This window comes from Mustela nigripes, chromosome 2, assembly GCF_022355385.1.
Source record: "Mustela nigripes isolate SB6536 chromosome 2, MUSNIG.SB6536, whole genome shotgun sequence".
Taxonomy (NCBI): Eukaryota; Metazoa; Chordata; class Mammalia; order Carnivora; family Mustelidae; genus Mustela; species Mustela nigripes.
Window position 1 is genome coordinate 173766556 of NC_081558.1, and position 72089 is coordinate 173838644.

Consider the following 72089-nt stretch of genomic DNA (forward strand, 5'->3'; position numbering starts at 1 on the left):
GTCTCCTTATGGTTAAATCCTTAGGTCTGGTGTTTTCCTTATGGTTAAATTCAGGCTGTTTTTTGGCAAAAAATACCACGAAAGTAATGTTATGTTCTTCTTGTGTCTGATGGCACATGATTTTCACTTGTCCTATTATGGATGATGTTTACTTGGATCAGTTGATGAATTCCATTTTAATTTATTGGCATTTTAACATATCTCTTTACATTTTTTAAATAGTTGCTATAGGGATTTTAATACACATTTTTAATTTACACTGTCAACTAGAAATTGATATTCTATCACTTCATGTACAATGTAGTTTTACAACTGTTTAGACCCTTTATGATCTACCCTATCAGTTATATTGAAGTTGCCATATGTCATTTGTATCACACACACACACACATACACACACACATTACAAACCTCATAAGAATATGCTCACTTTTTGTTTTAGACATTCACATATACTTCAAGGACATTAAAGCAAAAAAAAAAATCTTTTATATTGACCCAAATATTTGCCATTTCATTGGTTTTTATTGTTTCCTGAAAATTAGATTAGTATCATTTCCTTTCAGCCAGAAGAACTTATTCTTATGATAGTGCAGAGCAGCTGGTAAATTTTTTTCTAAGTGTTCTATCTTATTATTCTGAATAATTTCTTTCCTTTCAACACTTTAAAGATATCGTACATAGGGGCTCCTGGGTGGCTCAGTGGGTTAAGCCACTGCCTTTGGCTCAGTTCATGATTCCCAGGGTCCTGGGATCGAGTCCCACATCAGGCTCTCTGCTCAGCAGGGAGCCTGCCTCCTCCTCCTGTCTCTCTCTGCCTGCCTCTGTGCCTACTTGTGATCTCTCTGTAAAAAAAAAAAAAAAAAAAAAAAAAAATCTTTAAAAAAAAGATATCGTACTATAGTCTTCCAGCATAGAGCATTTCTTGTAAGAAATATAATAGTTTATATCACTTAGTATATAAATATATTCCTTCCATCCTGACCCTAGGTATTTCTGAAATTTTCTTTAGTTTTCAATGATTTGCTATGATGTACCTAGGGGGTTTGTTTTGTTTTGTATTAACTCTGTTGGAGGTTTGCTGAGCTTCTTAAATCTATAAATTATGTCTTTCATTCAGTTTGGGAAATTTTCAGCCATTATTTCTTTAAAAATTTATTCTGCTCCAATCTCTTTCCTTTCCCTGTTGGATTCCCAACTACATATATGCAAAAAATATTTTTGATATTATCCCACAGGATCCTGAGGTTTTGTTGTTGTTGTTTTCCCCATATTTCTCTCTCTTCTCCAGATGGGAAAATTTCTATTAATCTATATCTTCAAGTTTGTTGATTATTTCCTCTGTCATTTTCATTCTACAGTTAGTCTATGCAGTGATTTTTAAGTGTCAAACATCGTATTTTTCAGTTCTAGAATTTCATTTAGTTTTAATATTTTCTATTTTTCTGCTGAAAATTTCTATTTATAAGCATTTTTCCCTTTATCTCATTAAGTTACTACAGCTGCCTTAAAGTACTTTTCTGATCATTCTAGTTGAGTCATCTCAGTGTTGACCTTTTAACTTTTCCTTTGAAAATGGTTTTCTGGTCATAGTCTTCTGGTTCTCCATATGTCAATTTGGATTATCAGATATTTTGTCTCTTAGATATTTTGAATGCTATGGTGTAGAAGACTGTGGATTCTATTACATAATTCCAAATTCTATTATATATTTCCATTTTTATTTTATGGAGATACTGTTTAAACTCACACTGCAAATTGGCCTTACTGATTGTTGACAGCAGATCAAATCTCAGTTCATTATTTTAGCCCTAGCTATAACCTGCTTTGAGTCTGCTTTGTTTGCTTCTGGTTTGGGACATAGCCAGACACTTGGGAATGTCTATACCTAGAATTTTATAGACTCCCATTCTCTGGATCTATCCTTTACTGAATGTTCTTCCCTTTACTTTGCAGTGACTCTGGTTGTCCCACGCCCTGTCCTCTTTTCTTCAGGGCAAAAATATGGCAAATTTTTTGTCAGAGGCTTAGCAGCCCAGTTTTAGTTATGACTGCTGCTTGTTCTCAGACTAAAAGCCTCAAAATGAAGAGGCCCTTTGCTGGCTCAATGGTAGAACACATGACTCTTGATCTCAGGGTTGTGAGCTCAAGCTCCAAGAGGGGCACAGAGTTTACTAAATAAAAAACAAAACAAAACAAAAAACCTCAAAATGGGAAACTTACCACACTCACTGCCACCTTCTAAGTTTCAACTCCCCTCCAAAATATGCTTGCTTTTGTTCATTCTCTAAAAACTTCAGATACATGGAATTTTTTTGCTGCTGCCCAGAATTTATAGTTATCTGTAGGAGGGTTGGTCTATCAGAAATTTATTCCACTCTTTCAGAAGCGTAATTCAGTCTCAACTTATTTCTTTTTTTAAGATTTTATTTATTTATTTGACAGACAGATCACAAGTAGGCAGAGAGGGAGGCAGAGAGAGGGAGGGAAGCAGGTTCCCCGCTGAGGAGAGCGCCCTATGTGGCCCCAGGACCCAGGGATCATGACCTGAGCCAAAGGAAGAGGCTTTACCCCACTGAGCCACCCAGGCGTCCCTCAACTTATTTTTAAAATAATGAAAAAGATAATATATTACTAGCCCCATCTTCATGGCTAGAAGCTTAAGAATATCTTTAGGAATAGAAATGGACGTATAAAAAGTTAATTACTGAATAATTTAATATCTTGTTTAAATTAACAGTGTTGGGGCGCCTGGGTGGCTCAGTGGGTTAAGCCGCTGCCTTCGGCTCAGGTCATGATCTCAGGATCCTGGGATCGAGTCCCGCATCGGGCTCTCTGCTCAGCAGGGAGCCTGCTTCCCTCTCTCTCTCTCTCTGGCTGCCTCTCTGTCTACTTGTGATTTCTCTCTGTCAAATAAATAAATCTTTAAAAATAAATAAATAAATAAATTAACAGTGTTAACCTTCGCTAACATTCCAATTTTATTTCCTTATTATGCTCCCAAAATTTGTGGACCATGCAAAAATTACATGTAATATTGGCTTACATATTAACTAATTCAATAAATATGGGCCTAATATGTACACCATGCAGTGTCTTAGCCCCTTGTAATTCAGTGTGAACAAATTTTCAGCACTCATGGAGTTTATATTCTAGTGTGAAAGACCAACAATCTCTCTCTCTCTCTCTCTCTCTCTATATATATATATAATATATATGTAATAATACCAGGTCATGATAAAGTGCAATAAGAAAAAATATAGCAAAATAGAATAGGGAAGAGGTATAGATTCACTAGTTTGAATACAATAGTCAGAGATGACATTTCTAAGGGTATGACGAGTGAAATTAGGGAGTGAGGCATGCAAGGATCCAAGGAAAGGCATTCCAGGTAGAGGAAAGAATATAATGGTCTTACAGAGGAAGAGTTGGCCTCATTCGAGAAACAGTAAGCTGGAGTGCAGTAAGTGAGGCCAACCAGTTATTAGGAAGGAGGCTAAAGACAGAGTTAGAACATGTTAGGTAGAAACGTCTATAGTTCTGGTAATATTTTGGATTTTATATGATGGAAGCTACTATTAAAAGGTTAAGGATAGAATGACAGGATTTATTTTTTAAAAACGAAAATGACACTGGTTGCTGTGTAAGGGAGAACATTGTTGTTAAGGTAGAAGGGAAGCAGAGGGACTAACGAGGAAATGAGTTTAGAGGTCCAGACAGCTTACCATAGTTTGGACCAGAACAGTACTAATGCGGGTGGTGGGAGATCAGAATCTGGATTTCTTTTTTAAAAACAGAATTTGCTGATGAATTGCAAAAGGGACATGACAGAAGAAATTATATCTCTTCTTCATATTTTAATTGTTATGATTATTGATTTTTTTGGCATAATGGATAATTTGCATTGTGTCATTTTTATTACTTTGCTATCAATGAACCCATTTTTAGTCGCTGATATTTTAGTTGGCTAAATGGACTAATGCAAGTTGATACATCACAGATAGGATATTACTACTTTCATTTGCAAATGAAATGGAATATTTATTATAATGGATAAATTCTGATTTTGACAAGCTTATATAACGTAATACTGTGATTATTCAACTCTCCCACTTGTTTATATACCTTAAATTTAGGACTGGATACATGATGCCATTTACCTTTACATAACAGCAGGAAATGAAATTGATTATCAGTACTATTGAAATACAGCCACGCCAGGTTTCTAAAATGTGCAGAAGTGAAATTTAAAATTTTGTGGAAACCTCACTAACAGTTTTAAATATATTATCTTGGTATTTTCAGACAATGAATGTTCTATGAAACTTTAGGGTATCACTTGTATTAGTAAATTATGATTTCTAAGTAGAAATACAAAGAATATTCTTTAAAACTAATTTTATAAAAGATCATCTATTTTTTCAGTGTCCTAAATGTCTTGATTCAAACATATAAACAAATATGTGTTTATATTGGTATCTACACACACCCATGTAGTCAAAACAGTAGGAGAATAAGAAATAATACAATACTGTGATGCACCACCAGCAATTGCTGGATTGTAGGGTAGTTCTGTTTTTAACTCTTTGAGGAAACTCCATATTGTTTTCCAAGTGACTGTACCAGTTTGCATTCCCTACCAACAATGTAAGAGGGATCCTATTTTTCTACATCCTCCCAACACCAATTGTTATGTTGCTGATTTTAGCTGTTCTGACAGGTGTGAGGTGATATCTCACTGTAATTTTTATTTGCATTTCCCTGATGGTAAGTGATGATGAGCATCTTATCATGTGTTTGTTGGTAACGAGTACGTCTTCTTTGGAGAAATATCCGTTCATGTCTTCTGCCCATTTTTAAACTGGATTATTTGTTTTTAGGTTGTTAGGTTATTTAAGTTCTTCATGTATTTTGGATACTAATGCTTTATTATGTTATTTGCAAATATTTCCCCCATTCCACAGGTTGCCTTTTAGGTTCACTGTGCAGAAGCTTTTCATTGTGGTATTGTCCAAACTGGTTACTTTTCCCTTTTGTTTCCCTTGCCTCTGGAGACATATGTAAAAAAAAAAAAATTGCTATGGCTGATGTCAAAGAAGTTACTGCCTGTGTTCTAGGATTTTAATGGTTTCAGGTCTCACCTTTAGGTCTTTAATCCATTTTGAATGTATTTTTGTATATGGTGTAAGAAAGTGGTCCAGTTTCTTTCTTCTGTTTATTGCTATCCAGTTTCCCCACCATTTATTGAAGAGACTTTTTCCTATTGTGTATTCTCTCTTCTTTGTTAAAGATTAATTGACCATACAGTTGTTGGTTTATTTCTGATTTTTCTATTCTGCTCCATTGATCAATGTGTCTACTTTTGTGCCCGTACCATATTATTCTGATTACTACAGTTTTGTAATATAACTTGAGGTCCAGAATTGTGACGCCTCCAACTTTGCTTTTCTTTTTTTCAAGATGGCTTTGGCTTTTCAGGGTCTTTTTTGGTTCAATACAAATTTTATTTTAATTTTTTAAAAGATTTTAATTAATTAATTAATTAATTAATTAGACAGAGAGAGAGAGATGACAAGTAGACAGAGATGCAGGCGGGGGATGGGGAAGCAGGCTCCCCACCGAGCAGAAAGCCTGAAGTGGGGCTCAATCCCAGGACCCTGGGATCATGACCTGAGCTGAAGGCTGAGGCTTAACTCACTGAGCCACCCAAGTGCCCCTCCATACAAATTTCAGAATTGTTTTAGTTTTGTGAAAAATGCTGTTGGTATTTTGGTAGGAACTGAATTTAATGCATAGATTTCTTTGGGTAGTACAGACATTTTAATAATATTTGTTCCCTCAATACATGAGCATGGGATACCTTTCTACTTCTTTGTGTCATCTTCCATTTCTTCATCAGTGTTTTAAGCTCTCAGATTACAGGTCTTTTACCTCTTTGGCTAGGTATCTTACTATTTTTGGTACAACTATAAATTGGATTGTTTTGTTAATTTCTCTTTCTGCTACTTCATTATTGGTATACAGAAATGCAACAGATTTCTCTAGATTGATTTTGTATCCGCAACTTCACTGAATTTGGTTATTAGTTCCAACAGGTTTTTTTGGTGGACTCTCTGGGTTTTCTATATAGAGTATCATGTCATCTGCAAATAGTATAAGTTTTTCTTCTTTCTTACCTTTACTTCCTTTTCTTTACTTTTAAAACCCCACTTACATCAACGGACAGATCATCTAAATAGAAAATCAAGGAAACAATGGCTTTGAATGACACAGGAACAGATGAATTTAACAGATATATTCAGAATATTCCATCCTAAAACAGGAGAATATGCATTCAAGTGCATATGGAAATTCTCCCGAATAGATCAATAGATCACATATTATCCCACAAATTCAAAGCTCAACAAATTCAAGAAGATCAAAGTCATACCATGCATCTCTTCTGACCACATGCTATAAAACTAGAAGTCAACCCCAAGAAAAAATCTGGAAAGACCACAAATATACAGAGGTTGAATAACATGTTACTAAACAATGAATGGGTCTACCAGGAAATAAAAAAAAGAAATAGAAACATACATAGAAACAAATGAAAATGAAAACATAATGGTCTAAACTTCTGGGATGCAGTAAAAGCAGTTTTTTGTTTTGTTGTTTTGTTTTGTTTTAAAGCCAGAGGGTGAGTGGGTGGGGTGGGGGTCCAGAGGAAGAGAGAGAGACTCTTAAGCAGTTCAACACCAGGCACAGAGCCTGATGCAGGGCTTGATCTCATTACCAAGATCATGACCTTAGCCAAAATCAAGAGTGGGATGTTTAACTGACTGAGCCACCCAGGGTACTCCACAAAAGCAATTCTAAGAGCAAAGTTTATAGCAATACAGGCCTATCTCAAGAAACCAGAAAAACATCAACTCAACAACCTAACCTTGCACCTAAAGGATCTAGAAAAGAACAAACAAAACCTAAAAGGAGCAGAAATAAAAGGATAACTGAGATTAGAGCAGAAATAAATAATGGTGAATCGTTTTTTTATTGTTGAATTCAGTTTACTAGTATTTTGAAGATTTTTCCGTTTGTGTTCACCAGGGATATGGGCCTATAGTTCTCTATAGAAACCCAAAAAACAATAGAACAGATCAATGAAACCAGGAGCTAGTTCTTTGAAAAAGGTCAGTAAAATTGATAAACCTCTAGCCAGACTTATCAAGAAAAAAAGAGAAAGCACTCAAATAAATCACAAAGGAGAGAGGAGAAGTAACAACTAACACCACAGAAATACAAACAATTAAAAGAGAGTATTATAAAAAACTATATGCTAACAAATTGGACAACCTACAAGAAATGAATAAATTCCTAGAAACATATAAACTACAAACTACCATAACTGATACAGGAAGAAACAAAATTTGAACAGACTGATAACCAGCAAAGAAGCTGAATCTGTAATAAAAAAAACTCCCGACAAAGAAAAGTCCAGGACCAGATGGCTTCCCAGGGGACTTCTACCAAACATTTAAAGAATTAATACTGATTCTTCTCAAAGTATTCCAAAAAAATGAAAAAAAAGGGAAAACATCCAAATTCATTGTATGAGGCTGGCATGATCCTGACACAACTGGATGAAGATACCGCTAAAAAAGAGAACTATAGGCCCATATCCCTGGTGAACGCAAACGGAAAAATCTTCAAAATACTAGCAAACTGAATTCAGCAATAAAAAAAACAAAAAAAAACAAAAAAAACTATTTACCATGATCAAGTGGGATTTGTTCCTAGGTTGCAAGGGTCTTCAATATTTACCTGTCAACAATGTGACATATCACATCAGTAAGATAAAGAGTAAGAAACATATGATCATTTTAATAGAAGCAGAAAAGGCATTTAACAAAGTATAACATCCATTCATGATAAAAATCCTCAACAAAGTAGTTTTAGAGGGAATATACCTCTATAATAAGGCCCATATATGAAAAACCCACAGCTAATATCATCTTCAATGGGGAAAAACTGAGAGCTTTTCCCCTAAGGCCAATAAGGCAAGGATGTGCACTCTCACATTTCACAGAATATTGAAAGACCGTGCTATAGTAGCCAGACAACAAAATGAAATCCATGTCATTTTTTTTTTTTTTAATTTGACAGAGATCACAAGTAGGCAGAGAGGCAGACAGAGAGGAAGCAGGCTCCCTGCCGAGTAGAAAGCCCAATGTGGGGCTTGATCCCAGAACCCTGGGATCATAATCTGGGCTGAAGGCAGAAGCTTTAACCCACTGAGCCACCCAGGCACCCCAAAATCCATGTCATTTTTATGTCTTAATTGAATCTATCCAGGGAGTTTTTATTCCAGCTACTGTATGTTTCAGTTTTTAAAATGTTCATTTATCTTTGTTGTTACATCTTCTGGTTCTATACTGAGACTTTATATTTCTCCATTTGTTTCAGGAATGTTCATCTCTACTTTGGGCATTTTTATAATAGTTATTTTAAAGTTAGATAAATATAGAGTGTCTGGGTGACTCAATGGGTTAAAGCCTCTGCCTTTGGCTCAGGTCATGATCTCAGGGTCCTGGGATGGAGCCCCACATCGGGCTCTCTGCTCAGCAGGGAGCCTGTTTCCTCCTCTCTCTCTGCCTGCCTCTCTGCCTACTTGTGATCTCTGTTAAATAAATAAATAAAAGTAAAAATAAAGTTAGATAAATATGTTAGATAACTCCAACATCTGTATTATATTGGCATTGGCATCAGCTGCTTTTTCTTTTCCCATGTGAATGTTTTCCTGGCTTTTGCACACTTAGTAATTTTGCATTGTGTCCTGGACATCTCAAATATTATGAGTCTGAGTATTCTTTAAATTCTGTGGAGACTGTTGACCATTTTGTTTTAGAAGGCATTCAACCTGGTTGAATTCAGGTCAAAAGTTCCAACCAGCGTCATAGCAATTATAGTTTCAATGTTATTTCTGTTTCAAAAACCTTTGTGGTTTTATTCAGATCTAGTCCATGTATGTGCCACCTAAGTGGTCAATCTAGAATTTGGGTTGTCCATATCCTACAGTTCAGGTCTCAAAGTATACACATTTATGCTCAGACCATAGTGAGGTTAAGGCTGAAAGTCCACAAACAACTTTATGGAGTAGCTTTGTTGATCTTCTGCTTCTCCCAATCTCCCCTACACCTTCCAGTTCTCTGGGGCTCCCTTTTTGATCCACCATCTAGAAAGCTGATTCTTTACAAACCTTATTTTGCCATACTCTTTCCTTGAATGTGCTCTTGTCTGGGGCCAAGTGGTTGGAAAACAGAATAAAAGGAATGAGCATTTGCCACAACTTCTTAGGACCATAAGGACTCACTGTAGAGGATGGTTTCTCCTTTTCAGAATTTTAGCTATCAGTTACCCACTGCCACTGTTGCTACTGTTGAGTACTTGAGATTGGGGGGTTCATGCACAACAAGGGGTAGAAAACAATTAGTATTTCCTTAACTTTTGCTGATTGTTAGCAAACTCCTTTCCCACTCTGAGCTGGAATTTCCTCCTGGAGCTATGTCTGCACAGATGCTTAGTTCTGGGTTTTAAGCTGCTTTAAGCCAAAGTAGTGGGGACACCACAGGGGAAAAAAATGGGCATAGTCACTGTTGGATCGTGGCACATTAAATTCCAGTCTTCTTCAGTCTTCCCACTACTATTTCCTTCTCAGTCCTCAAGTAGCTGCCCATGCATTCAAATAGCTGGTCTATGCAGGTTTTACCATTGCATTCAAAGGGTGGACATGGTGGAGTGTGCTTACTCCAAGTTATCCAGACCTAGAACTTCTAAGATAGATTTCTTAGAAAAATAAAATAAAATTATTTATTTTAGAGAGGGAGAAACAAAGTGAGCACCCACGAACAGGGGTAGGGGCTGAGGGAAATTGAGAGTGAATCTCAAGCAGACTCCCTGCTGAGTACGGAGCCCCATTCAGGGCTTGACCTCATGACCTCAGCTGAAACAAGAGCTGGATGCTTAACTGACTGAGCCACCCAGGCGGTCCCTTCCAAGGTCACATTTGATCAACTGACTATCACTACGCTTACTTGAGAGTGGCTTTTATGTTCTTCAAAATCCTAGGGTTTTGGGATGTGTTCTTAAAAAATCTTGTCCTGCTATGCATAAATAAAATTATTCATAGTATAGGGGTTTTAAATGTAAAAAGGGTAAGTTATATTTTGTGAATGTATAAATTAAGCTTACTAAATTAGCAGATAGTATTTAAGACATTAATAATCTAGCATCTAAAAATATATTAAAACTCTATCAAATAAATAATAAGGTTTCCAGAAATGACAAGAGCAGATATATCACATTTAAGAGTTATAAAAACAAATAACAACATTTTTTTTAAAAACCCTAAAAAATGGTAAGAATAACATTTGCAAGATAGATCTATGAATCTGCCCAAGAAAGCCCAAGGAAAAAAGTTAATGATCACTGGTGAGTGAAGTGTGAGCATACACACACACACACACACACACACACAGAGTACACTAAGGCTAAGAGAGAGCTTGAATGTACAATTGGCTTTAACTGCCAACATTAATGATTTCATTTAACTGGAAGACGCATAAACCCATTTCAGTTTACTACATTAAGGTATTCCATAAAATACCTGGAAGAATTTATATACTTTTCCAAAAGAGAATGAGAAAGAGAGAGAGAGAGAGACTAACTTAGGGCCTCATACTTTATGGATGGATATATGTTATATCACCAGTCACATGGCAAAAATTTAGAAGATGGAGGGATAACCACGAAGTTTATAATCAAGAACATATTTTTACCTATAGTTGTTACTCATAATCACTTAACTTAAAATGCATATCCACGGGGTGCCTGGGTGGCTCAGTCGGTTAAGTTTCCAACTCTTGATTTCAGCTCAGGTCACAATTTCATGGGTCCAGATATCGAGCCCCACATGGAGCTCCCTGCTTGGTGGGGAGTCGGCTTGAGATTCTCTCCCTCCATCTGCCCCTCCCCCATCTTGTGCTCTCACTAAAAATACATAAATCTTTTTAAAAAAACACATATCTACAAACTGAATCATAAATGTTCCCAAATTTTACCATATGTATTTCAAGACTATCAATACTACTTATCATTTATGTCAAAATATACCGGTAAAAGTAATAGGGAAATCTGGAAAGTCAAAGCATGTGCTTAGGGATAACCTGTGTGTGTGATTATACTTTAAAATATTAATGTGTGCAGGGGTGCCTGGATGGCTCAGGGGGTTGTGTCCGACTCTTGGTTTTGGCTCGGGTCGTGATCTCAGCATGATAAGACTGAACTCCACATCAGCCTCCATGCTCAGCATGGAGTCCACTTAGGACTGTCTCTCCCTTTCCCTTCGCCCCTTCCCCACAATATATGCACTCTCTCTAATAAATAAATAATTCTTTAAAATTTAACATGTCTGATGTTTCAGAATCTGCCCAATGTGTTGCTACTCATTTAAAGAAAAGGAAGGAAAAACACTTCAGAAGGCTAGGACATCAGTTTTACCAGGGGAGAAAAAAAGATTTCAAAGAGCATTACTTTGTAGGCATCTGAATCTAATTTTTCATACTTAATATAATTATTTAAGAAAGAAGTGATTTAAAAATTGTTCTATTCCATTTTAGAAAATATTTAGCTTTTTGACAAACCTCATAGAGGTTAAGAACATACATTCTGGAGCCGGATTGTCTAGACTCAAAATCCAGAGTCCTGCTTATTTGCACTGTAACAGGGGTCAACCATTTTTATGTAAAGCCCCAGAGTATAAATAGTTTTATGCATTACAGACCACATTACAGTATCTATTGCTCTTTTTTTCTTAATTAATCCTTTAAAAATATAAAATTATTAGTTTGAGGGCTATACAGAACCAGATTGGTAGTTTGCTGACACCTGATCTATGTAACAGAGATGAGAACACCTATTTCATAAGGTTGTCAAGAGGATTAAATGAATTAATATATGTAAAGTTCTTAGAAAGTTCCTGGCACATACTAAAAGCTATAAAAATGCTTATTATTACTACTACATATCTAACCAAATTTTGTTTTCAAAATACCTACTATTCCTCTATGACTTGTATGTAGCATTACTTGGTGACTTCAAATTTGGAGAAAGATTTAATTTGTCCCTCTTGGTTTACTCTAAATCACCAGAAAAAGTTTAGCACTGTACATTGATGAAACTCCAAGTGTGGCATTAAAATTGAGTGATCAGAAGGAAGAGTCAGTAATGGTCCCGAGGAAGTCCCTTGTAAATCCCAGCAGAAGCATCCTTAATGAGAAAGATTCACTATGAATATAATAACTAAGTTACCTAAAACATTCAATTAAACACAATAACCAATTTTCTATTACTGTAGTATTTCCCCCCAGCCACAGAAATGGACAAACCTATTTTAAATCCATTTAAGTGAACATTTAATCTGCTTTATTTATTTTTAATCTAAAAAGTAAGAGAATAATCAAAAAGCAGAAAATATTCATAGTTAAAATGCTACAGCATTTTAACACACCACAGTTACATGTAGGAGGTATCTGCCTTAAGTATTCCCAAGAGTAACTGCATATATTTATGGAAATCACAACGTGTTATGCCAAGAATTCTAAAGAAAAAAAAAAACTTAAGCAATCAAAAAATAATTCACAGTTTTTAGCAGACAACCTATAAATGAAAAACAAATTTATATAAAACTGAACTCTTTCGTGATTTACAAGGCATGGGCTGAATAGGGCCACATATAAATACTTAAGTACAATACATACAGTAAGTTTTGAACATTTTATGAAGTGTTTATATTGAAATATAGAACTTAATGAATTAAAATTGCAACAGAGTGATGTCTAAACATGAAAAAACACTTGCTTGAGTTTTAATGAAATAAATTTTAATTGTATACCATGTTAAATACAAATGTAATAACCTCAGCTTATCCACACTTTTATGGCATCCTATAGTCCAATGTGCTTCTACATAATCTTCACATGAAAATGTACAGTAGAATAGATGTTAATAGAGCATAAACTAGATTTGGAGATCATGGAAACTAAGGAAAAAGTACTTTTCTCTCTTCTAAATATTTGCACAGGTATGAGTTACAGCAGTTTGTGCAGTACTCATTAATTTAGTATCAGTGTAGTTTTAAAAAGTATTTTTATTACTCATTTATACCCAGAGTTGAAAATCTGAAGTAGTCAGAGACTTTAGAAACAATCAAAAACAAAATAGTAGTCACTATTCTCTGACTTTCCCACCCCCATCCTGGTCTCCCACCCCAATGAGAGCCTTTTCAATCCTTTTCGCTATCCTTGTGGCAGATAGCTCTGTATTTCTATTATCTGTAATACTCTTGTCTCTTGAATTCATCTATCTTAAACAGATGGTTTGGTTCCAAATCATAGCACCAGCATTTACTAGTGCCATTTAGCAAGTAATTTTTTCAGGTCTCTGTTTCCTTGTCTATGAAATAATAAAACCTACCTACCACACAAGGTTATTGCGACAATTAAATAATGCAAAATCCAGTATGTGTAGTAATATCTAGCTCAAAATATAGTGTTCATATAGTGATAGCTATTATTATTATTGTGATAGCTATTATATATTGTTCATATAGTGATAGTTATTATTATTGAAGTATTACAATCGTTCTGGTGGATAAGGATTTGAACTCTAATATACTCATCCTCCTAAACTATTCTCCTATCCTCCAGAACAACAGAATATAAGTATTTTGTTAAACTACATTCAGTGTTTTCAGGTCCCTTTTATATTTGAGGCAACTCTAGATTAATGAGAATCTCACTTTGTATCCTCATCAAAACAGAGGCCTGTAAGCTAGCTAAAATGCTGGACTATTCAAATATTCTGGATAACTTTTAATTTATCAGATTCCAAACCACTGGGATTTTTGGCCTAAGAGAAACTGAATTACAGAACTTTACTTTTAAAACTATTTCAATTCAAATCTCTATGGCATATACAACCAGTACCACAGTTACAGTAATGTACCTAGTATTACTCACTTATCTTTTGCCTCCTTTTTAATTTTTATTTTCTTTAAATATTTTGTGTATTTGAGAGAAAAGGGCAGGAGCTGAAGGCAGTAGCTCAACTGACTGAGCCACCCAGGTGCCCCTTGCCTCCTGTTTTTATCATTTTCACAGCTAAGGACATGGTAAGATGTTTTCCACATGTATATTACAGTTGTTCTTTATATGTAGTGTTTTTCAGGATTGACACCCTTGCTCTATATACTGTTTTCTAGTGGTTAATTTAAAATGAAAGCTTCTACTCAGAGATCACAATTTTAAGTGGTCTCTAATTAAGTTTTGAGAACTAACACAATTTGCATAGAGAAGATACCTGAGATGTGTCTAAAATTCTAAACAACATTTTTTTTATCAGTTTATGCTCAGGAAAAATACAGTTTGGTGAGTCACAATTTATTTTAAGAAAGTGCCATAGTAATTGGAGGCATTTTAAAGAAATAAGAAGTCAGTTAAAGTAATTATTTAAGAATCATTAGTTCATTTGCATACCTCTTAATCTTAAAATCCAAGATAGTCATGTAGCCAAAAATAAAATGATACTATGTTTGAAAAGGTTCTCAAAATCACCCTCATTAATTTTAAGTTCTCTATGGATAAAGAATATGTCTTGATTTATTTACCTTGTATCACCATTGCCTGGGACAATATCGGACTAGTATAGGTACAGAGAGGTTCAATACACATTCATGGGATAAATAAATTCAGCTTAATTTGGTCTCAGAAAACTTACAAATGCTTGACAGTAAAACACTAAATATTACATTAACACAGCATTATTCTTTTCAGTGTAAACAAAGTACACTAGTTTGTACATTGTATATTGTTTATTGATAGTGACATATAGTAAAAATTTTATGTATATATTAATTACCCATGGTCCCTTATAAATATTTAAAGTTCTTTTTCCAAACACAATCATACTGCAAAGTCATACCATAAACTAAACTTTGTAAGACAATTTGAAAAAGATGCATTAAACATACTATAAATCATGATGAGATATTGAGGTGGCTTATAACTCTCAGTTTAAACATTCTAATTACAATCAAATGTAGACTTTTACTAAGAAGTTGATAATTCTGGAGAAGGAGCCCTTCTGAGGAATGATTTAGTTTTAATAAAATTAATGGTCAGATTAGCATACCTGAAGTCCTATGTTCTTAAAAAGTTCATTCAGAGTCCATAAATGCAAGCAGAAGATTATGAAGTATTCCTAGATGCACAAACATCTTTTAAAAAATATGAAGTATTCAGTGTGCCTTAAGATACATTCCTTGAATTGAAAACTGTTGAGGTTTCCAAATACTATCTTTTCATGTCTTCACAGCCTGGATCTGATCTGATAACAAAAACCAAACAAAAAATTATCAGTCTCCACAGGCAAAATCCATTTTCTAAAGTAATCCAAGAAAAATCTATAAAAACACTGTGGAAGCCTATGCACACAACTGTTTGTTTAAAGCACAAACACATTGTGGCTTTTGATTCTGTCATTGTACATGCACACAGTTAAGAGCCAACTAGTTCTCCAAGGCTTTTATGAAAAATAGCAATCCCTTGGCTCATCTCCTCTTTCTTAGGCAACCATTTCTAACCCCTTTTCGGAGATTTACCTCTGTATCTCTAAGTAATACACTTTTTTAAAAAAATTACTTTTTGAAATATCAGTTCCTTCAATGAAGTATGAGGCTTCAGTTCTCACTGTGTTGTCCTGCAACCGTTATGCATCCAGCACTCCTATTCTTCTACCACAGTAATCTAGTCATGTGATGAATCTACATGCTACTCACAACTGAGACAGGTTGTATCTCCCTCCGTTATTCTTCCTTTCTTCTACATTTTGTTTTCCCTGTTTTAGTAAGTGTGCCTTATTCTCTAGTCTTGTCTTAGTTTTTCAAGATACTTGACACTAATTCATTGCCACTAGTCTCACACTGTTTAAACCTTTATTACTATGAAGCACATTACATAGCCTATGAATTCCACTTTCTTGAAGAACTCTCCATTAGTTTCTTCCAAAACTCTCTAATGTGGACCAGTTGTTCTCTATGTTTGCCCAGCCATCTTCATAAGGGATCTCTCATTACCATTCTAGGATTTCATTATCTTTCATGATCATCCTGAGGATCCTTCACACAGGCTCTTATGCTGGTTTTCCTGTTTCGTGGTCTCTTATTTTCACCTCTTGGTTTATTCCCTTGTCTTTTAAGAGTATACCTCCCAATGGCTACTTTAGTAAAAGGTATAGAAAGTACATTCTTGAGACTGTGCATGGCTGAAGATGTTTAATTTCTACAGTCACAATAAACTGGCACTGCCTGCGCATATAATTCCATTATTTTCTTCTTGGACTTTTCCACGGCCCAATTATCTTACAGCTTCCAAATGTTGATTAGAAATATAATGCTATTTCTGCTCCCTTATCCTTAACATGAAACTATTTTCTTTCCAGGAAGCCTGTAAAATCTTCCATTGTCTTCAGTGTTGAAATTAAATAATGGTGAGCCCTGGTGTGGGAATGTTTTCATTCACTGCACTGGGCTCTCAAGAGGCCTTTCAACTAAATCCATCATTCAGTTCTGGAAAATACTGTTTGGTGATTTACTTGGTAAATTTTTTCCCTTCTATTTTCTCTTCGCTCATTCTAAAATTTGTATTATTTGGATATTGGGCCCCCTCTTTCTTTTCTTTCCAATTTTACCTTTTTGCTCTACTTTCTTGAGAGAATGCCTTTATCTTTTTATTGAGTTTTCAATTTCTTCTGTTCTATTATTTTCTAAGAACATCCCCCCCCCCCATTGGTCCTTTCCAAGTAGTATCCCTGGTCATATTCATGAAAGTAATACCTTTTCTTATCTCTTTGAGAATACCCCAATAGTTTGTTTTGTTGTTGTTGTTTTTTTAATATTCTCCCTAAATAAATACTACTTCCTCTATAACCCACTTTTTTGGTATGTTGATGTTCCCTTATTTTTAATGTTTTGGTCTTCAAATACCTGATGATCCTTTGCCATCTTCTCATAAGTATGAATGAACACTATAAAGCTGACCAAAATTTCAATATGTATGTGAGGCCTATAAAATATGATCTTTATTCTAGTGTAGCTAGCTACACCATTTTCTCAGGAATCTTTGTTGTTAATAGCTTTAGATCTTTTCTCTCGCTGGTCTGATTCCTCAAAGATGACTTTCTATATCCTGCCTACTGACAGTGTCTTCTTGGAGACATAGGAAAAGGTGGAAGATGATTACACTATGTGGTATAAAAACTTTCAGTTATTCTTCATTTTCAGATCAGCACTGCCACACACAGTTGTGCTTGGTATTCCCCAGACTGGAGATACTCTCTCTCCAAGAATGAATCTCCAATCTTTCTTGGGGGCAAGAAAGTTTAACTCTCTTATCTTTTCAGCCCCATCTCATCCTTCTTTCCACCTTTCATCAATATCTGAGACTTTGAGAGGATCTGCAATGTAAAGTAGGATGCTTTCCAGCTTTCCTCAGTGCTAGTTTAGAATTCACCATCCTCAGGTCTCTTAAATCATCCAACATTCATCAGACATCCAGCTTTTAAAATTTGGTTGCCATTTTTGTCATTTTTTTTTTCTTTAAACCAAAGCCCCCCCCCTTTAAGTTAGATTTGAGAAGAGGATGAAACCAAGCGTGTGTTCAGTCCTTTATCTTCGATTGGAATGCCCATATGCATATAAAAGTCTTACTTTAAAATCTTGGAAACATTAACTTTTCCCCGATAAAGTGATAAAATTAGTATGTTTCACTAGTCATGTGGAAATATTTCTTTTCATAAATATCTCATTTGAGGGGTGCCTGGGTGGCTCAGTGGGTTAAAGCCTCTGCCTTCAGCTTAGGTCATGGTCCCAGGGTTCTGGGATCGAGCCCCGCATTGGGCTCTCTGCTTGGCAGGGAGTCTGCTTCCCCCACTCCTCTCTGTCTGCTTCTCTGCCTACTTGTGATCTCTGTCTGTCAAATAAATAAATAAAATCTTTAAAATAAGTCTCATTTGAAAGTTTCAGAGCTAGATAACAACTTATGCCTCTGCAATGGTTTCTGTGTAGTCCTTGGTAGTTTTAAAAGACATTTCATAGTCTACCCAGGAGTTCTTGTCTTTGGGTTATAAGATATAGGTAATTATTGAAAATCCTTTCAAAAGAGAAGGGGATCATGACATAATATATGTCATTTAATATTTTACTCAAAAATTTTCAACATTAAAATAGTAAGATTAAACTGGTCCAAAACGAACCAGAGACTTTCTTGTTTATCATACTAGGAAATTTCATAATTCTGGAAGCAAAATGAAGAGATACAAATTCAGAATATCTTTCATAGCTAAATTTACATAAAAATCAGTGGCTAATAAATTAAGTTACAGGCATGGATTAGTCTCCTATATTTACTGCTACCTAATTTGCAAAATGAGTTTTTACCTCTTTTTAAATCCAGAGAGACAGTCTGGAGAATCAAAATGTAAACTATTTATTACATAGGAAAGATGAACAAAGGATCTCCTATTCAAAACCAAGCTGATAACATCTATGTACTAAGTTTCCTCCTCTCCTAAATAGAGAGCACTTAGGTAGAAGGTGAATTTAACATTTACTGGTTTTTTTTTCTTATCTGAGACACTTTAACACAGTGTTTTATTTAATCCATACAATTTCTGACTTCTTATTTTTTATTTGTATAGGTGATGAAAATTATCTTCAAAAGAAAATAACATACAATTGTTAATAGAAAGTAGTAGAATAAATCTGCTAGACTCAAAAGCTCAAATATTTTTTATTGCTATTCTATATTCCCTACATAAGATAGGGAAACAGTTCACGGAAAACTGCTCTAAAAGTTACATAAAATATGGTAACACAAAGGCTCAAAAATATTTCCAATAGTGTATCCTCCTTACAAAAGGGGAAGTAAGATACAAAGATAATAAATCAGACAAATCAAAGACACAAAAATTAGTAATAAGAACAGAGTTGGCAAGTGGAACTGTGATGTTAGATCGTTACTGACACCTAGTGGCCATGTTATTACAGACAAAATATACCAACAAAAAAAGGAAGCGAGAACTACAATTTATCAACCTATTTTCAGTAGGTACTATATTTTTATGAGCAACAGTAGGGTTTTATCCATGCTATATCTTCACTGTGAGCAACAAGGACTGGGAAAATAAATCAAGGCTGAACATATGCTTCTGATCTTCTGTAGAACATTGCTCCTTAACCTGTTTTATGGAGAATAAGTCCCATAAAAGCATCAGAAGTGTAAAACAGTTCTTTATCACCATTAAAGGTTCTCAATTATGTTTTACTTAATTGTAAAGTATGACTATAACATTCTTTATAGTTTAACGGTAAATGTCATGATGTCTACACAAAAACAACAAAAAAAACCAGTCTGTGCAGTTTATGAAAATACCACACATAACACATAAAAATATTTATCAGTTATACATTTAATACTCTGAACCAAAGAGATAGTATGTCTCTTTATGCATGGTCAAGCAGGCTATTCTTAGATTCACCAGGATATGCATAAGAGAACGCAAAATTACATATATAACTAGCATTAAAAGGTCAGTGTAGAAGAAATTAAACTTATAGCCACAAGACTACAAGTAGAATTAATAATATTTTGTTATTTATCCTTGTTCGGGGCTGGGAGATTCTTGATAGGAATGATCCCCAGTTCTGCTCACAAATGGACATTTTTCAGCCTGACTCATGTCCTGTAATAAAAGAACCCACAGGACTTGGTTTCTTTCACATCTATGGCTCTGTGTGGGTCACTGTTTGAATCCATTCCTATGGTTATAAACAATGTAATCTTAGAGGAAATGATACATCTTAATTTATTCCTTGATAATGGTAAAATACTATACCAATCAATGATAGCTATTTTAGATAACAAAACTGAAATATACAAAACATCAGTAGAACACTGGTATCTACAATACTAAATGAGTGTTAAAATTTGTGTAAACATGTATAAATGGAACTATACAGAGTTCAGCATGATTCTTAGGAGATATATGCCATTCAAACTTATTTTTAATTATTGACAGTTAAGGCCTGGAATTTGTCCCAAACTTCAAATGTGCTTCTGTCACTAGATCTGACAGAAATTTGTTGCCATAAATTTAAATTTTCTAGAGTTGCCATGTATATTGATTGTAAAGATGCAAATTATTTATTTAAATAAACCCTTCAGAAAAATGTAATAGAAGTAAATGTAGCCTGTTACAAGAAGAACAGAATCTTACCAAACTTATGTAATTTACTATGATTGCCATGGAAGAAAGAATATTTACTGGGACCTTTTGAATTCTGGAGGATTCAGGTAGATAAAAAAGTTAAACGCTTTAATTTTTTTTATTATTATTTCTGTTCTTGTAACAGGACACCATTGGAAACATTGGTTATTTTATCAAGGCTTTGACTGGAATATCATATTTGAGAGACAGACCTAGACTCAGATATGACCAAACGGCTTTGAGGAACTAAGGCTGACTTCACAAAACATGGCGCATAAAGCCCTTTGGAAATACCTTGCTTTCAGAGTTCCCAGCAGCATCACCAGGTGAGCAAAGAATGTCACTTCTGGGAAGTACAGGAACCTCAGGATATATTGGGCACCTTGTGAAGAGGAATCTGCCTAAACCTACAGGAATTGCAGGCATGTCTGATGGCAAGTACTTGACTTGGCTTCTGGCCAGGAGAGGCTACTTATGTAAATAATTTGGCCAAGTTTATTAAAATTGGACTTGTTTTGCAGACAAATTCATCTTGATTTGGCTATCTCTGGAAATGAGGGTTATTTTAGAGAGAAAAATTATGTGTCAATAACCCACCTCTACAGATCTTAAATCCTAGTTTTGATTGTTCTTAAATGTTGTTTGCTTAAGCTAGACAACTTGAGGTAAATTGCAGAGATATAGTTTTTACATATTTACTATACAACAGCTCATATACAGATAATCTTATTGCTTGTTATGCTGTGGGAATAATATGAGGACCTCCATGTGCACATTATTATTTAAACAACTGGAAAATGGGATTAATCCCCGAACAACTGTATAACTCAAATGTCATCTTGACCAATTTCCTTATTTAAGGAAAATGAAAACTTTTTAAAAAGCTGGAGCCCACTCCATGAGGTTAATTACAGACTTGTGGAGATAATGGATGACCCCACTTTCTCTATGATTGGACTGGATGATGCACTCGGGGATGTACTTGCCCTAATCTCTTGAGACAAGTCTCTCACTTGACAGTGATTCCTTGTAATTAGGATACTGTTAAGGCTGGACCTCAAAGAAAGAGGGCTTCTTAATGGTTTTATTCCTTAGTAATATTTGTCTAGGAACTACCTCTATTAATGTAAAATTACAAGTAGAGACTTTAGCCAAGCATACAGTGACCATCTTTTAGCCTGACATGGCAGTCACCAACAAATTCAAAAGTTGGCCCTCTAAAACTGAATAGCCCTTGGTATCTTAACACCAGTTAAAGGATGCCCAAAATTATATGACTAGGCCCTAACAAAACCCATTGACTATGTATTTCTAACTTGTGTCCCAGGCTGGATAGGTTGCCTTACTTTGGGTTTCCCCTGAATGCACAGACACATTATTAAAATTATTACCAACCCAGCGAATCTTCCAATTTTAAAACAACAGTGGACACATTTTGTGTTACATTGGTATGACCACCTAGCATCCATCTTTGTTCCCTCTTTGAGACTGGAGGATGTTTTGCACATGGAAGCTCTTAATTAGTACATGGTCAAAGCCCTAAAGGACACTCACAATAGCATTTCTCCATTAAATACTGAAGTAACACATATGCATGAACCAGTTTTACAATATAGAATGGCATTAGATGTTTTCACTGCTACATTAAGGGGAAACTTGTGCTAAAATAAAAAACAAAATGCTGTTTATATATTCCAGATTACCACAAAAATAAATCTAGGTTTCTAAATGAATGGATACTCAAATTAGCACTTTAAATGATCTCTCTTTCCTTTAGTGATTGCTTTACAGTCCTGAACTAGAGGAAAATTATCAAAGGTCAACTATCAAAGCTCTTTTATTCTGATTTTTCTTTCTCATTATAATATTAATCTTATTCTGCCATTTCTGGTGTCATCCTGCCTAGTGTCAACTTTGCTGCCTAACTTCCAGCTGACATGAACCTCCATGAGATGATCCTTTCTACTCATGGAGGTTCATATATGTTGACCACATTGGATTCAGCTGCCTCCCCCTTTTGTATCTCCTTTATCTGTTCCATAACTGACCAATACTGACCCATAGGTAGGGACATCTCCACACCCCATTCAGCAGGAAGAACTTAAAGAAGATGAGACCTTCCATCTTCAACATATTTAAGGATCAAAACTGTTCATGGGGAAAATGATGAGAGAGCAGAAGGCTTGCTTAAGACAAAGCATAAGCAGACACCCTGCCATCTGCCCTCCACCACACTCCTCCATAGGCTATGTGACACATTCTTCCAGGAAGCTCCTAACTATCTTAACTTTAAAGCCTTGCTAGAGGGAGAAACAACCTTAACAGGACAAAGGCAAGGCCTCCCTTATCTTGTAGGTCCTCTTTAGCATATAAAAGTTCTTTCTAAAACCTCCCATTTCCCCTATTTCTCCCCACCTCACAGTATATAATCAATTGCTTCTCACAACCCCAGTATAGGTCTTTTCTGCCCATTGGTCCTGTCCTGTCCAAAAAAACAAAACAAAACAAAAACCCCAAAAAACAAGAAAATAAACCAAAAACCAAGTAACAAAACAAACAACAACAACAAAATACATGTAGTAAGGTATTGGATACTTACTCGATTGTTTTTTCTGACAGCAGAAATAAACGGATATAAGAAAGGCAATGATATAGTAAAAATGAAATGTAAAAAGGGAAAGAAAAATATGAATAGAATGGGAATAAAGGCTGAAGATGCACGGTATTTTGTGATGTACCTTGAAGCCAGTCTACACCTTCTTGCAATCCTTCTCCTTTTATGGCATCACTAGCACTGAAATAAAATCCATAAGAAACATATCCATTTCATTACTTCATAAAACCATAATAATAATTACAATTTTGCTATATGGCAAATTATTATAGTCTAATAACCTATATTTGAGCAAAACTGGTAAGTGCTGAAACTGAATATAAACAGGAAAAAGTCTGAGTGCTCAGAAAAGACATGAGAAATTTATTCATGATTTATAATAGACATTTGGAAAAGTGTTATCACTAAAAAGTTATTATTCTACTTTGCCCAGCTCCAGTGGCTCAATAACATTTATCCATTAGAAATGCTTGACTTAGGTTGTAATTTAGGCACACGACGGAGTGACTTTATTTGAAATGGAATTTTATATCTATAAGGTATAAACCTGTAATTATAACTTTGGTAAACTGGGAGAATAAAAAAAAAAAAATCTCAGATTTCAATCATATCCTTATATCTAATGGCTTCAGGAACCTGGACAGGCTATTCAACTGTCTGCCTTTATTTGTAGCATCTATAAAATGGTGTTGAATAAACTAAAATAATAAAATGCAGAGGATTTTTATACTATCAAATGTCTTTCAAAGACATAGACTGATAGCAATTAGTATAAATAATTGGATTTTCTCAATGATTAGGGCTCCTTTAAGTGTGTACATAGTTACCTGAATAATTAATTTGATTCTAATCAAAACAAATTACTCTCAAGGAATTAGATTATGAATATGACTTATCATAAAATTATTTTAAAATAGAAAGACAGAAATCAACAGCATGTGATATATAATTATTCAAAGTAAATTATAGATTATCCATATCAGCAGCAAAACATTAGTAACTGCAATGCTTAAATCAAGAAAGATCAATGTATTGATTTTTATCACACACTTATAGTCCCAAGCAAGACTAAGGTCTCAACCAAACAAGTAATAAAATGGAAAAACTTGTTCCCTTTACTGGTGGCATTAGTGCCATACTAAAAACCCTGCATCTTTTCCTAATAATTCCCAAATGTTTGAATTCTACCTTTCCCTTTGAATACATCATCAGACCTGTAACTAGAATAAATGCCAAAGTCTTTACCATGTCCTACTAGGACCTGTGTGATATGGCCTATGGCTATTTCTCAATGGCCTCATCTCCTACAACTTCCCCCTAGATCTCCCTCCTCAAGCCAGCCTGCACTGTTTGCTATTCCTGGAACACATAAGGTACATTCTCATCTAGGAGCCTTTTCACTTGTCTGGCCTCTCTGTCGGGCAAGCTATTCCTCCAAACTTTTGCATGAATTTCTCTCTGACTTCAGTTAGATTTCACAGAGGGAGCACCTCTCATTCTTTCTCTTATTGTCCTACTCTACTCTTCTTCATCCTTCCAGCTGATATTTTATGTATCTATTTATCTGATTTGTTACCTGTTGCCCTCATAAGAGAGTAAATAAGCAAATATGTATATACATATTGTGCCAGGGACTTTGTCAAAAACTTTTTTAAAAAAACTGTTAACAAAATCAGAGCCTAAAAATCAGAGTTGGCTATATATTTAGTACAATGATTAAAAATAAAGCACAAAAGTATTCATTTCTCTATAATCTTTATTGTCCAGTAAATTTACTTGCACTTAAGGCAAGAGAGAGAGAATATTTTATATGGGGGCGCCTGGGTGGCTCAGTGGGTTGAAGCCTCCGCCTTCGGCTCAGGTCATGATCCCAGGGTCCTGGGATCGAGCCCCACATAGGGCTCTCTGCTCAGCAAGGAGCCTGCTTCCTCCTCTCTCTCTGCCTGCCTCTCCGCCTACTTGTGATCTCTGTCTATCAAATAAATAAAAATCTTAAAAAAAGAAGAATGTTTTATATGCACACCGAGTGTTACCTTTATTCCTAAAACTGGAAAAGAAAAATAAGTGTATTTTCAATTTTATACATGCTTTAAAAAATAACAAAAAATTAAAAAACAAGCTTAACAAATGAAACACTAGAAATTAGTGAGATACTATTTGAATAGTCAAAATTATAAACAACTTTCAAAGAAATACTTGGCATTCTTCTATAAGTTATACAGAAAACATAGGAACCTGGCAATGTAATACTACACATCCTTATAGCATGAGGACATTACCTTTTCTCTCACTGAGAAGTATTTAGATGTCACAACTGAATAAAGAAATCTGTTAAAATCCAACTGCTGATGATTTTAAGTAGAAAGAGATTTTTTTCCACTTGCAAAATTAATTTCTATTTCAAAATTAAAAATAGGACTGCATCTTTTACTATTAATTAGACCTATGGCTTTTAATGTACTTTCTATCAATTTAGTACAATGCAAAAATTAAAAACTAGTCTACTTTGAGCATTACTAATTTAGGTATGATTTAGAGAGAAATACAAAGGTTCACCTTAAGATACTTCTCTACCTAAAATCCCTCCTTTCTTTACCAACCAAGTATCACAGAACCACAATTCTAAATCAAAAGACATTTCATAAAACTGACTCTTCTGATTCCAAAGTAAGGAGGATTTTACTCAAGATAGGTATATAGAGTTTCACTCCTGGGTAAAGGAGCTGGTGGCCCTGAGTACTGAGGCTTTTCAAGGGCTTTCTAAGGCTCTCACCTAAAAGTTCTTTTTTGAGCTCTAGAATCTCCTTGTTCCGTATTCTGTTTCTCTTCTAGGGGTAGTATACTTTTCTGCCTCTTTGTTAGGGCTTTCTCCATAATTACCTTTTAAAAAAGGGAGAACTGGCAAGAGAAGGACATCTTGTAGCAGAGGGAGTAAGTGGGTGGATAGAAAGAAGCTTAAATTAATATAAGGTAGGCACTAAAATACTATCTAATATATAACTTCTGGTTATCCTTATTGGAATATTTTGGCAGAAAGGCACACCAGAGTTAAATATATCCATAAGACACTGCTTTCCAAATAAACATGTATAATAATTTCAGATGCTAAACACTGAAGAGTTCAACTGTATTAGTATATCCAAATGAAATTAATATTTACATTTCTATATAATCATATACACCAGTGTTTGTTGTGTACATGATTAAGTACCCCATACTATTATCATTCTAGAGGTTAAGGAGTGAACGAAACTGATAAAATGCCAGCTCTCATGGTACTAATGCAGTAGTATAGGAAGACAGACTATAAAGCAAGCAAAACCCAAAGAGGACATGGCAAGAGAAATATAAAGCAAAGCATATAAAAAAACGAGAGACAGGGGGGTAAGGTATAATATTTTGGAGGGTTATGAGGAGAGGTTTCCTGAAGGAAGTACAACAGCAAGCCAGGAAAATCACTTTGGAGACTGATTCAGACAAAGGGACTAACAAGTGCAAAAGTCCTGAGATGGGACTGTGGTTGCTGGATTCAATATGCAGAAGGAATTTAGTGGGCTTGAAACTGGGTAAGTTGGCTAGATCTTTTAAAGAGTTGTTTCTATTTCATATCCTCAGAAAGATTTGAATTTTTTTTTGTTCTTTTTTTTTTAAGATTTATTTATTTAAGTAAACTTTACACCCACTGTGGGGCTGAAACTCGCAACTCTGGGGTCCATAGCTGCATGCTCTGACTGAGCCAGCCAAGCAGGCCAAGATTGGAAAAAATTTTAACAGTAATATATTCATGAATACCTGCACTGCTACAATTCTAATACAACTAAATCCTTGGCTTACATCCTATCATGTTAGGTGTCTTACACATAAGCTTAGCAAAGAACTGAAGCTCGGAGATTTTTTTTAGAATGCTGTAATGAAGAGTAAGTATAAAACATTACCAAATATGCCATGGTTTATCTTTGATGTTCTCTAAACACAGCAGCTGAGACACTTTTACAGACGTCACTGCATCTCTAAGATCCATTTTGTTTGCAAAAAATAAGATTGGTATTCGGCGGTGCTTAATATCTAAAAGACAAAGTAAGACTATCATCACCCTTTCAGCTTTTTGGTCATTTCCCTAAATTCTTCAAATTGAAATTCACTAAAACTATTTTCCAACCACTTCTTTCTGTACCACATATACACAAACATTTAAAGACATATACTGGTAAGAATGTATCTGAATGACAGGAGAATTAACAAAATACTTTTTCTTTTTTTTTTTTTTTAAAGATTCTGTTTATTTATTTGACAGAGAGAAATCACAACTAGACGGAGAGGCAGGCAGAGAGAAAGAGAGGGAAGCAGGCTCCCTGCTGAGCAGAGAGCCCGATGCGGGACTCGATCCCAGGACCCTGAGATCATGACCTGAGCCGAAGGCGCGGCTTAACCCACTGAGCCACCCAGGCGCCCAACAAAATACTTTTTCTTAAGACTATCCACCCCCTGGGACGCCTGGGTGGCTCAGTCTGTTAAGTGTCTGACTTTGGCTCAGGTCATGATCCCAGGGTCCTGGGACAAATTCCCTCATCTGGCTCCCTGTTCAGGGAGCAGCTCTGCTGTTTCACTCTGACAAAAAAAAAAAAAAAGAAAAAAAAAAAAAAGACGACACCTGCCCTCTGGTTGGAGCTTTAAAACAAAGATGAGTGTGGTGGGAGTTGGGGCTCAGTAAGCAGTTACTGAGAAGTATCTACAAAGGGATCAAATATTTAGTTTTGTTTTTTCTGTCAACAGAAAGGAGTCAAACTTCAAAATGAAAGTAGAAGGGAGACAAACTAGATCTTGATTTTAAATTTAGACACTTGTTAGAAGTGACAAACTAGATATTTTAACAAGATATTTTAGTTTGTTATAACTCTGGAAAAATTTTTCATTGTTTTGAAGAGTTAATTCATTTAAATAGTTCAAAATTCAGATGACACAAAATGGTATACAGTAAAAGAATTTCCCTCCTACCTGTTCCAGGCCATCTACTAGTTCTCTCTAAAAGTGTTAACGTATATCACCTATCACCTGGCATCTTTTTAGAAATATTTTCAAACACTTATTATATATTATTCTTTATACAAATAATAGCAGACTATTCAGTTTGATATCTCCTGCTTTTCACTTACTTTCATATTTTGGAGCTTGTCCCATACCAGTACATAAAGAGCAGTTTCTTCACTATTTTAACAGTTGTAGAATATTCTGCCTGTTAGTACTATGTACCATAATTTGTTTAATCAGTACCCAGTGAGATATGCTTGTATTGTTGCCAATATTTAAAACTATAAAAAATGCTGAAATGAATAAAAGTGTACACCGTAAATTTTGTACATGGGCAGTATGTCTGGTAGGGTAAATTTGGGAAGTAGAGTTGCTAGTTAAAGGATATGTAAATTGCACCTAGGTGGCTCAGTGGGTTAAGCCCCTGTCTTCGGTTCAGGTCATGATCTCAGGGTCCTGGGATCAAGCCCCACATCTGGCTCTCTGCTCAGCAGGGAGCCTGCTTCCCTTCCTCTCTCTCTGCCTGCCTCTCTGCCTACTTGTGATCTCAGTCAAATAAATAAATAAAAATCTTTAAAAAAAAAAAAAGATACGTAAATTGCTATTTGTAGTGATTACTGCAAGGCCTTCCTTTAAAAATGTATCAATTTATGTATCAACAATAATGTGTAAGAATGAACATTTCCAGTACCCTTGCCAAGAGTGTTATCAAACCTATTGACCTTTTTATGATTGTGGATAGGTAAAAAGTATTATCAGAATGTTTACTTTGTTTTGAAAAAGGTCAAGAATTTTTGTATATATTCAAAAGATGGTTCTATTTCTTTTTTTAATGAACTATCTTACCCAAGCTTTTTCCCATTTTTTTTTTTTAAAGATTTTATTTTTTTGAGAGAGAATGAGAAGGAAAGCATGAATGGGGCTGAGAGGCAGAGAGAGAGAAGAGGACTTCCCTCTGAGCTGGGAACCTGACTCCAGGATCCATCCAAGGACCCTGGGATCAGGACCTAAGCTGAAGGCAGACTTTTAACTGACTAAACCACTCAAGTGCCACTCTCCATTTTTCAATTAAGTCTCTCTCTCTCTCTCTCTCTTTTTAAAATTTTATTTATTTGACAGGAAAAGGAAACACAAGCAGGGGAAGTGACAAGCACAGGGAGAGGGAGAAGCAGGCTCCCCGCTGAGCAGAGAGCCTGATCCAGGACCCTGGGATCCTGAACAGAGCCAAGGGCAGCCGCTTAACTGACCGAGCCACCCAGGTACCCCTAAGTTTTTATTTTCTTAGGATTTGTAGGAACACCATAAGTAATAAGGAAAAAAGTCCTGTAGCTCTGATATGAACTGCAAATAACCCACTTGCTTGTCATTTGCCTTTGACTGCTCATGGTTTGTTTTGTAATTAAAAACTTTTTATGTAGTCAAATTCATCAATCTTTTAGGATTCTGGTTTCTGTGTTATAGTTGGAAAGGCCTCCTCTTGCCCCAGAATGATTTTAAACTTCTCCCATAGTTTCTTCTACTGCTGCATTGGTGTGATTTTTACATTTAAATATTTAGTCCAGCTAAAATTTACCCTGAAACAGAGAATGTCAGAATGGGTAAAAAAGCCATACATAATCATACAATGTTTATAAGAAACACACTTTAAACATAAGGACACAGACAAGCCAAGAGGAACTGGATAAAAACACATGCATACATTTAAATGTAAGAAAGCTTGCATGACTACATTATTATTAGACAAAGTAGTATTCAAGATGAAGGGAAAAGACAGATACTTGTTGCTCTCTGTGCAGTTTATTATATGTCAGTGCTTTTTTAAAGTTTTTATTTAAATTCCAGCTAGTTAACATACAGTGTAATATTAGTTTCAGGTATACAATCTAGTGATTCAACACTTCTATACATCACCACTTGCTCATACAACACCCCCTGCTTATCACAAGTGCGCTCCTCAATCCCCATCACCTGTTTAGCCCATCTCCCACCCATCTCCCCACTGATAACCATCAGTTTCTTCTTTAAAGTTAAGAATCTGTTTCTTGGTTTGCCTCTTTCTCTTTGAAAAAGATAGGCATTTAAAAATTATGAAAGTGTCACTCACTCAAAACAACAAAATAATTTTAACTGTATATGCACCTAATAAATGAATACTATTAACGGACATTAATAGACCTTTCATCCAACAAAAGCAAAATACGTATTTTACTTAACTGCAGATGGAACATTCACCAAGCCAGACCAACATAAATACTGGCCCAATATTTCTAAGGATGAAATCTTACAGAATATGTTATTTCATCAAATGGGTTTAAGTTAGAAATCTGTAACAAAAAGAAACCTAGAAAATTCCCATAGCATAAATACTGGCCCAATATTTCTAAGGATGAAATCTTACAGAATATGTTATTTCATCAAATGGATTTAAGTTAGAAATCTGTAACAAAAAGAAACCTAGAAAATTCCCATATATAGAAATTAAATAATACACTACTAAAAAATCTAAGGATCAAAAAAGAACTCACAAGGTAAGTTAGAAAATACTTCACACTAAATAAAAAAGGAAACAAACATCGAAATCTGTGACATGTAACTAAATCCTTAGAGAATATGTACTGCTTTGAATGCTCATATTAGAAAAGGTATAAAATCAATGATTTCTACTTCTATCTGAAAAAGGTAACAGACAATGAGAAACAATATATATATAGAAAATTCATAATAAAACAAAGAAGAGAAATTAACAAAATTTTTTAAAAGCACCCAACAGAAGAAATTAACAAAGCCAGAGTTCTTAAAAAGTTAATAAAACCAATACACTCTTTAAAAAATTGAGCAAGAAAAAATGGGGGAAACAAATGATCAATATCAGAAATGAAGGAACATACACAGATCTTACAGACATTAAAAGGATAGTAAGAGGATAATACAAACAGTTTTATGTCAGTACACTTGATAACATAAATTAATTTTAAAACCTGGTCAAAAATTACCAAAAGTAACCTAAGGAGAAATGCAAAATTTTAATAGCCTTTTATCGTTTAATGAAATTTAACTCCTAATTCACAGTCCCTCTTACTCCCTTATATTCCCCGCCAACACACACAAAATCCCAACCCTGAAAGCTTCTATCAAACATTTAGGACAAAATAATACCAATTCTACCCAATCCAAAAAATAAAGTAAAAAGAGAAAGAATAAATATTTTCCAACTCATTTTATAAGACCTCTATCACCATGATGACTAAAGCATTTTAAGAAAGTTATAAGCCAAAAACCTTATGAGCACAAAACCAAAAATTTCTACCAAAATGTTAGCAAATCCAACTCAGTGATATATCGAAAGGTTAATACTCAAATGAGGTTTAACCCAGGAATATATATTTGGTTTAATAGATGTGAATACAGTGTAGTATTATTGCTGTAACAAATGTAGAAAAAGTATTTGGTAAATTATAACACAAGGATATAATGGAACCTTTTGAAAAATTAGGAATAACAGAAAGTTTCCTTGACCTAATAAAGATATAAGCAAACCCTAGTGAGCATCATAATTAGTGGTAAAATAAATGTAAAGAATGGGAATAAGGTATAGAAACAACCTAAGTGTCTATCAATGGATGAATGATAATGATAGTGAACAACAAGGGCTTGAATTATGCAAGTCCACTTACACGTGCCTTTTTTTTTCAGTAAATATATTGAAGAATATTTGGGAGAAATGCAACAATTTGAAAAATCCTGTAAACAAATCATGAAGCTTAGAAACCCTGAAGGAAAATTAAGAAAAGGTTAGGCATTTCATGAATACATAAAATATATATAGAAATGAGATGATTTTACCACTAACTACCATAAAAGATAAACAAATTTATTATAAAAATTTAAAATTTATCAATACTTATGCACACATAAACCAAATATGGTAGCATTCACAGTTAAGAAAAATGCAAATGAGTAAAGGATGCAGTATTAAATCATAACTGCATAAATTGTAGTAATACTGTACCACTGTTAATTTCATAGCCATCTCCTGTAGCTACTATTGCAGTGAGCTCAAGTGTTGGAAGTATCTGCTTAAAATGCTATGTGATACTAATCATCCTATATAAACAGTTCCTTTCTCCAGGAAATCGTGTACCACAAAAAACTATCTCTCACAGTTCTCACATATTTTTTTATTTTGTGTAATACTGTATATCCTGAATTAAACCACGGGACCCATACAAAGTACCACCTGTCATGCTGGAAGTGCTCCCAAGAACCACAGAAAAGTCATGTCATTAGAGGAAAAAGTGGAATTATTTGATAAGTATCACAGATCGAGATCTGCAGTTATGGATGGCCACCATTTCAAGATAAATGAATGCAGTATAGGGGCCATTGTGAAAAAATAAAAGGCAGTTCATGAAGCCATTGTTGTAGTTACACCAGCATGCAAGAAAATCTTGTACTATTTACCTCGTACTGAAAATGTAGCTTCTGTGTGGGTGCAGAATTGCTATAAAAAGGCATTCCTATAGTATACATTCTAACATGATTCAAGAAAAGGTGAAGTTACTATATGAACATAAAGCAATGGGAAGGTAGAGAATTTGATAGTTTGGTAATTTCAGAAAGAGGTTTGCCTTAAAAAATGTCAAAATAACAGAAGAAGTAGCGTCTGCCAACCAAGAGATCCAGACAGAATTTCCATATGCCATTAAGAAAATCCCTGGGGAAAAAGGTCATCACCTGAACAGGTTTTTAAAGCGGGGGGAAAAAGTGCCCTATTGCGGAACAACAACAACAACAAAATGCCACAAAGGACATTGATTAGAAAAGAAGAGAACCAAGCACCAGTATTTAGGACAGGAAGAAAGTGGGAATAAGACAAAACTTAGCATTTCTATTCAATATTGTACTGAAGGTCCTAGCCAGTGCAGTGAGATAGGAAAAAGAATAAAAGGCATAAAGGTTAAAAAAGAAGCAGTAGAATTTCAGTTGATGTTGGGCTTTAGACATAGAAAATTTGAAGAAATATACAGAAAAACTATGAGAGTAAATATATTTAAAAAACTCTCAGAATACAAAGTCAATATTTTCCCATACTAACAATGAACTATTAGAATATGAAATAAGGGGTGCCTGAGTGGCTCAGTGGGTTAAGCCGCTGCCTTCGGCTCAGGTCATGATCTCAGGGTCCTGGGATCGAGTCCCACATCGGGCTCTCTACTCAGCAGGGAGCCTGCTTTCTCCTCTCTCTCTCTCTGCCTGCCTCTCTGCCTACTTGTGATCTCTCTCTGTCAAATAAATAAATAAAATCTTAAAAAAAAAATAGAATATGAAATAAAATATACTAGTTATAGTAGCTTCAAAAATATAAAAAACTAATGGGTAAGCTGAATGAATGATGTGTAAGACCCCTACAGACAACCATAAAGGACAGGGAAATTAAGAAAAGCATAAACATATTAAGTGACATACCATGCTCATGAGGTGGAACATTCAGTGTTAAGTCCAATGTTAAGATGTCAACTATCCCCAAATATGATTAAAATAAAATCTCCACAAGTTTTTCAAAAAAATTAGTAAGTTGATCTAAAAACTTATTTGAAATATGGAACACCTAGAACTACCAAAATCATCTTGAAAAAGTAGATCAAGTTTGGAGGATTTATCCTATTTGACTTCAGGATTTATTATAAATCCACGGTAAAAGGCCAAATGTGAAAAGCCATAAAGAGATCAATCAAATGGAAAACAGAGTCCAGAAATTGGTGTGTGTGCATATATATATATGTTTTTTTTTCAAATTAAATTCAGTAAGTATGAAAGTCAGATGATTCTGACAAGTGATTCAGTGAAAAAAAATTTTTTTCAAACAAATATTTTGGGATAATTGGATAGCTGTATGAAGGAAGTACAAAAATTCAGGATGGATCTCAGATCTAAACATAAAAGCCAGAACTATGAAGCTTCTAGAAGAAACCATAGGAGAATATGTTAGAAAACTTAGGTTAGGCACAGATTTTTTTTAGCGAGTACACAGAAAGCTTGTATTTAAAAGAAAAATGGATAAATTATACCTCATCAAAATTAGATGTATCTATTCATTAAAAGATACTGTGAAGAAAATAAACAGGCAAGATACTGATGAGAAATCTTCAAAACACATATATTTAACAAAGGTCTTCTATCTAGAACTTATAAAGAAATGTTAAATTTCAATAATAAGAAGACAACCAAATTAATGAATGGGCAAAAGACTTAAAAAGGCATTTTATAAGAGAATGTACAAGACTGGCAAACAGAATATGCAAAAGTGATCAACATTAATAATCATCAGTAATAAACAAATTAAAAGCACAATGAGATCCTATTATATACTCAATCAAAAGGCTAAAATTAAAAAAAAATCAATCATTGGAAAGGAGATGCAGAAACTGGAACTCTCATTTATGTTACTAACTATAAAATAGTTTGACCACTTTGAAATTCTTTAAATATCCCCCATACATCTATCCTATGACCCAGCATTATCATTCCTAAGAATTTTTTGAAGAGAAATGAAAACATGTCTATAAAAAGCCTTTTACAAGAATGTTTATATCAGGTTTATTCATACTAGTCCTAAACTAGAAACAGTCTGGATGTCACTGAACAGGATACTGTACAAACAAACTATGGTATAAATACATAATAGAATGTTACATTGGAATAAAAAGGAGTAATCAAGTGATATATACAACAACATAGATGACTCCCCAAAACATTATGCCAAATAAAAAAAACCTATGCACGAAAATGTATGTGCTCTTCCTCCCATTTATATGAAACTGTAGAAGAGGCAAAATTAATCTGGTGATAGAAATCAGATTAGTTCCCTGGTATGAGGTGTGAAGTATTGATTGCGAAGGGGTGTGGAAGAACATTCTGGGGTAGTGAAAATGTTTCTTGATAGGCAGTGTAGTTAGTTATATGAATGTATGCATTTGTCAAAACTACTGAACTATACCTTAAGACCTGAGCATCTGACTATGAACTGCTTATATTTCAATTAAAAATGTTCATATATAGGGTGACCGAATGGATTAAAAAAACAAGACCCAACTATATATTGCCTACAAGAGACTACTTCAGAACCTTAAGACACAGACACAGAAAATGAAAGCATGGAAAAAGATATTCCATGCAAAAAGAAGCAAAAGAAGGCTGGGGTAGCAGCACTCATGCCAGATAACATATATTTTAAAACAAAGATTATAACAAGAGACAAAGAAAAGCACTGCATAATGATAAAGAAATCAATTCAACAAGAGGATATAACAATTGTACATTGTAAATACCAAAGCACCCAACATAGAAACACCTGAATATATAAAGTGAGTATTAACAGACATAAAGGGAGAAACTGACCATAATACAAGAATAGTAGGGGGCTTTAAGACCCCATTTACATCAGTAGATAGATCATTTAGACAGAAAATCAATAAGGAACTTTGTTCAGTGGCTTTGCATGAACACCAGGTGGATTTAACAGATATACACAGAATATTCTATCCCCAAACAGCAGAATACATTCTTTTCAAGTACAAATGGAATATTCTCCAAGACAGATCACATGTTAGGCCACAAAACAAGTCTCAATAAATTTAAAGGGACTTAAATCATATTAAGCATCTTTTCTGACAACGGTATAAAACAAGAAATCAATTACAAAAAAATGAACAGAAAAAACACAAATACATAGAGACTAAACAACCAATGGGTCAATGATGAAATTAAAAAAAAAACTTAGAGACAAAAATGAAAACATGATAGTTCGAAATTTTACAGAAATAGCAAAAAGCAGTTCTTTTTTTTAATAAAGATTTTATTTATTAATTTTTATTTAAGAAAGATTGGCATAAGCAGCATAGGGAGAGGGCAAAGGGAGAGAGAGAATCTCAAGCAGACTCTACATTGAGTGCAGAGCCTGATGCAGGACTTGACCTCAGAAACCCAAGATCATGACCTGACCCAAAATAAAGTCGGACACTTCACCAACTGACCAATCCAGATGTTCTGCAAAAGCAGTTTTGTTTTTTTTTTCTAAGACTTCTTTTTCAAGATCTCTTTTTGAGAGAGAGAGAGAGAATACACAGAGGAGTAGAGGGGCAGAGGGAGAGGGAGAAAGAGAGAAGCAAATGCAGGGCTCACTTCCCACATCCCACGAGAGAATTACCTGAGCTGAAATCAAGAGTCCAACACTTAACCAACTGAGCCACCCAGGCATTCCTCACAAAAACAGTTCTAAGAGGGAAGTTTATAGTAATGCAGGCCTACATCAAGAAACGACAACAAAATCTCAAATAAACATTATGATTCTTTGCCTAAGAGAAATAGAAAAAGAACAACAAACAAAGCCCAAAGTTACTAGAAGGAGGAAATAAAGTTCCAGGAGAAAATAAATGACATAGAGACTAAAAAGCCAACTGAAAAGATCAATGAAACCAATATAAATAAAACTGATACACCTTTAGCCAACTCATCCAGGAAAAAAGACATAAAGAACTCAAATGAATACAATCAGAAATGAAAGAGGAGAAGACTGAAGACAAACCACAGAAATACCAAGAATTATAACAGACTGCTATGAAAAATTATATACCAACAAATTGGACAACCTGGAATAAATGGATAAATTCCTAGAAACATACAATCTTCCAAGACAGAATCGGAAGAAACAGAAAATCTGAACAGACTGACTGCTAGTAATAAAATTGAATCAAAAACAAAAGATTCCTAAAAAACAAAAGTCCAAGACCAGTGGGCTTCACAGGTGAATTCTACCAAACATTTAAAGAAGAGTTAATACTTACCCTTCTCAAACTATTCCAAAAAATAGAAGAAGAAAGGAACCTTCCAAATTCATTCTAAAAGGCCAGCATTACTCTGATACCAAAACCAGAAAAAACACTCTAAAAAAAGCATCTGACAAAATATAACATCAGTTTATGATAAACTCTCAACAAAGTGGGGTTAGAGAGAACATACCTCATCATAATAAGGCCACATATGAAAAACTCATAGCTAACATAATACTCAATGGTAGAAAACAGTGTTTTTCCTCTAATAGTAGGAACAAGACAATGATGTCTATTCTTGCCACTTTTATTGTGGTTACTGTTGTAGCCACAGTAATTAGACAAGAAAAAGAAATAAAAGGTATACAAACTGGCAGAGAAAAGTAAAACTGTCACTCACTGCTTACAAATAACATAGTATATACAGTAAAACCAAAAGTTCCACCATAAACTATTGAAACTAATAAATGAATTCAGTAAAGTTACAGGATACAAAATTAATAAACAGAAATTTGTTGTATACACCAATAATGAAGCAGCAAAAAGAGAAATTAAGAAAACAATCCCATTTACAACTACACCAAAAAGAATAAAATGCCTAGGAATAACCTTAATCAAGGAGGTAAAAGACTTGTACTCTGAAAACTATAAGGCACTGATGAAAGAAACTGAACACAACACAAACAAATGGAAAGATACACTATGTTCATGGATTAGAAGAATACTGTTAAAATGTCCGTACTACCCAAAGGAACCTACAGATTTAATGCAATTCCCATCAAAATACCAGTAGTATTTTCCACTGAAATAGAACAAATAATTATAAAATTTGTATGGAACCACAAAAGACTCCAAATAGCCAAAGCAATCTTGAGAAGAACAAAGTTGAAGGTATCACAATCCCAGATATGAAGCTATAGTACATAGCTACAGTAATCAAAATAGTATTGCACTGGTACAAAAATGGACACACAGATCAATGAAACAGAATAGAGAACCCAGAAATAAACCTATGCTTATATGTTCAGCTCATCTACGACAAAGGAGGCAAGAAAATACAATGGGAAAAGACAGTCTTTTCAATACATGCTATTGGGATAACTGGATAGCTACACGCACAAGAATTAAACTGAACCACTTTCTTAAACCATATATAAAAATAAACTCAAAATGGATTAAAGACCTAAATTTAAGACCCAAATCCATAAAACTCCAATAAGAAGACATAGTAATCTCTTGGATATCAGCTGTAGCAACATTTTTCCCTCAGGTAAGGGATATAAGAGAAAAATAAACTACTGGTACTACATTAACCTAAAAAGCTTTTACACAGTGAAGGAAACTATCAACAAAATGAAAAGGCAACCTACTGAATGGGAGGAAGTATTTCCAAATCATATATCTGATAGGAGATTAATTTCCAAAATATATAAAGATCTCATACAACTAAATACTGAAAAACACTAATAATCCAATTTGAAAATGGCAGAGGACCCGAAAAGATATTTTCTGAAGAAGACATACTGATGGCAAATAGAAAAGATGTTCAGTATCGTTAATCATCAGGAAAATACCAACAAAATCTACAATGAGGTATCACCTCATACCAGTCAGAATGGCTAGTATCAAAAAAACAAGAAAATCAAGTGTTGGTGAGAATGTAAAGAAAAGGGAACCCTAATGCACTATTGGTGGGAATGTAAATTGGTTCAGCCACTATGGAAAACAGTATGGAGGTTCCTCAAAAAATTAAAATTCTTAGATATACCATACAAGCCAGTAACTCCAGTACTGGGTATTTATTCCAAGAAAACAAAAATGATTTTGAAAAGAAATATTCACCCCTATGTGTACTGCAGCATTATTTAGAGTAACAGCAAACAGAAGCAACCTAAATGTCCATCATTAGATGAATAGATAAGAAGATGTGGTAAACAATTAATAGAATATTACTCAGCTATAAGGGACAAGCTCTTGCCATTTGTGACAAGGTAGACAGACCTAGAGAGTGTTATGCTAAGTGAAATAAGTCACAGAAAAACAAGTACCATGATTTCACTTATATCCAGAATCTAAAAACCAAACAAATGAATAAAAACACAACAAAACAAAGACTCATAAATATAGAGAACAAACTGGTGGTTGCCAGAGGAGACAGGGTGGGAGGGATGGGTGAAATAGGTGAAGGGATTAAGAGGTACAGACTTCCAATTTTGAAATGAGTAAGTCTTTCCTATTCTCCAAGAATAGGTAGATGCAGAAGAGTGTAGAGAATATGACCCCAAATTATAAGTAATAACAAGAAAAAATACCAAATTGTTAATACTGGTATTTTGAAAAGAGGGTAGGGCTGGCAAGTATAGCATAAGGAATATAGTCAATAATATTGTAATAACTTTGTATGGTGACAGTAACTACACTAATCGTGGTAAGCACCACATGATATATATAATTGTTAAATCACTATATTATATACCTGAAACTAATGTAACATTGTATGTCAACTATATTTCAGTAAGAAAGTAAAATTAAATTAAAAAATTTTTAAAGTTCATGTATACCTCAGCTGAGAAATCCTTCCTTGGGAATAATCTCCCACAAAATAAATTCATCAGTACATAAAGATAACTCACTTGAACAAGTCTTCAGCTAAGGAAACCAAGTTTTCCATTGTATTTGAAGCTGATTTTGTAGGAATCATTTCATCTTTTTGGCAACATTATAACATTATTTGAAGAAAAGTAGAAAGATTAACACAAAGGGAATGCATGATCAAAAATGCATTCTCAATCCAGATAATCCAGTTAAAGACATAAGTTTTTAGAAGTGCAAGAATCACATAAAATGTACAGTCTAGATAATTATTACCCCAAATATATGAATAAGCTTAAGGTTGTTCAATAAAAATAACAGTTATTGTGGTTAAACAGGAAGAACTGTTAGAAAGCCTCACATTATTTCCATTCTATTCCTAACAAATACACACTTCTTTTAAACCATCACCTCTTCCTAAGTCATAGCACAAAGACCACTTAAATCTTCTCCCATGAATCAAACTAGAAATGCAGAGTTCCACAATACTTACTGGAGAAATGTATTGTAGAGAAAAAAAAGAATATCCAATAATAGGTAAAATAGAATAAATGGTCGCTATTCTCATAGTACAGCTTATTAGTCACTATTAAAAGAATAATTACATATATACATTGATTTAAAAGGATTTCCAGGGGCGCCTGGGTGGCTCAGTGGGTTAAAACCTCTGCCTTTGGCTCAGGTGACGTCACGATCCCAGGGTCCTGGGATTGAGCCCTGCATCTGGCTGTCTCTGCTCAGCAAGGAGCCTGCTTCCTTCTCTCTCTCTCTGCCTGCCTCTCTGCCTACTTGTGAGCTCTGTCTGTCAAATAAATAATAAATAAAATCTTTTTTAAAAAAAAGGATTTCTGGCATTTAGTGTTCTCCAAGAATAGGTAGATGCAGAAGAGTGTAGAGAATATGACCCCAAATTATAAGTAATAACAAGAAAAAATACCAAATTGTTAATACTGGTATTTTGAAAAGAGGGTAGGGCTGGCAATTAGAGTTTAAAAACAGAAAGAGGGGCCCTGGGTGGCTCAGTTGGCTAAGCATATGCCTTAGGCTCCGGTCATGATCCCAGAGTCCTGGGATCGAGTCCAGCATCAGGCTTCTTGCTCAGCCGGGAGCCTGCTTCTCTCTCTGCCACTGCCTGCCACTCTGCCTGCTTGTGCTCTCTCTCTCTCTGACAAATAAATAAAATCTTTAATAAATAAATAAATACAGAAAATATCTGTTTTAGAAGATTTCTCGAGTAAATATGTAAGAAATGCTGCATATATATATACACATGTCTGCAAACATAGTAACCAAAATAATTCTAATGACAGTTGAAATACATGGATATTTACTTCTTTCTTTTTTCCCTGTCTTCATTTTTTGCTACTGACACATATTATTTATGCAATCAGAACATTTTAATTTTAGGGAAAATAAAGGTTGGAGACCTGGAAAACACTGCTTTGAAATTTAAAAAATACAAGATGCTATCGGTAGATATGAATTCTGAATAATTACTGTATTTTAAAATTCAAAAAAAAAGGAAGTAATACATTCATTAATGTAGAGAGCTGTTGAATCATTATATTGTATACCTGAAACTAATAGAACACTGTATGTTAATTATGTTTCAATAAGAAAAATTTTAAAATTTTAAATAAGAGAGAACTACATAGAATACTTCTGCCAATACCAAAGAGCAAAAAAAAAAATCTTATATAAACAGACCCTAAAGCACAAATATCACAGACACACATACCTGGATGATTTAGCAGAGTATCAAGTTCTTCTTTGGCCACAACCATTCTTAATCTATCACTACTATCAATGACAAAAATAATGGCTTGTCCTTCTCTGTATAAAGAATGAGAAAAAGTAAAGGTAAACTTACACATTTTTCCATGTGTAGCATTCATTTGCATTTCCTACCCTCTGTATTATCTTTTCATTACGTATTAGTTTATATGAGTGACTAATATGTTACCATTAGTCATATTTCATATAAAATAATTTCTTTTAGGTTGGTTGATAATATGGTACATTTAATGCTTGTTTCATAATTTTTAAAAATTGTAAGTGAAACTATAATCCTATTACATAGATGCATTCATTATTAATATTCTCGGGTAAATCAATTTTGTTATTTTTTTTCTGTATATTCACATAGGAGTACCTACATTTGTACTTAAGTGGAATCTTGCTGTTTTATACCTTGCCTTTCTCACACACATTTCCTTGATCTTTTTTTGCAGTATAGTTTGAACTACTTTTTAATGAAACATTAAAGTTCTACACCACTGTTTCTCAAATATTTCTTACCATAACCATAGTGAAAAATACATTTTATATTGGGATGCAGTAAACATGTAAGTATATGTAACTACATTTGAAATAAGTTTCCAGAAATAATACTTACAAATAGCTTTTATTTTATTCTATTTCATTTTTTTTAAGCTGATAACCAGCCACTGAAATGGCTTTAGCATTCATTTACAGATCACAGTGGCACTTAAAAAAAAAAAAATCACTGATTCCCTCTGCAACTTTCTTTTAATTATTATAAAATATCCCATTGCATGGATATGTCATCAAATACTGTGAACTTAGAGATTATTTTTAATTTTTATTACTGTGAAAAACTTTGGAATAAAAATCCTCCTAAATACATTTTTAAAATTTCTAGATATCTTAAGACTTGTAATTAGGAATTTCTAGGAATACATACCAAATTTAAAGTTTTAGGTAAACATTGACAAACTGTATTCCAGAAATACTTTAACAATATATACTACCAGTACTTCTCTCACCCCCTTTCCAGCACAGCTCTTAACATCCTTTTCCATTTTTGTCATTCTAACAACATAATATTTTATATTGTATTTCATTAATTGCTAGTAAAGTTCACTATCTTTGCATATATTTATTGGGCCTTTTACCTATTTCTGTGAATCACTTATTCCATTCACAAACTAAGAATTTAAAAGTTCAATATCATTAGCAATTACATGAATATAAAAATAAAACACTTTTGAGTACCACTTTCTCCTATCATTTAAAAAAAAATGAACATAGGTTATCACCAGTCATACATTAACTGTAGCCACAGAAACAGATATGATTGGAAATATCTGCCAACAGTTTTAAAAATGTTCAATCTCTTTGAGCCAATAATTACATTTCTGGAATTTATGCTAAGGACACATGAACTATGACAAAGAATTATGCAGCAAGGTGTGTTAACTGGAGGATTATTTATAATCTTCAACAACTGAGAACAGCTTTTATATCCAAAACCAGAATGATTAAAAAATAGGCATAGGCATATGAAAAAATAATAAGCAGCCAGTCATTACTTATATTCTTTGTATGTTTTTATGTTTTTCCTGATTTATTCTGATCATTTAATGTTATCTAAAAAAGCAGGGTAAAAAACTATATGTGGTACATAACTTAGAAGACTCTTTTCTCAATTATGTAAAGTATATATTTTATATTTCAAAAGGAAAAACACAAAAAGATTAACAATGGTAAATTTATTATAAGTGAGATTTATAGAAAAAAATTTTATATTCTTTTCTACATTTTCTAAATATTAAAAAATGTGTACTCCTTATATTTTATACTTTATTTTTCATATTATAAAGATAATAGCAATAATTATATAATAATCAAAGTTACAGTATCAAATAAATAACAAAGTAAACTTCCCTTCTAATCTTAGTGTTCCAAAAACAAATGTTATTAATGGTTTCGTGCACATGCCACTAAATTATTTTTCTTCTCTAAATATACCAAGTACATATTTTTGTTAAGAGTAGTAATATTCTTTTTATAATTGAGATATGTCATTATAAGCAGTGTTCAAAACATTTTCTTCTATCTATATCTTTGTCCACAAGTGCTAGTCATAGGATACTTCTTCAAGAAAAAAAAATATGGCTAGAGAGCAAGAAAATTTTTCATTTTATAAGATACTGATAAATTTCTCTGAAAAAGATGTTACATTCCTACCAGTGGCTTATTTTGCCATCGTAGACTTAATCTTTTTAACCTCTTTCAGTCTAATAGATTAAAATGCACTTGTTCTTTCATAATTAGAAAAAGATAGATATAGTCTATTATTGTAGATGTCTCCATAGTAACCATATTCACTATTCAACGTACAATTTAGCTACAGTGTTCCTAATTAACTTCTTCCAGTAAGGTTTTGAAGGAAAAGGAATTAAAATCTGAAACGTTTCCTTTTCTTGAAACTATTTTCTATGTATTTTTGTTATCTGTAATTAAAATAAATGTTATTTTTAAAATAGTAGCTAAAATAAATACATTTAAATAAAAAAGAATTATCAACTAACTGGAGGAAGAAAAAAATCCTAAACTAAAAACTCAGGTTTCCTAAAAAACAAAAAACAAAAAACAAACCCCCCCCCCAAACAATTCACATTTCCCCCAGAGAATTTAATGTAAGGTACCATAAACATGCCACTTTTCTTTTACCAAACTGACTCTCAAATCTGAAGAACTCTTTTCTCTGTATCTCAGAGGTCCTCTAGATCTGTACAATTTAAACATGATTTCAATCTATTAAATCACTCATTGAAAAGAATATCTGTAAAAAATCTCCTTTGGCTGAGGAAACACAAAGTTTGTTCTCACATTAGCAGGAAAGAACTATTCAATAAAAATTAAATTATGACCTGGCAGTCATCTCATAACCATTCCAAGACAAGAATTCCTAATGACAGTTAGTCAAGGGATACTGGTTTTAAGTTTCAGACTCCAAAGGTAAGTTACATTGCTTTTACATGAAGAGTCCTTGCAATATGGACAGTTAACGTATTTGTTTTACTACCACACACAAATCCTGAGAGGGCAAAATAATCTGGGTACAAGGAACTTGACCATTCTTAATCTGAAGTAACTAGTGAGCACTTTATTAGCATATGCTGAAAAATATCTTGTTTAGAACTGCTTTTAGAACAAATGGATCAACTGTTAGTTACTACTGTTATTTTAACTAAATTTGTTGTTAATAAATACTTACTGATCTATATGCCTGGCATCATACTTGACCTTGAAGAAATAACCTGAATAAGAAATAATGCCTGCTCTTGAGCAGTTCACACCCTCCTTAGAGAGGTAGCTATGGTACACGACTTGAAGACCTAAATAGTATGGTAAAATACTGTGTGGACACTGGGAACAGAGTAACCGGGCAAAATGGTGGAATTTCACAGAGGAGGTGACTTCTGAGTTAACCTTAAAGCATTACTATATTAACTTTAAACTGCAACAAAATAGAACAGGATATTAAAAACAGAGAGAAAAGTATATGCAAAGATGCAAGGTCATGAATGGCCTGAAAAATCTAAGAAACAATATGAACTATGATTATACTTTTTCATTAGAAAACATTTTCACTTTTTCTTTAGAAAATGTGCTTAAATTATATGAAAAATAAATAGTGCAACCTAGCCCATTTAATCCTTTGAATTTGTTGATCATTTTTATTAAAATGCATTCACCTAATTAACCAACACTTATAAACATACTTACTTATAATAGTGTTCCCAGAGATTTCTGTATCTTCCTTGACCTGACATGTCAAACACTGTAAAAGACAAACTACAGAAAAAAAACAAAAAACAAAAAACAAAACCAAACACCGAAACAAAACAAATCATGACTACATTATAAGATACTAAAATAAGGTATCACTTTTACTTAAAATTTTAAATTGTTTTCACCCTTGAATATACAATATTCAACTTGAGCCAATTTTCAAGTATGAGTCCCACAAAACAAATTTTGTAATATAAATATGATTTTGTAATGAATAACACATAAAAAAAGATGTTTTCCTTGCTAGTGAGATTATCAGAGTTTGTCTAAAGTCTAAATTCTAAAAAATAATCCGGAGGTAGTGGTACAAATAATTTACCATCTATGGACTTCTGAAAAAACAAATTACTTTTTCTAAGAGTAGAAAGAATGACTAGGTAGATCTAATATTATCACTTTTCACCCACAACTTCTTAGTCACAAGTATAATAAAGTGAATTACCTGGATGATTTGAATTTCTCTATGCTGAATCCTATGGTTGGAACTATATCTTGTGATTGAGCCTTCAAGAGAAAAGATAAATTGAGAAATCTGCAACTACAAAAGATGAATTTTTCCTTGGGCTAAAAAAAGCATCCAGGTTTCCAATTCTAAAATTTGTCACTGAGGAGATGACAATTAAACAAAACTATAATTTTTGCAGTGGGATCACTGTGTTGAATTCTTTACAGAAGCTTAAGGTTTACTAATTATGAAATGTTTATATCTTAATTCACATTTTGTGGCTTGCTGCAAGTTCCCATAGCTGTACTGTGGATTCATGAGTCATTCTGAGTTCACATATATATATAGTTTATACATATATACTGCGGACTGTTCTCATATCTAGATGGTGAATCTACATGGTCCCTGCTTTCATGGAGCTTATTATCTAGAGAAAGTAAATAACAGTAACCAAGTAAACTACAAGTGAACATGATTTCAGACAGTGCAGTGAAAGGTGAATTGGGGATGGGAGGCGGTGGGGGAGGAGCATTGGTATGGGGCATGGGCAAAGGATGCTGTGAGAAAAAGTCTCTCTGAGGAGGTCATATCTGACCCAAGAGTGAATATGAAAAAGGAGAAAAGTTATGACAAGATCTTGGTAAAGAACATTCCAGTCAAAGGAATTAGCCAGTACAATGACCCTAATGCAAGCAGGAACTTGCCACTCAGGCAAAGTATAAGGCCTGTATGTCTAAAATGTCCTGAGTAAGGCAGACAGCTATATGTAACAAAGAGCTGTGGAGCCTTGAAGGCCATGGTGGGGAATTCTGTATGGAGAAGAGATTACAAGGGGGCAAGAGTACACCAGGAGATCTGTTAGCAAGTCCCACAGGCAATTAAAACACCTTAAACTGACAAGACATCAAACCCCTCCTAACACTTCCACCATCAAAACTATTCCTCCTTTTGAATAAAAAACACCATCTACTTTCTGATAACCTATGAGTCACTCTTGACTCCTCCTTTTCTTACATTTTTTTTATATAAACATTCTCAAGTTGGTCCTATCTCACTAACTTAGTTCAGGCCCTTATCATTTCTTGCTTTGATTTACTATAAAAACCTACAAAAACCTTCTAATTACTCCTAATCGTTAATGTGCCTCCTTAGACTAGCTACTCAACTTCTCCAAACCTTGGTTTTCTCAAATGTGAAATCTATTATTATCTTTAACTTTTAAAGTTATCATGATAATTAAATGAGTTACTGAATGCAATATACTCAACACAGTGTCTGGTCCATTGGACATACTCAGCAAATACTAAACAAAATACCATAAATATACTGTCATTGACTTCAGTCTTTCCAATTTTCTCTATACAGCCACAGTACAACTTTAAAAGAAAAACAAAAAACAAAAAAACCTTTAATTCATTATGTTGCATTTGTGTGAAAACAGGAGTAGAGGGTAAATTGTTGCTCCAAAGTAGAGGGTAAATTGTTGCTCCAAACCATTATGTTCAATTTGGTAGTCCACTTCTGGAAATTTAAAATTCAAATAAAAAGACAGCAGCTGAAAAGTCACTGGAACTTAACCACCTTAGAAGTAATGTGGTAGTGAAAAGGCCTCTCTGGAGATGCCTGGTTTTGCCTTTCTAAAACTTGTTTATTCAGCTTTTCTTTCCATCCTGTGAGCTGCCTTATTCTTCCAAAAATATCATTCTGTTTATGTTAGAATTTATTTCCTGCCATTCAGAGTCCTGCCTCAGTCCTTACGGTTTCTTCACTGCACAAAAACTTTGGAATAGTTTCCTAACTTTTGTTGTCCCAAAATACTCCACTGTTTTGACTTTTGATTTTGATCACAATTGTGAAAAAATCACCAGTTATTACTATTAGCAAAAAATACTAGTAATAAAAAAGTGAGGAAATTAAATGTTTAAAGAAATCTCAGAAAATATACCTCAAAATAGTAGCCCTATCTTCACTGAACTGTAATTAGAACACTTGTCTAGCCTCCCCACAATCACCCAACTTCTTCATAGACTTTTTTTTGCTTCCCAGAGCTTCTCTTTTAACTTGCTGTTCTACTTAACAAGGATAAAATTAATCAACTTTCTTACCATCACTTTTTTTTTTTTTTCTTTTAAGGACAGAGAGAGTATACATCAGCAGGAAGATGGGGAGAGGGAGAGAACATAAATCTGGGTGATGTGGTAGTATGACAGGATTTATGCTGGCAAAGGGAGGTAATGCAAATTGGGGAAACAAGGTACTTATAGAGTACATTTCTAAGAAGATACACTTAAGACCGGATTCTTGAGTCATCAAGTTAAAATATCTCCCCACCCTCATTCATCAGTTTAGAAAACACCAGCAACCTCAATACATTGACAATAAATAAGCATTAAGATAGCCTAAAGCCAGTTTGGGTCCAGAAGTATCTAGTTATCTAGAAATTGATTTTAACCCACAAAAAATAAGAGACACAACTATAAAATGAGTTATGTGATTTTTTTTGCATTGTAGATTTCTGTAATGAACTTAATTCATTAAAAATTATGTTTCTAATAGTGGACGTAAGTTCACAAGAGATTTCTTCAGTTCAGATACATGAGGAAACAAGTGTTTTATCTATACCTGTGTGATAGAAGTTTTGAGGTCTTTAAGAAATTCTATTTCAAGTGGTCTTTTGGCTATCAGCACCAAATTAAAAACAAAAACAAAACAGAAAAAAAAACGCAAAGCAACTTACTGTGCTCTCAGGATCTAAAGGATAATTAACTAAAGATTAAGTCTCAGGAAGTGGTATCAGAAAATAGGTGATCCCCTTAAAATAGCCCTATAGCAAGTCTAGGCTAGTTCCATAATTTACCAGAGATAACAGAGAAGCAGGGATGTTGGAAAGCACTGGAAGATTAATTTAAAAAGCCTTATTTATTGGCTGTGCACCCAGGTTTTCCTGCAGGCTCTCCCTAACTAACGTGGTGCATTAGACAGGGTTAAGAGGTCACAAGGCCAGTCTGAAATGGGGGTATTAGAGTATTTTAAGATCACAGAGTATATGGTATCTCCTCTTTCTGCCCCAAATCCCTAGAAATGACAAAAGAAATTATGAAAAAAAAAATCCCTAAGTAGGTTAAAAAATAAGAGCAAGTGTCTTTAAAAGTATATCCTTGTTCAGAGAAGAAAGGTATTCCCATTCATATCCAAGATTATTCCTATGGGAATAACCATGTCTTGGAAAATCACTATACTATCAGGGATGATGGTAAGAGACTGTAATTTCTATGCTGTTTTTTGAATGTTATTTCTGCCAATTTGAGTACAGCAGACATTGGGGAACTGGTCCATTTTGTGGCTATATATTATTTTTAAGAGAAGGAAAAGTGAGGGGGTGGGAGAGGGAGAGAGGAAATCCCAAGCAGGCTCCATGCTCAGCACACAGCCTGATGTGGAGCTCAACTCCACAACCCTGAGATCATGACCTGAGCCAAAAACAAACAAGAGTCAGATGCTTAACTGACTGAGCCACCACAGCACCATTTTGTGGCTATTAATGGTGGCTCCGGTTTCAGTTATATTCTACCTATTTGAGAGTAATTTTTTTTAAAGATTTTATTTATTTATTTGAGCAAGAGAGAGAGAGAGGAGGGGCAGAGGGAAAGGGAGAGAATCTGGAGCCGACTCTGTGTTGAGCTCAGAGCCCGACAGAGGGCTCAATCCCAGGACCCTGAGATCATGACCTGAGCTGAAATCAAGCATCAAGACACTTAACCCATAGCCACCCAAGACTAGTTAAATTTTTTTTTTTTTTTTAACTTTTGAGGCAATTCCTTAATGTAGAGAAAAATGCAAACCCCTCTGATAGAATAGGCCCTTAACCTAAAAATACTTCCTTATACTCTTGCTTACTGCTGATAGGTTCACCTACAGAAGTTCAGGTCATCAGTCACTGAGATTCTTAAGCATTAACCCAGCCTGATCTGCTCATAGCTGATCTACAGTACTGATTACGGACCAAAGCACAACTGGGTATGGTTCTACTTTCTTAAGTTCAATTCTGGACCCCATTCAACTGTGTAGAATGCTTTATCTCCCTCTTAAGAACTGATAAATTTCTTGTAATCACCTAAATCAGGAGACAGATTTCTAATGTATGTGGGCTTTTTTAACCTTTTCCCCCTATTTCACATATAGAAAAAACTTCATTAAATGATATTTCTCTAACTCACCTCCTTCAATTTATTCCTCTCCATGGGTAGAGAATTATTCCTTTGTTCAGTTTGTGGGATAGAACTGAGCATTCTTGGTTCTGCCTCTCTCTACTCTCTCATTTGAGTGCCATATGCCTATCACAAGCATGCACTCTCATCAGATCTTAGCCAAGAAATGGATCTTTCCCCAAGCAGTAGGATCTTTCCTACTGGGAAACCCCAAAGTTTTGGGAGGTCAATCTCAATACAATCGAGTGTTAGCAAGTCCTCTAAACAGACCTAACCTTTGCCCTCCAAAATTAAATAAAGGTGATATTTTTTATCTTTGCCTGACTTCAGCATGTATACCTCAGCTGACTCCCAATTCAGCTGAGGAACTCCTTAAAACACCTAAATTGCCTTCCAAATCCATTTTCAGTTTCTTATCCTGACCATCTCACACTAACTCCCACCTGAAAATACACCAGCAGTTAGCTATTCTTATGGGGTAAACTCCTCTATGTAGAAGGGAATAATGACCAAGGGGAAAAAAAAAAGAAAGAAAGAAAGAATGGTGTTTTTGTATTTCAGAGCAATCTCCAAAGGTAAAACTGAAGCTACTGCAAAAGAAAATGGAGTCGTAAGGTTGCTTATTCTGCCCAACCCAAAACACTGTTTGGAGGCAACTACCATATTTAGGAGCAATTATTTCCCATTCTATAGCCATTTACTCATTAATGGTATCAGCTTCTTAGTTTCTGCCCTATCTGTATGTAGTTTATATTATTTTTTCCCTCTATATTTTTCATTAATTCACTAATGGCTTTTGCCTAAATAAGTGTATTTACAACTGTAAATGTTAGTTGTCTATCCAATAACCATACTCCTCTTCTTCCATAGTTATAAGACCTCTATTATTTTTGGAAGCAACAGTATGACCTGCTTTTAAAAAAAAAAAAAATCCAGCTTCATTTACAGATAAGGGTAGCCAATGAGACAGAAGTTAGGAATCATTACTTGGTGCTTCTGGGTAAGTTCTTTAAAGAAGGCTTATTTAGCAAGTGGGCCTCTTCTTTTGCCTTGGTTCTTTTTTCCTCCGTGTGACTTAGAATACAGGTAACCAAGGTGACCATGTGGAGATCTTGAAAACGGGCACTTAGAACAGCAGGAAAGGAAGATAGAAGATGCCTAGATGTCTCATGACTGACTACATAGATGCACTACCAGCCCTGGAAGACCTCCTCTGGACTTACTTAGATTAGAAAAAGAAGGTTCTATCTTATTTAGTCTATTATTATAAGGGTTTTCTTTTTAGGTAGCAAAAATCCATCTTCTATGTACCATGTGTTGAATGTGCTAGCTTTATTTATTTTTCAATTATTAAAATTACATGTTCATATACTTATTACTTAAATGACTTCAAGTCATTCTGCATATTATCACTGATATGCATACCACACTCCTGGGAAGCTGCTAATTATCCACTGAACCCATAAAAATGATTCACCATTCCCTCTGCTTTGTTTCTCTTGTAAAGAGGGAGCCAAAAAGAAAGCAATGCTACCTAAAAGTGAATTTCACAAATTTGTTAGGATCTTTTAAGAAAAAAAAAGACATTTGGAAAATATTCCAGATTAAATAATCAAGACTCACCTATATATCTGCATAAAATACACTGTAAATTATGTCTGATTGACATTTATTACTTTAAGCTACTACAAGTTAATAGGATTTCAAAATATGACTATATGAATAATGATGGCAATAATTACTGCAATAACATGCAAAAATATTTCTGCATGTTAACTTTCTCTAACAGAAAATACATAAAGCATCTAACAAAGATACTTACATTTGAAGGTTTAAGTTTGTTAATGATTGTTGTTTTGCCACTATTATCCAGCCCAAGGCACAAAACATGAACCTCCTTCTTCTTTAGGCCAAGCAAGCCTGAAAGTCTGTCTAGCAATCCCATATTGTGATTCAAATATTTACAAACCAGCTACAAATTAGAAAGTAAAAAAGATATATCAATCACAAACTTAGGTCTGGAAAATATAAGCAGGAGCATAAAAAAAATTTAATAATTTAAAGACACAATCAGAAAAACCATGTCAATGTAGCATTGTATTTACTAAACAAAGTTTAAGCTGATTAGCACAAAGGACCTTATCTGAACTGCAGATTGGCAGCTTATATCCCTAGGCAACACAAAGAACAATGCCCTTGAAATAGATGTATATGTCTTCTGGTAAATTATAATATTTAGGATAAAAATATTGTTAAACTCAGTATAACATGGGAGTCTGGCACTTGTGATCTTGAAAGTATCTGCAGCCTTTCTAGAAATCCAGAACAATGTATGGGCAAAGGAGTCCACGTACAGCCTAATGCTAAAGTTCAGAAAATAGAAGGCAGATCAGAAATGAGAAAAACTAAGATTTTGGTTATACTATTTGAGTTAAATAAATCTTCTGAAGCCAACCCCATTGTTGTACTATGCAATAATCTAAAGCAATAACTATTAAATTCACTGTTTTTGTTTGTTTGCTTGATTATATCTGGTTTAAGTTGCATTTTCTATCAAGTGAAACAAATACTAACAGATATATTTACTTTAATATATACTATATTGCTACAAACATCACTTGCTCATAACCTGCTATGAACTTTCCAAATGAAACTTTCTAAAGGGGTTCCCCTTGGGTCCATCACTCCCCAAAACATTATCATGGGAGAAGAGAGATATCCCTGTTGCCAGCCCTCAACTGGTGCAGGGACTGCTACAGCAATGGCTACAATCTGCCTATATCCCAAATATTTCCCATTACTCTCCTAACCACCATTTTCAAAGTTCTCTAAATATTCATCTAATTTGATTGATTTATTCTCCTCTCCATCTAAAGTTCCAGAAGCCTGTCATCCCACAACTCTTTCATTATTTTTTACCTCACACTATCCTAAGCAAGGCCCATACCTTGAAGGATGTGAAGCTGCAGCAACTTAAATGATGAGGTTTCCAAGACAACGCATCAAAAGGAAGCTGCATCATGGATTTTTGCTAAGGCCCCTTGGGGGAGCATACTGATAGAAATTTCAAAACCAAATTTCAATGATGTGCAGAAAAGGGCAGGCACAGTGCCCCACAAGAGCATGGGGCCTATGAGAGATTCACAGTTGTCTTATCTAAGGGATGGGTTTGATTTCAGGTTCTCCATTTGTACCACTTTTCTCCTTGTGTTGGAGAATCAAATCTCACTCAATCCATTCCTTTAAATCTCAGCTTAAGGAACATTTGTAGAATCGGCAATACGTTAGCCTTCTAAACCAAGAAATAACTTCTTACACAGACTACTTTAGTTCAAAAGTAGATTTGCTATCCTCACTTTGCTATTTATTGTACTGAACATATTGATAAGAAGATAATATCTTACTCCTGAAGCAAATAATACATTATTCGTTAACTTTTTAAAGAAAATCTTGTTTTCCATTTTCCATACAATTTTGAACAAATTTTTTAAAAAAATGACCACTTCTCACATCATCATCCTCTGGGCATCCAGTAGAAAGCCCTGTCAAACACTTGATACTTGAATATTCACTTTACAAAGAACACTGGATTGTGATTTTCCAGCCCTTTTTCATGGATTATTAAAACTAATGCTTGTTAATGAAATATTTTGGGACATACACTTTAGAAGTCAATTGCTCTAAAAGATATTAATTATAGCCTTATACATATATGTTTCTATTTCTTAGTAATCATACATTTCTGTAACTTTTTACTTTTCCCATGTACAAAAGGAGGAAAGATAACAATTTAAGCCACTCAACATTTGTTCACCATGCCCTACGCGCACAATGGGAGATAAAGTTTTATGTAGCTCCCTATGCCTAAAGCCATGATTCGCAACTTTGGCTGCACACTGGAATCAACTACTGAATTAGTATTTCTGGTGATGGCATTAGGGCATCAGTTATTTTTAAAAAACTACAAGTATTTCTGATGTACAGTTAACTACGGGGAACTGCCTGCTTTCAGAACCAAGTCCACGTGCAGTTTTTAGGGTTCAATCTGGCTCTGCTCTATCCTTAATTTTTTCTTATCTTACTGTTTTACTGCGCACCAGCCAATCAAATTCTCCTGGTTGTTATCTGAGAAACTTTTTTTCTTTCTTTCTTTTTTTTTTTTTTTAAAGAAGAGAAACTGCTTTCTAAAGGATTACTTGTTACCAGAAAAGTCTTGAAGAATTAGGATGTTATCCACAGTAAAGAGCTTGGAAGGTAGTAAGCCGCAGACAGTGGCAGGGCAAAGAAACACACCATGAATGGTACTGCGTAAACTTAAAAAAAAAAAAAAAAAAAAGGTTCCTAGAGTGTATTATAGCACATTTTCAGTACTTCAAACATTTTTATTGTTTGTTCTTGATGAAATTTCAAACATTTCCCACACACTAAATAAAAACACGAATCTGGGCGGTGATAAAACCGAACAAATTCGCCCAAACCATGAGCCTTCTGAGATCCCTAGTACTAACCGCACAAATCCTCTGTCCTCTTCCACCTCTTTAGAAACAACGGTACGGAGTGAAAAACAGTAAAGAGCAAAGTGCAATTCTAAAACGCGACAGGCGCGGTGCCGGTGGCGGCGGCGCTGGCTACAAAACAAGGGCGGAGGGAGCGGGAAGATACCTGGTTTTTGAAGTCAACCCTGCGGACCCAGGGGCTGAAGAGAACAGGAAAGGACCACTCGCTCGTATCGGTTTGTGGGATAAATATCGGGCGTCTCTCAGCCTTCGTCTCTATGCCGCCTCTGTAAGAATTCCTGCTCCTGAGCAATGCCGCTTCTACAAGTTGGGTGAAGCGGCTGCCTGTGCCTCAGCCCGAGCATCAGTGGCTGGGCCGGCGCCTAGGCGCGTGGGGTTCCCTTGGCAACGGGACGTTCTTCCGGTCCCTAAGCCACGCCTCCTTGAACTTCTGAGCTTAGCCTTGGTGTTCTTGCTTACGGGATTGGAGAGCTCCGAGCTCCGGAGAACGTCAGAGGCACACAGAGGAGTATTAAAGGTGTGAAGACAAGAGGCGGGGTGAACGGCCGCCTTCTTGCGAAGAGAAGCGGCGTCCGAGTGGAGCATGATGGGAGTTGTAGGCGTGCGCACAGCCTGCTGGGAAATGCTTGGCGTCGCGTTTGCTTGCGTGCGCTTCTTTCCGCCCACTCTTTCTCAGACTCGCAGGAAAACATCTGCAATTCCAGCACGCTGGGGTGGGGGAGGAAGAACCTCTGCGTTTTTACCGGGCACGCGCAGAGCGTGGTGGCAACGGCCGGAGAACACAGCTGGAGACGCGTGCGCCAGTTTCCCCGCTGCCCCTCCCACGGAGGCTTTCGGGGTCTTACAGGCCACAGACCCTGGAGCCCTGAAAACTGTTACTGTGGGTAGGGAGTGGAGATGACACTGGTGTGAAAAGTCGGAAGCGTGACTTGGCAGAGGAAGTATGCCTGTAACCTGGCTTCTTAGCTGTGTGCTCGCGTAAAGAGATTTACACTAGCCATAATCGGTGATGAGATTACTGTCCCCAGAATCACATCTGTAGGTGGTCAGGAGAATAGTCTGAATGCTCAACGTTAACTACCTTTTAAAATTGCCGTGGGATTTTACAGTACCAGTGATACTCCAGTTGAAAATATTTAGATTTACTTATTTGTCCACATTTTTATAACCTCGTTTTCCAAGGGACAGACTACATTTGGAATAATTTTTCAACCTACCTAGCCTCACCCTTCCCACCACCCACACCAATGAGTGGTTTTCATGGATGAAACCCTTCCTCTTAGAAGTTTCCTTTACAGTTTCCTTTTTGGCCGGGAGTATGGGACACCACCCCCCACACACACCTCCACCAAACAGACACACACTAGCTAGGCTTATGTTTTTACCACCCTGCCTGATCTTTGGCCCATTAATTATACCTATTAAGCGGACTAGGACGGTGAAAAAAGACTACAAGAATTATATAAAATTAATGAGGGAAGTGTTTATGTGGATGATTATAGGGGGATGTTTTTGTTGTTATGTTTCCAAATTTGTAACAGCGGTTGTTTTACAATGAAAAACAGTATGGTTCTGGGTAAGTGACTCTTGAAAGGCTAAAACTAACAAAAACCCAATAGTTCTATATTCCAAAATGTTTACAATGTCCTTAAAAAAAAAATGGGAGTATGGATATGTTCTTCCTAACTGTGTGGCCTTAGGCCATTTAACACTTCATGCTCATGCTTTAGCTTCCTCACTTTCAAAAATACACTATCTCATTTGGTAGTTTTGAGGATTGAATAGATTTAAAAAGTATATTGTTTGGCACATAGTAGGTGTTCAGTAAACAAGTTCCTGTCTTCCTTTATCCTGAAATTTTTATTATATGGATAGGATTTGACCCAATTCCTAAATATTCTGGTTCATTAACTTCTGACTGTAAATCCATTTTCAGGGAAGTACTGATTTATTTTCATTGTGTCGGGCATTTGTGATTCATTTTGATGAGAAATGGAAGCTAATTTCCTTGTAGCCTGAATATGACTTTTTTTTCTTCTTAGAGTTAAGTAGAAATCTTATGTTTCAGAAAGATTTATTTTTTCCTGTTTGGAGTTGGTATTTTCTGACCTTAGGTTTTCTATTATTGCTTAGTACAAAACATTTGGTGAAAACTGGAAATCTGATGGGGAGATTGGATATTCAACTTTTCAGTAAATTGAGGCATATACATAATTCTTTGACAAAAAAATAGCTAAGTAAATTGTTATCTTAGATAAGTGTAGTTGGTGTGATGGCTTATCATTAGAGATGAAATAGTGAAACCCACAGTGTACTCAATAACATAGAAAATGCTAGTTTTAAGAATACGTAAAAGTTTAAAAACAAATATTTCATATGGTTGAATCTGCGTTTTGGTACTTTGTGAACTGAAACTGCTTTTGAGTACTGAAAAGCTCAGCATAAAATTTTTTCTACTTGATTTAATAAGTTAGTTTGGCTGTCTTCATTTTATTATAAGGGTGAGAAGATTTAAAAATGGCATGTAATTTTCTGAGGCTACTTAAAATACCTGTATAAGAGAAGGAAACTTCAGGTATTTTATAACCAGCTTTAAGAAATGTAGTAGAAGAATTATAAAGCAGTTAAGTCTAAAATGATGACAACAACACTATTCTGATTAACTGAGGAACTTTTTATGTGTTTTCTTACCAGCAGCTTTTAAAAGAATATAGAAAGTCCCTGATTCATAATTTATTGCACATTTTTGGAATGAGTGCTGAGGTGTAAAGCCATGAATAGTTGGACATTATGTATGTTTTTTGGTCATTTGCAATTTATGTACAGTATTACCTCTGCAATGAACAATTTAATTTATTTAAGATCACAAAATAGTTTGTCAGTATTAAATCACTACAAAAATGTGTATCCATTTATAGTGATTTATGTGATTTTATGCCTTGACACTAATGATGTTAATTATTTTGAAAAATTACAGCTATTATTTTGCATCCAGAATTATATATCTAAAGAGCGTCTAGATTTAAGAGATTAAAAAATGAATTATATTTAATATTCATTAATACAACAGTACAAAAAAGTCACAGATTTAACCACCAGAACTGTTACTTTTATTTGCTAATAGGTATTTTAATAAACAGGCTTACTCCATCTGTAGGACCCTGGTAATGCCTCTTAGGAAATCATAGAAAAATAAAATACAATAATTAGTAATTTGTACTTTGTACAAAAATCTTATTATGTTGCTCAGCAGGTAGTTTTGCTGAACACCATATTCTTTCAGCAAATAGATAGATGACGTATGTAATGCAATTAACCACAAACAATCCCTCATTGAGAGCTGAGCATTCTATAACACTATTACTTGTAAGCATGCCAGCACATGAAAATTTACATGGAACATTGTAATATTACAGTAGATTTTTATAAGATGAAAACAATGCCACCTTGAAGTAAGTCTGGGCTACTTCACTGCTATAGCAAAGTAGATAATAGGTAGGATTGCAGTTCAATTGTTAACACCCTTTTACTGTGTTTATCTCTCTATAATCTTGTTTTACAACCAGAAAAGAGAACATAGTCTGTGTAAGGAACCTGAGTGGAAGGCATATATTGAAGCTCTAAATAGATACCAAAGAGAAACAGTAATAACAAAGAGAAAAAAATACAGTGCTGTACTTCCTTATTCTCACAAATAGATCTTTTCCCCCTTTTATAAGAGGAGATGGGTACACTGCTAAATCCATAATTAGTGATAATTAACTTTATGACAGGTTACAGAGAGATACATTTTAAAAATCATATTCATACTTCTAGGAAGGAGAAACGTTTTCAGCTGCAGTTTTTCATTAGTCAAATATTGCTCTTTGAGGGATTAAATGCCTCAGCCTAGACAGATGTTATCTAGGTATTTTATTTAAATGTACTATTAAGTATTAAATTAAACTTTTTAGGATTTGTGCTACAAAGAGTTTTATAACTATTTTATTTTTAATTCACTGCAACTGTCGACATCTACCATTTAATATTTGACATGGCCATTTAAATATTAAGTGTTTAATCAAATACATATTCATATGTACATGTACATCTTTATATTTTTGTCTATGCTAAAACAGCAAAAGAATGGAGAGCAATCTTATTCCATTAATCACAGTCTAATTTTACATCAAATCCATATGCACCTATACATTCAACACATTGAATTACATACATCCTATCCAGAAATAAAGATCCAAGCACAGTTAAAAGATCACATCCTTCCAATAGGATAGAGAGGGCACAATGAACAAAACAACCATATTGCCCATGTGTTTCTCCTAAATGACAGATGGTCCTGATGATTTTCATATGAACACAAAACAAAATAAAAGTATTGTTTTACTAAATGGTTAGAGCCTGTTTGCCTCCTTTTTTTTTTTTTTAAATTCAGATGGGAGCTCAAAACTCTCCCCAAAACGTATTTTAAGAAAACTGCCAGCTTGAGTATATAATACACATCTTTCAAGATTAAACTAATTTTAATTTTCATAGGTTTTGAATTAGAATAGCTACAAAATATTTCTGCCTTTTACTCCGTGATAGACAAAAATAAACAACAAAACATGAGACGTATGTATGGCATTGAGAAGTCCTCACTTAATTTCTACATTATGGAAAAGAGAACGCTAGAGTCCTCAGAAAGCACAGAATTATTTCGGGTCCTTCAAATAAGATGTCTCAAAAATATTCAGTAAGAATGGCTTTAAAATATTTTATACATCTTTTCCCCATGGTGTATTACATACACACAAATACCCACTCACTGTGTTTATGTATATATGCACGTGTGTGTGTGTGTATATATACGTACACATATATACATATACATACATATATACACATATATATGTATATATAGTTCACTTTTCCCCTTTCCAACTACTTATACCTCTCTTCCAATCTATACTCTTCCCATTCTGCATATTGACTTTTATGTCAATGGTAAATAGAACTACTCACATAGTAACATTCTTACCTTTCTACCACACATCTACCAACCTATCTGCAATTTTGTCTTCCCTCCTACTGCAGTTCTGTCTCCTCCTATTGAAAACTAATCTCCCTACTTACAGTATGAATCCTAACCCTTCTACCTCTCAAGATATTTTCTATTATTATATTTTTTCTTGCATAATCATAATTAGTTTTCCCCTTTCTACCAGATCATTCTCATTAGTATATAAATACACTCTAGCATCTTTTCTCTAAACACACACACACACACACACACACCAAAAAACCTCTCGCGACTCTGTATCTCCCTCCAGCTACTGCCCCATTTCTTAGAGTAAAATTTCTTGATAAAGTTGTTTATAGTTACTGACTCCACCAGCTTTCCTACAATCTCTTAATCCACCTCAATCAGATTTTGACTACACTATTTCATAGAGACTGTCCTTGTCAAGGTCACCAATGACTGCCATGTGCCAAATCTGTGGCTACTTATAAGCATTTAATCCAGATGACCAGTTGGATTTCTTTTTTCTCTACCTTACCTTATACTCCTTAGTGTCCCAAGGTTGACTTCCAATTCTTCGTCGAACTTCCACAAATGGGAATGCCTTAGACCTCAATTGCAGCCCACTTCTCTACCTTATAGACTTTTCCCAGGTAATTTCAAAATTTTAAACACCATTTATATGTTAATGACTTCCAGATCTTGATGTCTATCCCTGATCGCTCCTTGGAACTCTTTTATACACATGTTCTCTTCATTTGAATATCTAACAGGCATCTCAGGCATTATGTAGCTAAAACCTCACTCTTGATTTTTCCCCTTCAAACCTGATTCTCCCCAGTAGAGCTTAGTCTCTCACTCCCCAAATAATATAATTTATCTTTGATTTTTCTTTCTTTTTCAGACCTCAAACCCAATTCATTAGGAAGCCCAGGGTTCAAACATAGCCCAGTTTCCACTTCTCTCTATCTTTACTACTTCCACTTTAACAAAAGCCAACTTTTTTTTTTTTCCTGCTTAAACTATTGCCGTAGCCTCATAAATGTTCTTTCACTGCTGTCTTATTTTGCCTTTCCTTCAGTTCTTCTGCTATGTACCAAGCACACCATTCTCTCTACCTTCAAACACTCCAAACTCACACACATTAAATTGGTCTTTCTGCCTGGAATGTTCTTGCCTCCAATCTTCTCTTGACTGGTTCCTTCATACTTTTTAGACAACAGTTTAAATGTCACATTCTCAGAGAAAATTTCTTTTACCAATTTAATGTAAAAACCACAGTCATGCTATGTAACTTTATTGCTTTTAATTATCAACATAACATTTCTTTTTTGAGTACCTCTACCACTGGAAGATCAGTTCCATGAGGCAGGGGCTTTTGCTTATCTTCGTCACTCTGTATTTTCACTGCTTAAAAATCAGAACACTGATAATGACAGTGTTTAATGAACATTAGTTAATGGAACAGACGAACTTATGGATAAATATACTTAAAGTAAATCAGTATGTGCTAATCTTAAAATTTAGGAATTGTATAATTTTGGACTAGCAAACAGATAGAACTTCCTTAATTTTTTTTTTCTTTTGTTTCATTATATCTGTTTCTCCTAGTGTCAGACCTTTGACTGGAGAAATCATGCTCTGTTGTTATTTTTTATATTAAACTATAGTTACCTAATTTTTTATTTAATGGTAGAGAGAAATTGTAAGTTGGGTAAAAGGAATGTTTTGCTTCCTCAAAGGGATTTTTGGAGACTCTGAAAGCAGTTTGTACAAAAATTGAATGGCCTTTCACTTTTGTTTGCGGTATCCCATCGGTGAAATTTGAAAAACTGAATAAACAGTAAGTAGTGAAAATTAACTATAAAAATATATGTTCACTATTTTGAATACAAAAAGTCCAATATAAGATTTTCTTTTTGTATTTCTATTCATGAGAAACTAAGAGTTTGCCTTCTCCAGCAGACTTTATGAGATATCTGAACCACATTAGATAAAAAAAAAATAAATAACTTCAGAAATAATAACTTCTAACCACTGTGTTTTGGCATTTGGTTTTAATTCTTTGAGAACTGGAAAGTTATAAGCATTACGAGACTGAATGGAAATATAATATATAAAGCAGCTCTTTTTTATAATACTAGTAACAACTGAAAAGAGAAGGCAATCTCCTTGAAAGAATATAAGCACTTTGACATCATATCATATAACGTAAAATTAATATGCAGATCCCACATTTTAAACATTTGAAACTATGTAAAATTTATATAATTGCATAAAAGCATAAATTGATTTAAAAGACTACTCTTCTTTTAACTCAGTTCTTTTTATCTGCATCTTATATAAACTTTTCACATTTAATAATATCAGAAGAAAAAACTCTTATTAATGAGAATGATTAATTGATATGTATAAAATGCTTTGACTGTCCAATATTCAATGTATTTTTTTACAAATTGTTTTATTATATATAGGTTTTAGAAATGAAAAGAATTAGTAATATGGAAATGTTAATAATTGTGATTATTTGGTTTATTAATAAATTTTTAAAAAATAAATTTTATTTTTGATATTTTGGCAAAATTTCTGATTTTATGTATCACTATATATTTTTAAAAAATTAATAGATTTATTTAGAGATTCCCATCTTCAAAATGCATTTTAGTTCCAAAATTACCAAAATAGACGTATGACAAAACTTTTGATCACTCTTTTCTGATAGTTTTTTTTAATGTGGTAATTAATAGTTTTGACAAAAAAAAAAAAAGAACCCTTCTGTTTGTCTTAGCCTTTTGTCTTTTCCTCAGTTTTAATGGAAATTGGTTTGTTTCCAAGTTCTGCATTAATGCTCTGCCTCTGAGTTTTAAAAAATAAGGTTATTATAGAAGGTATTACATAACCAACATTTTAAGAAACATTAAGAAACTATTAAAATAAAAATTAAGCTGTCAAAATTTGTACTGAATATAAAATTAAACCCAAGTATGGTTTATGAAAAATGTCCATAGATATTTTTATCCTGTAGTTTTTCAGATTTTCAAAGAAACAATCTAAGATGGGATGTGATTAAGAAAGTGATTAATAATGTATCAGAAATAAAGCACATATAGTAATATTTAAAGTCAAATGTTACTCATTCATATTTGTTAGGACTGCCAAATATTATGCCTTACCAAAAAATATTTAAAAATGCTCCTATTTCACATTTTTTTTCTCTTAGAGGCCTAAAAACACCCCAAATTATATGAAAACTCTATATTTGTACGATGATGAGGTTTTTGCATAGTATAGATATATTAATATAATTTTCTTTGAACGTGTATGATGTGGGAACATCACATTAAAGCAAATTAAGAGCTTCAACGATAAACATTTATGCACATTAAGCCTTATTTTTCAAGCAGTGCAGGAATTTTAAAAATCCCCAATCGTTGTTTATTGTCATATTGTCTATGAAATTCAGTACTATTTTAAAGATAGTTTTAAAGATATTGAAATAATAGCTTTAGATAAAATACCAATGAATATTCAAATAAGTTAGATTTAACAATGCTCACATCAATCACATGGACAGGAAAAAATAGCTCATTCAGTTATAAATGTTAGCAAATGAGTAGCCATTGATTTTGTCATAGAGCTTCTAAAGACCACAATTTTAAGCAGATTTATTTCTTAGATAAAAATATGTGGCAGTAAGTAAAGCATGTACAGTCAAAGAAAAATTTTATTACAACTTAAATGATGATACTACTGGGTAAATAATTCTAAAGAGAGCAAAAGTTACTACTTTGCATGAGAAATGAGCTAATAGAATGAATTATATTCTAGCTTCTGAGTGAAGATGTGTTTAAATAAAAATTTAACAAAAGCAATTTCCAGCTAATGCATACATTTTATTCTACAAATTACTAAATGTAGAAGAGAGATTTAGTTTATTATAAAGGCAATAGAAGAGGACATTTTAAATTAGGTAAAAATCTTGTAAGTGCATTGTTTACTCATCTTTATGATTTAGTACTATTCACTCCATCTATCATTATTTCAAAAAGTTAAATGATACTTGATTTTTCTAGAACACAGGCAAATGAAGACTGTTCTGAGGATGATGATCTATAAATGTGGCAAAACTCATAGAAATGTTTACATCGATATTGCTTGCATGTAAGCTCATATTTAAGTATGAAAACAAGGACATCTATCTTCAAAGTTAATAATGTCTAACTATAAATTTTGGATATATGAAAAATGAAGGCTCTTGTACCTTGAATTTTTCTTTATTATAATATATCATTTTGGAATAAAGACAGTTTTCCCTTCATTGAGGGCTAATGAGCTAGAGACTGGGCTAACTAAATAGGAATCCTGAAGTAGGTTGTTCTTCTTTTGTTATTTTGTAGAATACTCTAAAGTCATATCTCAGTTGCCTCATTAATTATTTGAGTGGATAACTTATCTTAACCAAAAGTGAGTTTCTTATAACAAAATAGATATCCAGAGGTTAAAAATAATGGAAAAATATAGGTAAGCAAAGAGCTTTACTTGAGAGAAGATTTTTCACTGAATTTGATACCTTTCTAATTTACAACTCCAGGAAATTGTGTTGTTAATCTGTACTTCATATTCTAATCGAAAGTAGGAACTGCTTCTTTATATCACATTTAAGAACTATCTTTCATACTCATCTGTCATGTAGTTTTCCTGTAATGCCTTTGTTATTCTTCAAGATGAATTAGGTATGTCTAAGGAGAGTGAAATTCTTCCTTGAGATTTTTCCTCTTCAATGAAACAAATCAAAAGTTCTCTTAATGATATAGAGATCTGGTGCTGAAGTTAACCAGCATGGCATGGAAACTCAAGTGAGAACCTTTCTTTGTTTTGAAAGAAACTTCTTTCAGTGGGAAAGTGCAAAAATATAATATAATGAAAGTGATTTGGTATCACTAAGAGATACATAAAACTTTGTATTTTCCAGAATTTTTTGAAAGATGAACTTTATATTCATTTGGTAGTGCTTTGCTACCCTTAGTAAATGAAAATTTTTCTTCCTATTATTTTTGTTTCATTTTTAAAATTCAGTAATTTTGAATCAACATTGATTCAAAGGTAGACTTTAAAATCTATTCTAAAATCCTAAAAAAGCAAATGCCAACCAACCAATTTTTGTTTTGAATTCAAAGCAAAGAACCCAAGTTTTTTTTTTTTTTTTTAAGTAGGCTCCATGCCTAACATGGAGCCCAACATGGGATTTGAACTCACAACCCTGAGATCACGACTTGAGCTGAGATCAAGAGTCGGACACTTGATCTACTGAGCCACCCAGGTGCCCCCCAAATTTTTCAATTAAGATGTAAACATCCTTTTTTAATACATTTATATAAATCCATCATGAACTTGAAATTCAAAGCTAATTATTAGAAGAAAGAGGATTAGAGTTATATTTTGATGACCTGTATCTTCGGATCTGTTGACCTTTTTATCCTGGAAGTGTCACATCCCATATAACATACAAGATTCATTTTTATCCTGTGAAATCTTTGAAATACCTGACTAATATTTTGTTTTTTAAGGAAACAATAAGAGGAAGTGGGCTTATTTATGCCTCTGCAACTTAAGATTTTTCCTTTCCTTTATTTCATCTAGTAATATGTTAGATTTAGGCATGAGTAATCATCTCTTTCTCTTGTTATATGTATCATGTTTGAAAGAATTTTATGCAACTATTGCAGGTTCATAATTATTATTATGTTTACTAACACCAGTGAATTGACCTGGGCAAGAAATGCTTCCAGAGTTGTTTTGAAAAAAGGCTAATATTTCCTAACTGGAGGCAAATTTGAGGTAGTGAATCTGTGCACAAACTGAAAAGTTTGCCCCTGGACAAGAAAAATCTGACTCCTAAGGAGAGAATGTCTTAAGAGAATTCTCCAAGTATGCTCCTCTATTCTGGAGGAAGTGGGGGGTGTTCTATGAGAATTTGAGGTACAAAATAAATTTCTTCCCATAAAGATTGCAAACCCAGGTCACACTGGACAAGACTTTATTAATTTTTTTAATGTATTTTTATTCTATGGAAAGAGCTGGCCCTTAGTGACTTGGCAATCACAGGAAACACAACAGGCTCCAATCTCTAAGTTTTAAGCTTAAGAGTTATTTTGAAGATAAGGACAGTATAGCCGAACTCACCTTTGCCATAAAAATCTTATGTGTGTAGGAGACACTTCACAGGTATTTGTTAAATTGAACTAAATAAAGTTTATACTGTCTTTACTGACCATTATAAAGGTTGAAAGTTGCTGAAGTGTTAATCATAAAAACCAAAAGTTAAGTGATTCAGTGGCCGGTGTCCAAATGAGAGACTAATATCAGTTTGACTCAGTGTATTCCTCTACCTTTTGGAGTCTTCATATAAAAAGCATGAAAATATTTTTGGATTGAACATGAAGTGATATGAGTCTTTTCTACTAAATGGAATCTTAAAGCTTGGAAAAGCTAAGCTGATGATATTAAAAGAAGTGATATATTTCCTTCTAGTCTCTGTTATATGTACATGTACACCAACTGTGAACTGATAGTGGTTTTTGATTCTTAAAATACAAATTTTTTAAAATTAATAATAAACTTCCTTACCTAAAGCTATAGAAAAGGATCTTCATTATCCATTTTGAAATTACTTTCCAAAGCACTTAATTCCCAGTTAATAAAAAGCCAGAGTTCATTCCTTCTCTGTGAGTGCCAATGCTCCCATTTATGTGGTGGGGCCCCAAATACTAATGTCTGAGTTCTGCATCATTCCCTTCTTCCCTCCATCTTCGGCCTCTTCTAAAGGAGAGTGGTAAGATTTTTTTTTTTTTTTAGATTTTCTATGCTCTTTTGTCAGTAGGGATCAGGGTAGAACGACAGAAGCTGAGAAGGGAAACGAGATGGGATGGAGGAATAAAGAGAGAAAAACAGAGAGGGTGAGGAAGGAAGTTTTAGAAAATTTAATGAAGGAACAGAAAAAAATAAACCTAATGTTGGTGAAAATTTTGGAATAAGAGAGTTAACTGAATGATTTATAAAGTAGAAATTCAGTAGGGAAAAGATATAAAAAACTGATTTTTTAAGCAGTATGGTTAAGGTTAATTCTTCACCACCTCGTCAGAAGAATTTTTGTAAAGACTTTGCTTTTCAAGAATTGAATTTGGATTTTTTTTCCCTTTGAGGACTAAGATAGGTCTTAGAACTGTGGTTAGAAGGCTGTTTTATTCAGGTGATAGCTGGATATATTTTAAAGAGTAATGCAGAGTATTCAGGTATACAATTTTTTTTTATTATGGCATGCATAACTTTTTATCAACAGCTATAAGATAACTCAGTGCAAAAGTGCTGTAATTTTTTTATTCTTGTTAATCCAAGAGCTTTGCAATTTCTGATTGCTTTTTAAATGATTTACATACCTAATCTCTTTTCTTGATTGTGCATTGTTTTTACATATTTTTCCCAAATATGCCTTATACTATGGAATAATGAGTTGATTATAGACTGTAAAATGACCACTCAGGAAATAAAATGAAAATGGTTTCTTCAACTGTTTGATTTACAAAATCCAAAAAGCTCCTCAGTAGTATAGATTAGAAAATTTAAAATAAAGTAGGTACATGAATGTATATGCATACTGAAGTTATCAAAAATCATTACTGAAGGCTGTGATTTATGTAAGTTACTAATTTTCTTTCTAGAATTAAGGTCTACGCTTAAGCATTTTAAACAGTGTTAATTACTAAATATGTGCACTAGTAAGTCTCAAAATATTTCACATAAAATTTCCAAATAAATTTGGCAATTTAACTGTTAGTATTCCTGGATCTTATAATATCCTTGGGATCAGGGGTCTGTGAATGGTAGGCAATTAAGAAATAGATACCTTTGTATTTTTTAATGTTTCTGCTTAATCGTGCACAAATATTTCAACCACGTGTACACACAACATGTCTGACCATGAGGAGGTTCAAAATTACACGTAGGATTATCATGTTTACAGTTCTGAAAAATATAAATGTAATTATAAAGAAATTTTAAAGAGCATTTGGGGTAAGGGACGAAGGGGAAAGGGAGTTTTATAATACTGTAGAAAGGTATTAGGGAAGAAAAAAAGAAACATAAATTAATCAGATATAGAAAAAGATCTCTGTATTTTTGAAGAAAAAAATTCTTAACTGTGAACTTTAATCTTGCAAGTAGTGAATGCCCATCTCATAGAAGTTTAAATACTTTATAGAATTTATTTCAACAAAGTATACAGATGTTGCTGACAGAGTCCTATGGAAGACCATAATTATTCTATTCCTTATTTTTCTAAATACTTTTTTGTTGTATTATAAAAATAAATATATATGATTAATAAATTTAATCTGTTTTATATTTGTTCTTATTTAATATATATTTGAAGATAGGTAAATGTGGAAGTTTTATATTTCCTCTACATGTAACCAGATCTGTGTAAATGTATCAAGCAAACTGCTGATAGTGTATGAGTGATGCATGACCATGCACATGGTGGCTAGAAAATGTTGCTAGCTATTTCGGACACACTTACTTAAAAAGTGATGCATTTCTCACTTTTTTTCTTTTTTAGTATACTTTAAGGAATACTTTAACGACTCTTCCTTCTAGCTCTATACACTTTTTTTTTTAAATGAGAAAAAATTAAGCTGTGGTAGACAAAAGTCAGGATATAAATCAGCAAAAGAATGTGTGTGGAAGGCTCTAGTCTTATGGGATAATCAACAAACCTAAAAGAATAAAAGAAAGTGCGTCTCCTTTAATAGCAAGACAGCTGCTATTACCAAAAAATGTGATTTAGGTGGGAACTGGAGAAGTGGGTTGGGCACCTTTACATCTTAAATCAAAGAAAAACCGATTTATTAAATAAGCATCTTTAGACAGCCTGCTATTTTTAAAATCGCTCTCTCTCAACACATCTTGCCTACTCTTCCAAACTCACCACAGGAGCCATTCTGTATTTTCACAGTCAACAGCTGATTTTACAATTGAACTTACTCATAAAGCAACACTGTTTTGATAAAATGACTCAGCTTAGTTCCCTGAAAAATACATTTGCCTTTTTTTTTGCAGCCTCTGAGACAATTATGACAACATACCCTAGCTGTGTTCACATTTTTATGTTATTGTGTTATGGGTCCAGGTTGACACACAATTTATATATGCTCATGTGTTAGGTCTTTTCATATCCTCTTTGGAACATGCAGTGGCATACTTGTCTCTTGAAAGGTTTGGAAAACAGCTCAGCATATTCATGTAACTTATACTTTAGGAACAAAATACAAAAGTTCTTAAACTTGCAAAATGCACCAATAGCAGACATTCAGCTAGATATGTTTATTTTGGGGGGCCACCATATAGCTATCATAAAATTGTGTTTAAACTAAATTAATTACTCTTTTTACATTAAGTCTAAGATGATAATCTTAGATTTTTTATTCAAAGCAATTCTACTGAAAATAACTAATTTTCTCAGTGCTTTGATAAAACTGCTTTTGCAAACTTGTGAAGGTGAACCAAGGGAATAGACATGGTTTTATTTCATGCTTCACTCTATGAAATCCTTTCAAAAACTGGTCTCACTCTTACCCTTTTTGGGGTGATCTTCATAAGGTTGGAGAGAATATTTGGAGAGAAATATACTATAGTTAGCAAAACGTAGAAGGGAAAAGCCTCTAAACTACCACTTACTACTAAATATGTAGGACACTATAAAGTCAATTAAAAAAAATAAACAAACCCAGCCTTAGAAGATTGAAAAGCACAGTATGTTTCTCCCTCTCCCTCCCTGATAACCTCCTCCTAAGTGCAGTTACACCTGACCAGAATTCACCAAATGACATCACTGGTTATTTCTGCAAATAATTCTAACAACATCAGGCAACAATAGTTAAATAAATATAATACAAATAAATACACATACAAATAAAACAAATAACAATATGATCCATAGAGTTGAATATAATTATCTAAAATATTCATGTCAGTTTGGAAGCTACTTGATCACAAAACATGAAAGAAATGTCAACTATTTCTTTTTCATCTACCATCAAACTCTAAATACATCATTAAGGAAGCCACACCTGGGCAAATTCCTTTGGGTTAAGTTCGTGAACACTTTCCAAATACTGTTGTACAAAGTTACACATCCATGCTGAGTAATTTACCATTGTGTAGTGATAATCTGAGGTGGGCCAGGGTTTTATTTGCAGATTATTCAGAGAGGAGCTATGAGGCATAATTTTAACATCCAGGTTGGAAGCATAAACAAAAGGTGCGTGCCCGTAGTCTGAACAGGAGACTGCAGTTTATGAAATGATGTTTGGAGAATCAGAAGAGAGAGTAGTAGAGAGGGTATCTTTCATTTTAGAAATGCTGAGGCACAAAACACAAGTGCTTGTAGTACTTTCATACATGAAATCCTTTCTCCTGTATATGCATCATTTGTAAACGTAAGGTCTGTATACTGCTGACTATCCGTCTCTGGTGTCCAATGAGTAGGACTCCAATTCTTCTAATATCACTGTGAGAGAGAAAAAGATGTAGAGATGGGGGTGGGAGTGGAGGAGAGAGAATATGAATATTTAGATCTGGTAAGTACAAGGAGATAGGAAATGAAGATTTACATATGGTAAGTGTGTCCCATGTCAGATTTGCTTATGAATTTAACAAAAATTGTATAGCTGGTAAAATGAGAGTTTAAGCAGAGATACAGGTGAACAGTTACATTTTTCTTCTCCCTGGTGCCAGATAATGTATCAAGTCTACCTCAAATTTAAGGATACAAAGGAAAATTTCACATTCAGGTACCAACGTAATGTTCAGACATTCCATAGACCTAAAGGGAATACAACTTTTAAAAGATTTATGTATTTATTTTAGAGAGACAGAGAGGGAGAGAGGAGGGGCAGAGGGAGAGGAAGAGAATGTCAGGCAGACACCCTGCTGAGTGCGGAGCCCACCTAGGGGCTCAATCTTATGACCCTGAGATCATGATGTGAGCCGAAATCAAGAGCTGGATACTTAACCAACTGAGCACCCAGGTGCCCCAGTTAACACTGTTGAAAATTTTTATCATTATCTAAATTCTACAATTTAACTGTTGAAAATTTTTATCATTATCTAAATTCTACAATTTAGATAACTATATCTAAAGTGTTAGCAAAATAATATATAGGGTAGAAGATACAATGTAGACTGTATCTGAGCCCTACGGTCATTAAATAATCTGAAAAAAATATTCTTGTATTAAGTTGAACTATATAAAGTTGCCATTACTATTTCAAACTAATGGCAATCTCATATGATTCAACCAACTAGTTTTAGTATCTACCTTTTAAGCACATGTTTTACTGCACCCAGCCAAGGAATAAGAACTTTTTATAGCACCCAGGCAAGGAATAATTTTTGAGACAATGGAAAAATGTCCAACTTGTATAATATAGATAAGGAGCTCTGAAATTACATGATGATAATGTACTACTGCAATTACTCCATTTGATGAAGGTAATAGGAATTGATTATGCAAAATTAGTATATGTGAGTCATAAGTAATTTGCTTAGGTAAACTGTGCTGATGTAGTCTAGGATGTGAATGAGAGTAATATACATTTCAGAAAGCATTTACAAATTTTTAAAATAGCTATTCGAATTAAACATATTCTTCCAAAGGAAAATAGTTAAAAGTGTAATGTCCAATTACCACTAGAATGATAATCAGAAATGGTGAGGAAAGACGTGGAAATGCCATACTAGCATTAGGAAATGTAGTTGAATCATGGTGTTTTGATCCGGTATTTGAATTTGTAACAACTTGAGTGGACTGCTAAGCGTAATAATAAACCTAGGACCACTTACTCAATGCTCATTCTTGAAATTAGGTCAAAAGTCGTAAACCCTGCTGCCATGAAGTTATTTTTATATTGCCCCATCTTTATAGAATCCAGCCATTCACCAACTGTGACAAACAAAGGATATTCCGGAACTTCACCAGGGGATTCTGGCATTCTACAAGAAAAGAAACAAACAAACAAACAAAACCCATGGTGACCATTTAAAAGTCAGAGACAGCAAAAAATATCCAAGTCCCTTTTTTTCCTTTTACAATATCCTTGCCTCTAATGTTTTCATACTCCATTAAAAAATAATCTCTAATTTTCCATTATATTCAAATCAGCCACTTTTATCTGGTCAGTTTCACTTATCACTTTGTCTGTTTCTGCTTTTTTGCTACTAACTGGGTTTTATACTAGATATAGCTTGAGAAAACCCACATCTTGTGAACTGCTATTTACTTTTTCCTCTTGCATAAAATTGTGTTTTCAAACCTGAGGAATAGCCCAGTCCTCATCCCCAAAGGACAGTTAGTAGCCATAGGCTGTTTACTCTTACACTTTCTAACCTGTCACCAAATCCTTGCCCTTTTGCCTTTTTTACATTTGATATGACAGTCCTTTCTCCTTTTCACAGTGAATTCATTGATCAAGCCTCCATTTATTTATTCTCAAACATTCAACAAGAATTTATTATTTATTAAAAAATAATCTCTGCTGTTACAGAGCTCAGTGGCATGAATAAGATTTACATACATTCAAGCCTAGAGTAAAACAGCCCAAAGCACAGATATAATATGGCATAAAACAAAGCAAAATCAATGCAAGTTTGGGTTAACAAGAAAAGGGAATCCAGCATTAATGGATCTTAATGTAAGTGAAACAGACATCTGTATTTTTGTTTCTAATATTTAATGAAAGGGCATTGCAGTTGGGGATATTTTTGTAGTTTTCTTTTTCTTTTTTTCTTTTTTGAGAGGCTGGGAGGTGGGGAAGGAGCAGAAGGGGAGAGAGAATCCTAAGCAG

At 34.1% G+C, this 72089-nt stretch overlaps 2 protein-coding genes across 5 annotated transcripts in view; both read right to left on the bottom strand.

Annotated features, from left to right (window-relative positions):
* Positions 1–12696: 12696 nt before the first annotated feature.
* On the bottom strand, positions 12697–54824 carry ARL6 (ADP ribosylation factor like GTPase 6). Of its 3 annotated transcripts, none has more exons than XM_059392121.1 (8): positions 54337–54820; positions 51497–51646; positions 45464–45525; positions 44956–45024; positions 41159–41253; positions 26908–27037; positions 23097–23152; positions 12697–15420 (listed from the first exon to the last, which is right to left on the bottom strand). In XM_059392121.1, exons 2-8 carry the CDS (start codon positions 51617–51619, stop codon positions 15395–15397), a joined length of 561 nt encoding a protein of 186 aa, XP_059248104.1. In that variant the 5' UTR covers positions 51620–51646; positions 54337–54820; the 3' UTR covers positions 12697–15394. The 3 variants fall into 3 exon arrangements, with proteins under 3 accessions (XP_059248104.1, XP_059248106.1, XP_059248105.1); XM_059392122.1 differs by lacking the exon at positions 12697–15420 and adding an exon at positions 18858–19329 and having other exon boundaries at positions 54337–54823; XM_059392123.1 differs by lacking the exon at positions 44956–45024 and having other exon boundaries at positions 54337–54824.
* Positions 54825–67636: 12812 nt separating this feature from the next.
* The window catches only part of EPHA6 (EPH receptor A6), an 876957-nt gene continuing 872504 nt past the window's right edge, over positions 67637–72089 (bottom strand). For both annotated transcript variants that reach the window (XM_059392124.1, XM_059392125.1), the window contains 2 exons: positions 71089–71238; positions 67637–69754 (listed from right to left, as the gene is read on the bottom strand). In XM_059392124.1, the coding sequence (XP_059248107.1) occupies positions 69640–69754; positions 71089–71238 (265 nt within the window). In that variant the 3' untranslated portion in view covers positions 67637–69639. The remainder of the gene's footprint in view (positions 69755–71088; positions 71239–72089) is intronic.

Excerpts from the sequence above, each read along its gene's own strand:
- ARL6 (XM_059392121.1), bottom strand. The coding sequence starts at position 51,619 with ATGGGATTGCTAGACAGACTTTCAGGCTTGCTTGGCCTAAAGAAGAAG. Across the intron at positions 45,025-45,463 it reads GAGAAATTCAAATCATCCAG|TTTGTCTTTTACAGTGTTTG; the intron begins GTAATTCACTTT and ends TTTTTTCTGTAG. Across the intron at positions 41,254-44,955 it reads CTCTGGGAACACTATTATAA|AGAAGGACAAGCCATTATTT; the intron begins GTAAGTATGTTT and ends TTCTTTATACAG.